We start from the raw sequence: 60,948 nt of genomic DNA on the forward strand, positions 1-60,948 counted from the left end.
TATTATATAGCAGAATTGCATTAATTCTTTAAAAATTCTTTTTCTCTGCTCCTGGGTATTAAATAAACTAACTAAAAACATGGTTATGGTGAGCATGGCTGCCTTTTCAGAAATTTTGAATTTCATGGCCCTTGGGTCAGGGGTTCAGGTGTTGGGGCTAGGCTCTGTTGATTACATAGTAAAATTGCATTAATTCTTTCAAAATCTTCTTCTCTGCTCTTGGATATTAAATAAAATAAGTACATAGTTATGCTGAGCATAGCTGCCTCCTCAGAAATTATAAATTTCATAGCCCCTGGGTCAGGGGTTCTGGTGTTAGGGCGGGGCTCTATTGATTATATAGGGAAAAGGCATGAATTCTTTGAAAATCTCTGCTCCTGGGTATTAAATAAAGTATTTAAGAACATAGTTATGGTGAATATGGCTGCCTTTTGAGATATTTTGAATTTCATAACCCCAGGGTCAGGGGTTCAGGTGTTAGGGCAGGGCTCTATTGATTATATAGTAAAATTGCATAAATTCTTTGAAAATCTTCTTCTTTGCTCTTGGGTTTTAAATAAACTAACTTAGTGCATAGGTTTGACGAGCATGGTTCCCTCTTCCAAAATTGTGAAATTCATGGCCCAAGGGTCAGGGGTTCTGGTGAAGGGGGGGGGGGGCTCTATTGATTATATAGTGAAAATGCATAATTTCTTTCAAAATATTTTTTCTACTACTGGTCATAAAGCAAAGAAAGAAGTGTATAGTTATGATGAGCAAGGGTGCTTATTCCAGAATTGTAAGCTTAAGGCCAATGGGTCAGATGTTCTGATGTAAGGATGGGGCTTTATTTATATAATAATATAGTGAAAATGCTTCTTGGCATATTCAACGCAAACAGAGAAAAGTTTTAATATGCAAGGGTATTTTTACCAGAATTTTGAACACCTGGACCATTTAATCAAGTGTTCTGGTCCTGACCAGTGCTCTTTTAACTTATATTCTGCTGAGCAAAGTTATTCCCCTTTGCCATTCACCTTTGATAATAAATCACTGTAAATAATGTATTTGAATGCTTAATAAAATTAGAGAATTATGCAAGACTATTTATTGTATAATACAAAAAGTACTTTCATAGTTTTAATGATCAGGTAGACTTGGAAATAATAGATGAATAAAATTGGGACAAAAATAACATCTTTTTTAATTGTTCTTCAACAGTTCAAAGGCCAAGAGAGGCCAATGTGAGAAGTAATGATCTGGGGTTAAAAAATAGACAGTTTGTTAATAGTCTGCATGGTAATAGTAATAAATGGGAGACAGATAGATACTAGACCAATTATTGTGTTGATGCTAATCATACTATTTTTCTTGCTTTTGGGCAACAAAGCTTCATTTATCAGTTTATGGATCCTCTAAATTCTTGTACTCAGGTGACCGTTAAGGCCCTTGGGCCTCTTGTTAGTTGTTGTTTACTCGAGAACGTAGTTTGTGGCGAGATGCAATAAGCGTTGCATTGTGGATCCAGAGGTTACTACGGAAAAAAATTCTTTTGGATGAATGTGCACAGTCCGAAATTTCTCGTCGCCCAGACGTTGTCGTTAGAGCTTGCAGGGCGAGCGGCGCGAAGCGCCGCTCGCTATTACACAGTATAATAAAAATAATCAACACAATATAGGTACACGATTTGAAAACAAAATATAAATCGGGATCAAACGTCTCATCCCAAAATGGCGCCATTACATTGGAAGGAAGACGTAAATTTTTAGAAAAAAATAAAAATTTCAATCCAATAATTATCAAAGCGTACAAAGTTATGTTTATAGTTATATTGAATGCACTCTTTGACATGCAAAACCCGGGCCGCGTGATATATATAGGGTAATATACGAGTCTGTAGACTCCGGTAACATTTCACATTAAGTCCCAAACTTTGAGAACGAAAAAGACAAATTTTCCTGTATTTCGGATTCTGTCTAATCCGGCCAAATTTTATGGAACCGGGATAGCCGGTTTGGACAAATTATACTGTATTACATTGTTAATTCTTTGAGATAAGACCTTTCCTAAGCTACAAATATTTTTAAGTTTGACCTACTTTTGAAAAAGAAATGTTAATCTTGGCCATGTTTGGGCAAGGGCTTTCATATTTTTTATGTGTATTCCGTTTGAAAACACTTTCCATGTCGGTAGTAACAATTTTCATCTCTTAACCTCGGAATTTGACCTACTTTTGAGAAACTTTTGCCTTGGTCGTAACTTTTGATTGGTTGGAGCTAGGGCTTTCAAATATGTATTTCTCGTGTATAAATCTTCTCTTGTATACAAACGGTTTTGACTTTTGCATATTGACCTACTTTTGAAAAACTTTGACTTTGGCTATAATTTCTGAATTGTTACACATTCAGGTTTTCATGATTTCACAGATGTATTCATTGTAGGTAGGCACCAAAACTTCGTATCTCTTGACCTTGGGTGTAGAATTGCATTTGAGAAACTAATCCGCGCCATTAGCTGTCATCAGAGTGTCAAAAACACATGTAAATTAAATTTCTGCAGTAAACTCGTAAACAAATATGTGAACAGGGCAAAAACAAAAATAAAACACAGACCCCTGGAAATTTAAGAGGTTGGATCAGGAGCCGGTCCATTATTCAAGTGAATGCTAATGCACGAAATGGAAAATACACGTAAAAAGCTTAAATGACGTTATTGACGGAATAGATAATAGTAATATGTGATTTTTTTCAGCCGCAGGATACTGTGCATAGTCTGAGATAATAAAAATTAAAAATCCCACAAATGGAAATCTCTGTGTGGTTGTCTTGGATTATTCCCTGTATAGTTCCATCATCATAATCAGACATAGCTTATCTAAAATACAAAGGCTATAGTTTTAAAGTACCGGTATCTCCTAAACAGTGCAGATTAGGGTTTTGTATAGAAGATAAATATCGTCGGCCATCTCGACTTTGGATCTCTGACTTCATCAAAAGCTGCTTTGACAGTTTATAAACAAAATTTTTAAGTGTAAATTAAAACAGTTTGAAACCTGGACTTTTCCAATTTGTTTTGGATTTCTTGGTACTCATTTGGGTGTTCCCTGCGTCATTGCTCCTAATTACACTGTAATGAGGGAAAATGTATTTTGGGGAAATAAATTCAGGGTCACATAAGTGTTTTAAAATCACAGGCTCACCAGCAACTCGTGTAATTTCGGTTAAACAAAAAATCTGCATGTGAGCCAATGCTCACTAGTAATACCCCCGCTCTCATAAAATTCGGCACATGGCATGCCTAAACAAAGAGTGTGCTCAAATTTCAAGCATCTGCCTTGAGTAGTTAAAGAGTTACGACAGGCAGTACGACACGGCAGTAATAGACATTAACTTTCAGATTGACTTGCCCTTCGGGCAAGTGACCTAAAACCTTTACTTGTCCAAAATAACCAAAGAACTTAAGTAGAAAACTATTTATTACTGTAAATATTATGATAAGAAAAAATGTGACCAAATACACTACTGTCAATTTGGCAAAGAACTGCGAACGATAGTATTGTTCTCCCGCCTACCTCCAAGTCAATATTCAAAAGTTAAGATATTCGAATGATTTTTAATATTTATATTGATATTTATATGGATTTTCATAAAACATTACTTCTTTGGGAAAACAACGATAGATAACTCTAAAATTTTGGTAAAACTCGTGTTTTTCACTATAGAAATCAACGGAAAACGGAAAATATTTTTAAAACATCTCCCCCCCCCCCCCGTGAAACAAAAATTCCTTTTTACGGGTAATATGGACTGTCATTTCACAAATTCATGCCAAAGCTTTTTGTGTTTCACGGGGGGGAGCATATGTTTATATACAAAAAAAACGACAAAAATGCTTATTTTTTTCAGCAAAATCCAAGTGCTTTACAACTGAAACATTATATTTTACTAATATATATGCTTAATTTTATATGCATAAAACATAAGAAAAGATTTAAGAAACATTTATTCATATCCAAGACTATTTCAGAATATGGTGATGCTTTATAGCCCGATTTCAGTGGAAAATATCGTCTATCCCCCTTATTTCAACAGCTGGAATAAGGGATATTTTACTATTTAGCACTGGAATTAAAATAATTAATTAATTGCCATTGAACTGTTCTTTGTATTAAACAAAGATTTTATGGCCAAATTGTCATCAATATTGAAATAAATGGTTGTAAAATGTAGGCGGGAATCGGGAGTTACCGTGCGTAGTTCTTGAACTACCTGAAAAAAAATGCTTGGCGTTTGTACATAAATGTATACCATTGTCATTGTAAATTTGACCTGTTAACGCACACTGCCGTGTAGCATTAAACCCTCCGTTCCTTGTAATAAATTTAATATTTTTGAAAATTATTTTCGGTAGGATCCTTTTTCTGAATCGTAATTTTCAGAGATAACTGTGAAGCAGCGCTAAAAGAATATAGTTGCATACGTCCTCAAAGCTGGTGCTGCAGTGAACCCCATATGCATATTTATCTTGATCACGATGCATCGTGTTACACTGTGTTTATATTCTATGAGTGAATAAATAATCAAATTTCCTAATAAGAAGTAAACAAAATTGTTTGGTTCAAGCCTAGTATTCCGACGGTCCGATAGTCCGACGGCCCGAAAGTCCGACGACCCGATAGTCCGACGGTCCGGTAGTCCGACGGCCAGATAGTCCGACGGTCCGGTAGTCCGACGGTCCGGTAGTCCGACATGTTGATCATCACCGAAAATTTTAAGAGTTTTTTCCTGTTCGACATTATCTTATGGAAATTACGAGAAACCAGGTATTTATGAAAATTTAAACTGCTAAATGATGAAGTACAGACAAAATACAATCTGATTACAGATCTTTGTTACGCTCCGAAATTCTGATAATCGCTGTAGTACAGCGTAACAAAGATCTGATTGTGCTTCTGTACTATTTTTAACCCCATATTATAACCTCTCACAGTGGCCTCCCTTGATCTTCGAAGAACATTTAATAAGTTATTGTTGTCTCATTTTCATTTATCTATTGTTTACAAGTCTATCTGATCATTTAAATTACGAAAGTAATTTTCTTTTATACATTAAAAATTCTTAAATTTATAATTATCTTGTTCTGTTAATCTATGCTTTGTATGGTACGTATATGTATCGGTCGTAGTTTATGATGTTCTTTGGGAAATTCGGGCAAACGTTGCATGTCAGTCACTTAAATTCCCCTGGTTTTTAGTCCATCTCCAAAACTAAAACGATACAAAATGGTTAGAACGGATTTGTTTTGTTATTGGATTTGGTTGATTTTCCCCATGTTTTTCCGCTTTGCTGTTTTCAGATATACTGTATATTTTCAAAACTAACTAGAAAACTGACCAGTCAGCAAGAGCCCCGCCGAGGGGTAGAAATATAAGGGCGCAGCTTACAGAATGAGAATTTTAATTGATTACAAAAATTAAAAAAATATATGAAGAAGAATATGCAATTACAACTGTATTTATAAAATTTCAAGATAATTCCTAAATATCCAACAACCTGTAAAGAGTATCCATGTATTTACATAAGGCAGAAAAAAACATATCTATAATAACTCATTTAAACAAGAATAAAGCATGTGTTTATAAAATGCCAGCTCTCAGTGAATGCAAATATCACCCAGGCTTGACCTTAACTTCAAAACAAACATCAGTTGCAGACAAAGGTTAATTCATCTTAAGTGACAAATAAAGATAAGCCTGGAAAATTTTCTGCCTCAGACAAGATAATTAATCCCAGGGGATTAATTATACTGCTCTCTCATCCTTTTCTTCCAAGTTTACAATAAGAACTTTTTCAGTAATGACTGATTGAGTTTATTATCAGACTACCTGTTAAAATTAATAGTATTCTTGAATTTACATACGGCAGCCAAAAAGAAATGACGAAATAAATAAATAAATAAATAAAAACAAAAAAATAAATAAAACATATCTTTTTATATATCTTGTTTTTAGAATTCAATAAAATCATAACTCATTGTGTATTTTACCAATATAAAGTATGAACATTATTTAAATCCACATTTCAGAGAATGTAAACACCATTCAGAATTGACTTTAACTTCAAAACAAACTTCATTTGCAAACAGAGGTGTTAATTAATCTCAATTTGACAGAAACAGGTAATGCTTTGGATTTTCTTCCAGAGGAAAGTTAATTAATCCCATGGGACTAGTTGCAGCTTTCATGGTTTACAATAGGAACATTCTCAGCAGTTATCTCTCTTTGCCCTGGCATTCATTCTAATGTAAAGTTAAGGAATCTACCCCACCACCCCAGCTCCAAACTGGATGAAACAGAGAACCAAACTTAGCATCAAAATATGTCTTACTGCCTCTTCAACCAACATACCAAATTTGAACTTAATTGGTCGACTACAAAAAAAGTTATTAGAAAAAACAGAAAATTTGTGGACGGAAGAATGACAGACGGACAGACAGAGTGATTACTATAGGGCACCCGCAAATCCTTGCGGGTCCCTAAAAAGTTAAAATTTGATTGATCTCTCTCCCTCTTATGTCAGTTGATCATGCAGCTCGCGTAATTTATCTCTGCTCTTCAGGTTTTCATATTGTCTGTGCCAATTCTGTAGTAACGTCAATTTTAAGAAAAGGGGGGAAATATATGATTAAAATGGTATATATATATATGTAAATATGCATTAAAATTATTTTTCGTATTCTTGATCATTCACGTACATTGTTTCTATGATAAAATCAACCTTCCGAATTTCATATTTTTTTCTTAAACTGATCGCATATTTCGTCGATTAATGTTTTTTTTTTTTGTAATGCAAGTACTGTACGACTACAGATTCAACACAGTCTTACCCTAACATCAAACCCATGACCCAGGGTCATGAAATTCACAAATTTGGAAGAGGTACCCTCAGCATCATAACTATGCACTTAGTTGAAGATTTTCAAAGAATTAACACATTTTCACTATATCAGCAATAGAACCCCCCCCCCCCCCCCCCCAGAGAAGCACCAGAACCCCTGACCCTGGGACCACAAGTTTAAAAAAAAAAAAAAAAAAAAATGGTATGAAGCACCCTTGTTCATCATAACTACACACTTTGTTAATCTCAATACTAAGGAGAAGACAGGGATATTTAATAAAATTAATTCACTATATTATAACAGAGCCCCACCCTTACACCAGAGCATCTGACCCAGGGGCGATGAAACTCACAATTCTGGAAGAAGCACACTTGCTCATCATTTTTTTTTTGCTTTATAATCAGGAGCAGAAAAAATATTTTCATAAAATATACTTTTTCACTATATAAGCAGTAGAGACTCCCTCTTTTTACCAGTACCCCCACCCTAAGGCCCTGAAATGAAATCAATTTTGGAAGATGTACCTTTGCTTATCATGATTATGTACTTAGTTTTTGTTTTAAGAGAAGACGATTTTCAAAGAAAAAATGCACTTTCACAATATGATCTACACTGTTATAGCCCCGCCCTAGCAACACTACACCTGACCCTTGGGCCATGAGTTTCATAATTTTGGTAAAGGGCCCAATTCTTATTACAATTATGCCAATAGTTTGAGTGCTTGATGTCAAAGAATTAAAAAAAATGCATTAATTTTGGTGGTTGTAGAAAAAAAAATCTTTAAAAACAAACAGAGCGAACAAAACAAAAACAGCTCCCAAGTCGTTGTTCAGGTGAGCCAAAAACCTACCCTCCCCATGTATAAAAAGTGACCTAATTGTAGCAGATGCAGAAAACATTTTTTAAATTAAAAATAAAGTATTGTGCTGGTAAATATCCCCAAAAAAATTATTTTATTTTGTGTATAAAACTCAAAATATCACTGTAGTTACCGAATAAGATTGTAATTTGCAGTTCCACGCCATAAAATTGCGTCCGTGACGAAGAAAACGTTTACATTAGTTTATATCAAAGTTATTTTTAGGATATAAACAGCCGAGAAACAACATGTTACTCAAAAACAACTTTCCTTTTCTTTGATTTCTTAGTAAAAATGAGAATTATTGAAAATTTCCCCTTATTATGCATTTTTTTGCAATATACATGTATTTATCAGATACCAGTGACTAACAAATCGATCAAAAATGTAACATTATACAAATATTGCTGTTTTTGGGGTCTATACAATGATTTAGCCATTAGTACAATATTCACTGAGCCCGAAGGACGGTGGCTAAATTATCGTATTGACTGAAAAAAAAAAAACAGCAACTTTTTTATATGATTCAATGATCAAATTATACAGACACTCATTATGTAATCCATGCAGTCTTCCTTGTTTACATTCACTGAAGTCCTAGTCAAATGCAACTGAGACAGGCTAGGTTAAAATAAACACTAGCAGTTGTATTATTTTTAAAATCTATTTTAGGTGCGATGTGGAAAAAAATCATCAAATGTCAGTCACGTAGGAGAGACTTTTAAAAAGCCAAGGGGGGGGCATAATTGGGGGAAAAATATAAATTTTCCGGGAAAAAAAAATCTTGAATTAGCCACCCTTCCTCCAGAAAAAAAAAATAAATTTCCCAAATCTCTAGCTTTTATTTGGGGACGTTAAGTTCCATTAATTTTGGGAAGGGGGACAACCTTCCAATAAACATTTTCATTTTAAATTAAAAGTAAAAATTTTCTTTCAGATAAAAAAAAGTGGGGGGAGGCGGCAGGTACCCTGCTGTCCAAAAACACCAACTCGCAATTTTATGTGCCTAAAAAATTTCGTCTAAGTGGAAGTCAGGTGAAAGTGTAATAACTTTCAAAAAATATTTGTATCCATTTAAGGATATCCGATCCTCAGCCAGGAAGGATAACTCTTAAATTTATTATGTTATTTTAAAAGTCTCAAAATGAAGCTTGAAATTGAGATGATTCGTGCAAAAATTTTCATTTTATGCATCTTAATATGATTCAACGTTCTTTGAAGTCTTAGAAACGGTCTTGTAAAAAGATGACATTTGTACCCAATAAAAGAAAAAAAAAATGAATTCATTTTTAGAGAAATTGAATTTCCTGTAGTCTAGCATTAGATGCCACAACTTATTAGCATGGTATGAAATTAGACTTGATATGTGATGTCTAGCAATGATAGCCAAGCTTTTTACACTATGTATTTTATGACAATTGAAGTAAAAAGAGGAACTAAAATACTGTATAAGCATATGCCCCGGGATCGAAAGATCCCGGAGGTTTTCGATCCCTGGGGTATATTGTTTTTGTCCTGTCTGTCTGTTGTCAACTTTAACCTAGTCCATAACTATTTCGCTGTCAAGGGTAAGGCTTTAATATTTGACATGAGTGTTCATTATGACAAGACCTTTCCATTGGTACAGAAATTTTTTATCATGCGACATCAACTGTGACCTTTGACCTACATTTGAAAAACCTGAACATTGGCCATAACTATTGCACTTTAGTCTACGTCCCACTCCAGAATTGTGTTACCATTTAGGGGCATAGTGTTTCACAAACACATCTTGTTCTAATATCTTAAATTATATTTGTTGATCAATTTTCAATTAGAAAATGCATAGCTTGTGTTTTTATTCTCATTTCTTGAAAATACATTTGAGATTTGATAATTTTCCCTATATAATATGATTAACTATAATGATGAACTTTGAAGAAATTCCATGGGTAAATTCACGTTACTATTGGAAATCAGAGACATTTTTGTGAGCATTTTCAATTACTTAAAAGCTGATTTTCAGAACCTGAGGATCGGACTGCCTTAAAATTTCCCTATCCGTTTTTAGTCCAACGAAGAAAAAATAAATCCTTATGTTACCCGGAAGGTCAGGTGAACGTTTACTTATCATTTATTTATTTTATTTATTTATTTATTTTTTATTTTTTACAAAGTTTGATCCTAGCTATAGCCAGTTAGAGAGCTTGGAATAATTCAGTCATGTAATGAAGGGTTTTGGCCAATTCATAGAATTTTTAATTTTATCCCAACTAGTACTGGGCCTTGAAATTTTATTTATAATTTCTAAGAATATCTTAATCTATAGATATAAAACGATGTTCAGAATTCTGGGGAAAAGTCTTTAAAGCACATCATTTACGAGGATTTAATTTTTATGAATTTTGACTACTGACTTTGAAAAAAATTTCGGTCTTGATAGTTTGTTGGATAAACAAACGCTGATGAATTTATAACAGGAAATCTGTATTTGTCCATGTCACAGGCCTTTGGATCGCTTAAGGACGACGGACCTAATTCGAAATTTCACGCCACTGCGCAGAAAACTGCGCATATGCCTTGAATCAAATTGACCTAATTATGTATTGCAAAAGAAAAAAAATATACATTTTAATTCTTTTAAAGATATTCAAACGTTTCCTCTCAATTCAAAATATTATAAATATTTCGATTTATATTCATTTGATGATTTTATAAATAAATGATTTATTGGCCAAGGTATTTTCATTGAAAATTTCCCCCAAAACGTGCCCTATACCTGAGTTTGACAAGCCCCCCTTGAAAAATCTAAGCCGATGACCCATTTATTTTTTGGCATAATTTGATGGTAAATTGTCTTGTTAACATTGTCCTTTAATATGAATAAAAATTCTTTAGCAGAATTTTCTTCAATGATCACTCTTATACCCTGTACTGGCAATTTTCCATTACTTCCTATAGTAATTATCGATTTCCATCGGCGACTTTTGAAACGCTCCCCATTAAAAATCTACATCGATGACCATATGGCTTTTTTTTTATTGATTTTAACTCAACTTAAGTCACTTAACCTCATATTAGAATTTGAATAAAAAAATCTATTGCAGAAATGAATTAGGTCTGTCGTCGTTAAATCCGACTTAAAAAGAATTGGGGTGTTAAAAAAAGATAAAGATATTGGAACTCCTTACATAGGGTACTCACTTTCGCTAATAAAATACTTTTAAATCGAAAACTCTAAAGTTTTACTTCCTATTCATATCTATTCATATATAATCAATCTACATTACTACCAAAGTTCATTCCGAAATTCCATATCCTTCCCGAGGTATGGTGAAATCAATTCCAAAATTGACCTACTTTTTCTTTTTTACTTGACTTGGGCCCTGGCTATTCACATGTATACAGACGGTGTTTGACAGCAGCGAACAGCTGCATAGTATTTACACAATCTTTCAACATCTTAAAGTTGATTTTTTACTCCAGATCGTATGGTTAAGTCAGTAATACCTTTCGCGAATTTTTTTTTAGAAAACGTTTGCTTCAACAACTTTACAGCCATGTTGTTTATTAATGTAAGAAGAACTATGATTGAACGAAATTTTCCCGGAATGTATAATATAATTTTTGATTTTTTAAAAAATTATACAGCTAAAATGTTGGTGGTAACTTAGTAAGACCATATGATCAAATCAGATACATGTAAAATTTTGTAGAGACTGAGTGCTAATTAACAAATATTCAGAGAGTTAAGGAATCACTGTCTAGTTAGTAGAGTATGCCAGGGCATCAACGATAGTTGGAAACGTGGGATAATTTGCATAATGGGCGAATGTTAATTTAGATTTTAAAAATGTAGACTAATAGATTTAAATTACACGAGGCCTCACATGTCAATTTTAATAGTCCCCGCCCACTGACGTCAAAAACAAAGACAGTCGCACGAGAATTACATGCATATTAGGCCTTCTCAGCTACTGACCTTTCGCTTGGCAAAATTTGCATTCCTTCAGAATGATAAAGAAATCAACTCCCCTTACTTTCAAAGAGTTATCACAGAGAAAACAAATAGAAATGGAAATATTATAGAATAAATTCCGGGAAGAATTCGTCTCGTCGTTCCCGCTTTACAATTAGTATAACTATTCAGAGGCCCAAGCTAATGTCGAGTAAAAAAATAAGGTCAATTTTGGAATGATTTCAGTATATATCGGAAAGTTTACGGAATTTCGGAAAGAATTTTGGTAGTAACGTAGACTGTTTATATGTGAATAGTTATGAATAGAAAGTAAAGTTTTAGATCATTTGATTTAAAAGTATTTTATTGGCGAATCTGGGTGCTCTATGTAAAGATTTCCATACCTTTTTTTTTTAACACCTTAATTTTTTAAAGCGATCTAAGGGCCTGTGGCCCATGTTAAAAGGTATATCCTTCATTATATTATCAGTTTGAACTGAATTTGCGGTTTCTCTACGTTCAAAAAATCTATATGAATCTCTTTTGTAGCTAAAAAAAAATCATTGCTGAAAAGGTACTCATGTATTAATCTTGAAAGCAACGAACAAGAACACAAATAAATCTCAAAAAAAAAATTATGGGACACAACTTATAGGAACCTGTTGATGAAATCATCGGACGTTGTTTTTTAAAATGCTGTTTTTTCAGGGTACCAGAGGCCGATTCAACAGAGCAAACGCCACAATTCCTTATCCCTTCAACAGAAATGTTCGCGAGCGCTCGCTCTGTTGAACAGGCCTCTGTAAAATGGGAAACGAAATAGAAACGAAACGAAATAAAACGAAACGAAATCTGATGAAACGAAACAAAACCTACCGAAACGAAACGTAACGAAATAAAATCGAAATGAAGCTTGTCGATAGGAAACGAAATTAAATCAAGAAAATGAAACATATTAATTAAAACGATATAAAATCTAAAATAATTATGATAATAAATAGTGAATAAGCTTTTACTCAGGATTTGGACCCAGCAATAGTCATGAGTTTTATATAATTTTAAGTTTTACATCGTTGTTTGCGTATTTATGAACTATACAGAAATATACTTCACTTTACTTCATTCAGGCGCTCATATCAGTATGCAAAATTTTACTTTTTGCAACTTGAGTATATTTTCAAGTCATCCGTTTACAACAATACAATATGTAAACCAATGCGTATCGAAAGGTGGAAGTGGGGAGGAGGGGGTAGAGGCAGCGAGGAAAGTTGCACCCCCACTTTCAATTGGGGGATGCAAGAGTATCTTATTGTCCCCTTCCCCACTTTTTGAGTAGCATGATATCTTTATTATCACTAAAAGTATAATACATCTGTTTATTATATCAATACAATTATTTTAACATGACTCATGCAAAAAATGCGTTTTTATATGCTTACATTGTATCATTTATATATATCAGCAACAATTTACATTTAGGGCTATGTATTTTAATGAGAAAGATATTAAGATATTGAATCATTATCATTTGAAAGCTATAGTCTCATAACTTAACAAACTGAATAACGCGTTTTTTTATCTTTCCGGTGTGAAAAATTTCCCAAGAGGTGGAATATGATATTTATTCCCCTGTAGATAGAGCATTTTGTTTGCCCTGCCATGTGATTATTTGGACCAAGTAATTATCGAATTATATAGATTTATAAAAATGAGATATGAAATACGGTATAATAATGTACCTTTACTTTGCATTTCGCTGGTGAGGATAATTATGACTCAAACGGTTGATGAAAACGGGGACTTACACTGTATGTACATGTACTGTATTTAATGATATTAATCTCAGTTTTCTTTTTTAAATGCCTTTCAAGGTTTTTCTCACATTCTAGGGTAAGATTTCAGGGTTTGTGATGTGCCCCCCCCCACCCCCTCACACACACACACTACGCCCTGAAAACCATCTAACACGTAAATGCTGGTTAGTACTATTTTGAGAAAGTGCACAAATACAGATATGCATGTACGTAAATATTTTATATGAGAAGTAAGTGCTCATTGACATTTGCCCTGGAAATTGAGATACATATTCTGTCATTTTCCTAAAAGTTTAAATGTAGTTAACAAATGCTTAAACTAGATCTCATTAAAACAAAATAGCCTATGTTTTACAAACGCTTCATTCATTATGCTTAAATATTCCTAAGAAATTGATTTGGGGAAAAAAATTGATACATACTTGCAGGATTTTTGCGATTTAAATTTTGTTTTGGTAGGTTTCGTTTCGATTTGATTTGTTTCGTCTCGGTAGGTTTCGTTCCCTTTCGATTTTATTTCGTTACGTTTCGTTTTGGTATATTTCGTTTCGGTAGATTTCGTTGCGTTTCATTTCGTTTCTTTTTCGTTTCGCATTTTACAGGTACTCGTTTATTCAAGGTCTAAGTTCACCAATACTGAAAACTTTTCTGTCATACTACGAACTGCGGGTGATACATCAAAAAGTGTAACGGATATACCAAAATCACATTTTTTTTAGAGATAGTATTTGCATTTTGATTTTCTTCTTTTTTTTCAACAAACAGTAAACTATACCTCAAATAGTTAATTTAAATTTGGTGGAATTCTTCCTCTTCCGATTCTATTCTCTTTCATTTGCAACCAACCTTAGATTTGTAAATACGTTCAATACGTTGAATAGTAATGAAATTATTTCCAATTGAATTTTGATGATATCACTGGAAATCGATAAAAAATAAAACTTTTTCCTGAAATACATGCATGAAGATGTAGGTCGAACCCGACCATAGTTCTCCCACTGTGGGAAGTCTTGCTCTTGTGACGTAAAAAGTAGCTCTGGCTACAGCATTTACTCCTGTTTTCTGCTGACTATAGCATACCAATCTCTTTTATGTGGCCACAAATTATCAGACCGTCGGACTACCGAACCGTCGGACTATCGGGCCGTCGAACTACCGGTCCGTCGGACTATCGGGCCGTCGGACTACCGGACCGTCGGACTATCGGGCCTTCGGAATACTGGGCGGTCACCAAAACAATGTCAGTCAGGTACCTGGCGGAAATCAAGTGTTCAATTTATTATTTTATTTATAACTTAATGAAAACTAAATAAATATGTACATTTCTATGAGAAGAATTTACTTGCCCGATCGGACAAGTACTTCGACAGATTCATTTGCCTGAACTGAGAATTACTTGTCCCGGGAAATCGGACAACCGCGCGCAGAACAGTTAAGGCTGCAGTAAGGAGGCGGGGCCTAATTTATACGGGAAATGCTTACTGTGACATCACACAAAAATATAAGTTCTTCAAATTACCACAAAATGAAATTATTTGCTATTTTAAACTGTTGAAAAGCTTTAAACTACATCAATACTAACTAGTGCATGCATTATTGTTGTTGGTTAAATCCCACACAGCAATATATGAACAATGCACTGATCGCAATGCACTTGTCAATGTGACGTCATATCGTAAAATTTGACGCAGTTTGTATGCAGTGAGAGGCGGATCAAGTTATATTTATACAATGAAAAATGTAGTTTGTAATTAAATAAAATATAAATTGTAGATATGAAAGAGGCCATTAACTTGGATGTGATGTCTTTTTTATGATTTTTTTCATATACTTCCCGTATATTCCCTAGACAAGCGATACCGTCGTATATTTGTATGCAGATTCATTGAAGGGTAATAGAAGGGTCGTAATAAATCGATATATTGCAAGGGCATACCCTCAATGAATTATGACAAGTTTTTACACATAAACTCAAGAAGTATGAAGATATTTGAAAAGTGCTGCGAACCTGTTCAAATCTTGCAAATGAATTAATTATATCTATATTTAATGTACTCGATCAGCAAAATATTCAACATACGGTCTTACAAATGTAATTTTAGCAATTAGATAGTAAAATCTATATAGGTTCGCAGCACTTTTCACAAACTACAAAGAGTGTTGAAAATAATTATATGTTAAACTTAGGATTTAAACTTGGTTATGCCCTTGCAATATTAGAATTTATAGATGACCTCAATACTTCAGGTATTTTTGCGAAAATCACGTGACTGCCATATCACGTGACACGTCTAAATAAGAAATCTAATCGTCCTCAACATGTAGTTTTCAACCACATTGCATTTGTCCGATAATAGTAAAGTCCTAAAAAGAAACGCCCATCCTTGTAAAGGATGTATTTTCTATCCAAAAAATTCGCCGATATTTCCATTTGGCACCTTAACTGTACTGCGCGTTAATGTCCATCCATGCACGGACACACGAAGGTAAAACAGTAAACCTCCCTCTCCTTCGGAGAAAGGGTAACAAAATCAGTATTTCTTTAGTTTTGCTGAAATCCCAGTGTTCCTGTCTGTTTCTATTTTGTTTATATTTCTACTCAAGCAAATATGAAACTCTATTCATTGAAGAACGTGTTAATGTAGTTTATAGATAATACAGCGAAACGCAGTTGAATCAATTAGTAAAGGCACGCTGTTTTAATTTCAAGTATTTTATTATCAACTTTATTTTCAAATTGTCTGTTTAAATATTGAAGCAGTGTTAGTTATAAAATTCCTAATTTTAGTCCTTAAAATCATCATTTTGTCCCCCAAATTAACCATTTTTTTCCCAATATAGTTTTTAAATATTTTTTATTACATGTAAGTCCAGTATATTAGACACCATATACAATATTTTTTTGATGTAGTCTCTCTGTTATTCTGTATTTTAATAGTAATTTCTCGCCAATTCATAATTTAATGAGAGCGGTATTAAGAATTAAATGGTACATTATTAGGCACGTTAACATCGATATCCACATTTATTTACGTACATCCTTAGATATTTTTAGTAATTTTCACCAATTTTTGGTTATATATTTTATTTCAAGTTTCGTATTTAAGGAATTGCAGAAATCTCAGTTTTAAGGTTCATAAACTCTTTCCTCACTCACATAAAATGTTGCTTTGAATTCACTTTTATGATTTTCTTAAAGAAATACCATGGCTTACCAGGCAAAATGAAAGAAGAGGCCCAGGGGCCACATCGCTCACCTGAGCACTTTGGCTGAAAAAAGCAGAAATCAATTCAGTATTGAAAAGTTAAAATATAAAAGTGGTTGGGGGGGGGGTTATGATTTGAACAAGCTTTAATCTAAACTTCGTTAGGATGCTTTTGAAATTATATGACACATAATGGCTTTGCTGTTTTATTGATATATCCTTTATATTCCCTTGTATAAATATAATGCCCCGTTATGGTCCCTCTATTCTCCAGGGGGTCATGATTTGAATGAATTTAAATCTACAGTAACTGAGGATGCTTTTATATTATTATGCCTTTGTTGTTCTTGTGAAGATATTTAAAGATTTTTCCTATGTAAAACTTTTATCGCCCATTTTGACGCCACCCTACCACCGGGGGTCAGGATTTGAACAAGCTTGAATCTACACTACCTGAGGATGCTTCCATATAAATGTCTAATAATCATGTCTTACCTGTTCTTGAGAAGATTTTTATAGCTTTCTTCCTATGTAAAACTTTAATCACCCATTGTGGCCCCAACCTACCCCCGGGAAGCAAACAAACTTGAATCTACACTACCTGAGGATGCTTTCATATTAATATGATCAATCACAACTTTTCTGTTCTCGAGAAGATTTTCGAAGATTTTTCCTATGTATTCCTATGTAAAACTTTGATCCCCCATTGTGACCCCACCCTACCCCCAGGGGTCATGATTTAAACAAAAGTTAATCTACACTACCCGAGGATGCTTCCATATAAATATGACCATTCATGGCTTTTATGTTCTTGAAAAGAAGATTTTTAAAGATTTCCCTTGTATTCCAATGTAAAACTTTGATCACCCATTGTGGCCCCCACCCTACCCCTGGGGGTCATGATTTGAACAAACTTGAATCTACACTATTCAAGGATGTTAAGAAGATGAAAATGTGAAAAGTTGACGACGACGACAGACAACGGACAAATGTCGATCAGAAAAGCTCAATTGAACCTTCGCCTCAGGTGAGCTAACAAAAAAGACATTTCAACTTCGCACCTGTTTACCCATATTGTTGTCTGTCAGTATTTTTTATTAGGTTTGTCAGTGAGATTTGGCATTTGTCAGTAAGATTTCACTTTTTGATTTTAAATATATTACTAGAGAACAACTACATTTCTGATTACCAAAAATAAACATGGTTAAATAACAAAGAAAAGCATACTGCCTTGCTTTCTTTGGAGGGATTTCTGTCATTTTTAAACCACCGCGTTTTGGCAACCCGACATCACTTAAGTGTTTGAATTTTTTCTCTTTGTTAGCGATTGAAAAGCGTCAAACTGAGACATCATAACGAAAACTAGCTGCCAAAATCCAAATGAAAAGATTTCCCGATTTCCGTATTTTCATAATAGCAAAATGTGAGACGTATTTTGGATTCAAAATCTATACAAAATACGCCGAAATCGTAAGAGTAAACAGGTCTGCAACTTGACAAATCTATAAAGAAATAATAGTCTTTTATGTTATTAAGAGTTATCCCTCTTATCAATGAACCTTAAGTGAGGGATATTGATATCTTTTTCAGACATTTTTATTTATTTAAAAAAAAATCCTCGATACGTACATGTTGTCAATGGTAGAGTTTACTGCTTTCGTTCGGACATTGTTCATAACTTGTAAGCGAAGATTTCACTGTCAATTTCTTTGGCCTCTACTTAAAAACAACCCTTCTTCGTTTTTGAAAATAATCAATCCTTTACCTTGTTTCCTTTCTTTACAACATCGCGTGATTAGTCTATTTTTCATGTGTTTAAATTGGTTTAAGGATGTAGATCATTAATATAGCGAACTTGTTCAATTCGTCCCAGAGGAAAACGGACGAAACAATTGAGATTTTTTTGTGTAGTACGTCATCAAAAAGTGGTGAAAAGAGCCTCCTTAAATGATCCTATAGCAAGGGAAATACTGAAATTCTTTCGAACGCTCTAGTTTTTGAGATCTTAATTAAACAATACCAAAAAGCCATTCTGCAGACATGCGCATGGCTTCCAGCGAACTACTGACTGCATAATGATATAAATCAATGCTCAAAAATGTCAAGTAAAAATAATGCATGGATAAACAAGAAGTCTGTGAGCGAATGCTCATTAGTAATACCCCTGCTCTGATGTGAATATACCCTCTCATGTTGACTTCGAATTCATACAAAAATGAATCCCAGCATTTGGCATGCCTAAACAAAGATTGTGCTAAAATTTCAAGCATCTGTGCTGAGTAGTTGCTGAGAAAACTGTGACGGAAATTTGGTACGGACAGACAAACGGATAAACAGAAAGTTGACATCGTATTTAAACAAAAATGAAACCAACTATATGGCATGCCTAAACAAAGAGTGTGCTAAAATTTCAAGCATCTGTGCTGTGCAGTTGCTGACTATACTGCGACGGAAATTCATGATGGACAGATGCACAGATAAACAGGAAGTTGACATTTAATTCGACAAAAATGAATCTCAACAAAGCCTTAACAAAGATTGCGCTAAAACTTCAAGCATCTGCGCTGAGTAGTTGCTGAGAAAACTTTGACGGAAATTTGGTACGGACAAACAAACGGACATACAGGAAGTTAACATAGGATTTGAACAAAATTAAATCCCAACATATGGCTTGCCTAAACAAAGATTGTGTTAAAATTTCAAGCATCTGTGATAAGTAGTTGCTGACAAAACTGCGACGAAAATTTGTTACGGACAGACACACTGACACACCCACAAGGGTAAAACAGTAAACCCCTTCTCCTTCGGAGCTGGAGAATATAAATATATTTATCTTTTTCTTGATTCACTTCTAACTAATATGATTTAAGGGTATGAAGGACACATGGTCACATGACTCTGTTTAACTACGTCATAATCTCCGTTTATATAAGTGCAAAACGTGTAAAACATCAGGTTTTGTATACATTTTTTGACAATTTGTTTTACTTTAATTACCATCTTATATAACCAATAAAAAGTTTTAACATTCTTGTAAACATTAACAAATTATGAAAAAAGATTGATCCACTCCTCTGTTTCCCTAAACTGAGCGTCCAACAAGTCGGTGAGGTCATACGTGATCTGTTAGTACAGCAAGATCATACTCGGTGAAATACAGGAGCAGTATTACTATGTAAAAATAGGTTATAATCAGTATATGATGAAATATTTTGAGAAATAGAAACACAAAAATTGTTTTTGCTTGGCTGATGGCGGAAATCTTATGTAAGCATATCTTATTTTGCTTACGTGTGACGTCATAGTTTTTTTTCCCATACTCGAGAAATGGAAATGTAAACACGACACGTTTTTATCATGCTAATGTCCTCTTTACAGACGTCCTGTGCAGTACTGAGGTCACCTTCACATCCCCATTTTTTTTTTTTTTTTTTTTTACAGTTAATCAATAATTTGAAGGATTTGCATTTCAACGTAAATTTAAAATTATTGAATTATAATTTTTTTGTAAATTACGTTTTTGTTGTTTAAGTTGTCTTAAAAAGTACGTAATTTTCCCCTTTCCACATGCAGTGTGATAGAAGAAACTTGCCTTTTCTAATTTTAAACCCTATTCATACTCTGAAATATTTTAAAATATACATGTCCAGTTTCACATTTTTTATATATGCTTAAAAAATCCCATTATGGACAGAGTAATGAGCCCGGAAACATGGAGAATTAAATCTCCACTTAGATACTGTAGGGCATAAGGGCATAGTATTTGTCAATCTATATCTCTAAAATAAGGCAAGAAACCTAATGATATAACTACTTTAAAATATGTGGGACCTACATAATTAGAAATATACAAAATATGAAAAAAAAAAACGACAGGTATTTTTTCAGCTCAAGGTCCTTCTTCCCATTAAGGACTGAATTTAATAGCTAGCCGATTTATTCGGTATAAATTAGGTCGAGTCAGTTAACTTTGTATAAACCAGGAACCAGTTTATAAAAAGCGCAAACTAGTTTATATTGATGAAATTGGCAGCTATTAAACCAGTTCCTTACAATTTTTTTTTTCATTCTTTAAGTGTAAGAACAATTGTTCAAAATTTATATGTAACGTCAATGTCTAAGTAGAATTGAACATTTACTTATAAATTTTTTTCCATCATTCTATTTCTTTTTAAAGGGCGTCAAATAAACTTAAAAAATCGCTCGCACCAAGTATGCAGATGGGGAAAACTAACTTTCTTTAAATAAAGACACAAAACTCCAAAGTAAACCAGAAAAATCGAATCTATTATTTATTCCACATAAATCCAGGTAACTCATTCAAAATTTGGTGAAATGTTTATATTTGCATTTTATAATATTAGTCTGAAGATGTTAAATAAGACATCAACATTTCAAGAAAATTAGCTTGTTTATTATGGCGCTCCTTTCAATGATTTTTTTTTTTATTTTTGTGAAATATCATTCTCCAATTTAATTGCTTTCTATTCTCTCTCCTTTTGAAAGAAATAAATCTAAGAATAATTTTGCTTTTCAGGCCCTCATATTAAATTTTAGAGGACATACTGGATTCATCCTGTCCTTGTGTCCATATTTTTTTCTCGACTTAACATTATCTCTTCAAATGTTTTTCAATGCCTTTTGCAAGTTTAAATATAAACATGTGCACCTGATACTTTCAGATTAATATTTTAAAAAGATGAGATATTGCAGGTTTTACATTTGCAGTAATTATGTTCCCCAAACGAAGTTTGGGAACATATTGTTTTTACTCTGTTTCTTATTATTATTATTATTATTAAGTCTTCCGTTCACAACGGAAGACTTATAGTGATTGTATTGTTTCTTTTTAGGTCTTCCATTCACAACGGAAGACCTATAGTGATTGTATTGTTTCTTTTTATTATTATTATTATTATTATTATTATTATTCCCAAATTTTGTGAGCGCGATTACTCAGAGATTGTTGGATAGATTTTCACAATTTTTCACGTGCACTTCGTGTGATACTTTTTAAGCAGAAAAATATACAGGATGTGACCATGACTGACTATGAAATCAGAAAACATTAAATAAAGAATGGGTGTGACTGATATAGAACTAATTTTTGGTCTATGTAAATGGATAGGGGGATTGGGATTAAGAGGGAATCTCTCTCTCTCTCTCTCTCTCTCTCTCTCTCAGACGTAAATTGAACATTTCAGCATCATAATGACAAATCTACCATTATAGAATATGAAATTCTGTATATAAGTAAATGGTAATTATAACCACATGTTCCAGATTTAAAACTAAAACGAATATATAATTCAAATGCCTAGCTGCACGAACGTCTCCAAATATTAATCAAGACGGGGGGGGGGGGGGGCTTCAAAGGAATTAGATAGTTTTATGAATTATAAGGAAAAGTACGGACGTCAGTTGCATGTACATAATTATATATCAATACATAAAATTGTGTTCATTCAGGTAAATGTATATACCTATCCCACATATCAACAGGACCTGTGCAATTTTTTTTATCATGTTTTTTTTATCTCAAAAGAAACATACAGAGTAGCATTATTCACACAGAATCGCATTTTCACATTTTTTTTTTTACTCTGGAGTATTTCACAAGAATCCAAGAATCACCTTTTCACATTTTTTATAACTCATTGGGTATATAGAATATAGATCATGTGACATAAATAATTTAACTTTTTATCAAAAATACATGTAATAACCAAATCTAATCTATATATTGATTTTCTTTCTTTTAAGTGACATATCAGTTTATTTCCAAAGGCTTTAATACAGTCTGTATTACAAATTTCTATCGCTCAGTTCCTTTTTGAGTGTACGTAATATTTTTTAATATCGAAAAAAAAAACTCGGAAATCGGGATAATTTCGCATTCAAATCATAGAGAATAATAAATCGTCTGCATTATAGAAGGCTTAGTAACTATCTTATTCAGAACTTACTATACGAGATAGATAAAACTGCATGCCTGTCCATCACTATAAATGTATATTCAGTGCATACAATATATTTACTTGAATTATATACCTAGCATATATAGTAATTTTTTTTTTAGATATATTCATGTGTAAATCAATTAACTGTCGATTACTCAGAGATTGTTGTATAGATTTTCACAATTTTTCACATGATAGTAGGCCGATATATGAAGTTTATATAAAATTCCGTTTTTTGAAAAATTCACTTCCGGTCCGAAGTTACGGCCGAATTTCCAATTTTTAAATGGACTTTTGTCCGGAATTTTTCTCGGAAACGGTTTGAGGTAAAGATGTGAAATTTACAGGAGTATTAGATCATGACATTCTCTTTGTTTCGAAGTTGTTTTCGTGTGTTTCCGGTACTTCCTGTCCGAACCGGAAGTGAACTTGTGTTTGGTCAATTTTTAACTTTTTTGTTTTTTAATATTTTTTCAAGATATTATTATGTATAACAGAGGTTATTCTACAAATACTAAATATATAATTTGTTTTAAAATTGGATTGCGCATTTTCTAGATTTTAGGTACCGTCATTTTCCCTATTTACCTAGTGTGTATACAATGGGCAAAGAAAGATAACTCTGACTTGTAAGTGAGAATAGAACTTTCGAAATAAAGGCGGAAATAGTATCGATGACGTCAGAGACAGATACACTCTCCATATCAAAAATATTTAGACGTTCCATATGCACTCTTCTAAATGTAAGAGTACGTTGGTTACCGCTTCCAGTGCATGTATAGTTTAAAGTTGCCAGTGTAGTGTAAGTCTGTATTGACAGTTAATTGATTTACACATGAATATACAGACCCTAAAACGTGCTACTACACCACTTGCACGGTTCGGTTCGTTTCGTTTTGTGTACGGTACGGTACGCTTCTTGCACGGAACGGTACGCTTTGTGCACGGTACGGTACGCTTTTTGCACGGTACGGTTCGTTTTGTGTACGGTACGGTTCGCTTTGTGCACGGTACGGTACGCTTCTTGCACGGAACGGTTCGTTTTGTGAACGGTACGCTTTGGTGAACGGTATGTAAATTAAGTGGGCGGAGCCTGTACGCTTTAGTTTATGATTGGCTACTTCATAAAGTCGTTTATTTCTTTATTATAATCTCTTTATTTTATATAAATCCAAGGACGGTGTCGCAAGCATTTTTAACAAGTTGTTTTTAAGTTAAAACTGTTATAAATATTTCCTTTTTACAGCTGTATTTTTGCTATTACATGTAACTAGTCGTCTTTATAACTGTATCTTTTTTTAATCAACTTTCTGTATGAACTATTTTCAATTTTTAAAATAAAATAATTTTAGTTGTCTATTTATTAACTTATTTTGTACAACATCGCCTTACGGTTCAATAACTTGGAAATAAATCGAACATATCAACAAACACTGTATAACAAGGATGAAAAAAATATTTTGGTTGCGTTGCCATAAAAGGCCTTTCTGTATTTTTTTTTAAAGAATAAGCGTACATATGTTTTTTTTTTCCTTTAAATTTTCCAAATTGAATACGATTATTACATATAATTTTAAATATTCACTTATCACACTTTTAAACAAATGAGATTGATTTTATATCATTTCGTCTACCATTCTTTTTACGTTCTTGTCACTGTTTCTTCATTAGAAAAACAAACAAACAAACAAACAAATTCTCTTCACCGAATGATCAAACAAACAATAAAAAATAAGTTTTTATTTTTATTTGCAAGGAATTATAATTTTTTTTACATAGCTTTCTTAGGTGTTTGGCTCACTAGGAAAAATACATTGAAAAGTAACCGGTAGAAATGCACACAATTAGTAAAAAATATTACTTTATTTTTTGTGCGCGTAATTGTTTTCCTTATTACATAAATTTTCCATCGATGTGTAAAAACGCTTTTTGAAGGAAGTTACAATCAAGAAAACGGTTAAGAAAGCTACAATTCCATCTAACAATGTATAAATGTATATAATATATATTGACTGCAAAGACAGTTTTCCGAAATAAATAATGTCAAAATGTTAGAAATAAATAGTCCGTTTTTAATTACCTTGAAAATAAATAATATGCAGCCATGCATGTCCTCAAAAACTTTGAAAATGAATAATTTGCCCATGCCGGGTGCTACCCCCCCCCCCCCTTTTGTTTCCTTGTCAAACTCAAACTTTTTTTTTATTGAAGATCTAGAAGAAAAGCTGACTGCACATGAAATTCTGTTTAAATTTGCTGATTAAAACTAGTTCATTGTTGTAGACTTACTGTTTAAGACAGCATACTGTTGATACACGTGTGAATGTAGGCATATCTGGACTAACGGGATTAGATACGGTTCAATATATACAGCTCAAGTTTTTACCTGTGCACGTGTGATGACAATACTTGATCGAAATTTTCAAATGTTTTAGAGTTAATAACGAAAGACGTCAGTCTAGATAACGAGACCATGGCAAGATATGTACAGTGTTTCTTAAAAAAAAAAACTTGGGTGAACACGCATGCATGGACTAAGCATTTTTTTTAAAGATTAAACTGGGCTTAATGTGTAAATTCCAGGTAACATATTTTACCTGCAGATTTCGGCGAATAAAGCAAATGAAATGGGAAAATGCTTTAAATAAAAATTAATTCTGACATATATCCAGATTTTTTTTTTTTTTTTTTTTTTTTTTTTTTTTTTTTTGATTACGTGTGTTTAACTGAAAATTCCATGGGAAAATGTGGCGTTCGAACTTTTTGACAGTATGTTATATGGGCGATAACATCTTGAGTTGGTCAGAAGAGTAAACCAACACATATTATTTATATTTACATCGCTTTTATTTATTTTTTCTAGTGATTGAGAGGCGTTTACATTTTAACATGTCCGCTTTCAAGTTGATAATTTAGTTCGTAATTTTTTTTTTTTATTTCATGAATAAAAAATAATTTTAAGGGCTTGGTTTTGGATAATAGCACAGAATCCTAAATAAATACATTTTTCAATATGTCTTAGTTTCCGAGAACGTTCATAGAGACAAGAATATGGTAGATAAAAGCTATAGAAATAAACGATGAAGTATTTAATTCTCTTTAATTTATTATAAATTGTACACGAAAATACTACGATGCTGCATTTAATATGGAAAAAAAGTTAGTCAAGCACAACCCGATCATGCATAGCGAATAAGGAATCGCCTCACACTCTGTCGAGTTGTTTTGAAGTCGTAACTAGTTTTGAGTAGATTCCTTATATTAACAGATGTAAGTCCAGATGCGTTGTACTTAATAATAATATTTTGAATCTCCAGGGTTATTTTCCGTCCTTCTTTAACGTGCGCTGCGTCGAAAGAAATAAAAGAAAATTACCTTCTATACTTGGTCATTGCAAGATTCGGAATGCTTTCGGGGCGTGGCTTGCATAATTATTTCAAAAATTATTCATGAACGGTACGGTACGCTTTGTGTACGGTACGGTACGCTTCTTGCACGGAACGGTTCGTTTTGTGTACGGTACGGTTCGCTTTGTGCACGGTACGGTACGCTTCTTGCACGGTACGGTTCGTTTTGTGTACGGTACGGTTCGCTTTGTGTACGGTACGGTACGCTTCTTGCACGGTACGGTACGCTTCTTGCACGGAACGGTACGGTTCGTTTCTGAGGTGTAGTAGCACGTTTTAGGGTCTGTATCTAAAAAAAAATTAATATATATGCTAGGTAGCTAATTCAAGTAAATATATTATAAGCACTGAATATACATTTATAGTGATTGACAGGCATGCAATTTTATCTATCTCGTATAGTAAGTTCAGAATACGATAGTTATAAGCCTTCTACAATGTAGACGATTTATTATTCTCTATGATTTGAATGCGAAATTATCCCGATTTCCGAGTCTTATTTTCGATATTAAAAAATATTACATACACCCAAAAAGGAATTGAGCGATAGAAAATTGTAATACAGTACTGTTTTAAAGCCTTTATAAATAAATTGATATCTGCCACTTAAAAGAAAGAAAATCAATGTATAGATTAGATTTTGTTATTACATGTATATTTGATAAAAAGTTAAATTATTTATGACACATGATCTATGCTCTATATACCCAAGGAATTATAAAAGGTGTGAAAAGACGATTCTTGGATTCTTGTGAAACACTCAAAGAGTTAAAAAAAAATATGTGAAAACGCGATTCTGTGTGAAATAATGGTACGCTATATGTTTCTTTTGAAAAAAAAAAAACATGATAAAAAAAATTGCACAGGTCTCTTGATATGTGGGATAAGTATACCTGAATGAACACAATTTTATGCAATGATATATAATTATGTACATGCAACTGACGTCCGTACTTTTCCTTATAATTCATAATACATAAAACTATCTAATTCCTTTGAAGCCCCCCCCCCCCCGTCTTGATTAATATTTGGAGACGTTCGTGCAGCTAGGCATTTGAATTATATATTCGTTTTAGATTTAAATCTGGAACATGTGAATATAATTACCATTTACATGTATACAGAATTTCATATTCTATAATGGAGATTTGTCATTATGAAATGTTCAATTTACGTCTGAGAGAGAGAGAAAGAGAGAGAGAGAGAGATTCCCTCTTAATCCCGATCCTCCTATCCATTTACATAGACCAAACATTAGTTCTATATCGGTAACACCCATTCTTTATTAAATGTTTTCTGATTTCATAGTCAGTGTTGGTCACATCCTGTATATTTTTCTGCTTAAAAAGTATCACACGAAGTGCACGTGTGTTGACCTGTCAATCAAAATCACTTGACGCTGTATGCACTGCAATAAAATAGCCTGAGTTCGAAATGATCTTGAAATATGATCTTTAAGTATCTCTGATGCAACAAACTTGTGAAAAAATAGAATAAAATAAAAAATAAAGTATCTCGGTATTATGAACTTCGATTGTGGGACGTGGAGACCGGTCCTTTGGATGAGATCGTATAAATCGAGGTCCCTTGTCGCACAAGATGCTGGCATAAAAAAGATTTCCCACTGCTCAATTGCGATAAGTGCCAAAGTATAGGACAAAAATTTGCAGTCTCCACCGGCGTCTCCTGTGAGTGAAAAATTCTGGAGAGGGACGTTAAACAACATACGTATAATCAATCAATCAATCAATCGATTGCTGAAGAATTACTGTAATTGAATAATCTGTCTTATAGGTATGCTGTCAAATCTTGATATTATAACTTTACAAAACTCAGTGACTTTACGTTTAGTGTGATACTAACTTAATTCATTATATTTTTTATAACACCATCACAATTATGCCAAAATATACATACAATGAAGTTTATGATAGTACGGTGTTCGTTCGTCTGTTTGTTTGTCTTAGAAATGATTGCAAACAATTTTTTTTTAAATTGCTAATGATATACGTTTATCCAAATGTATTATACAAGATTGATAATGAAAATCAAAGTACAATAAGTACTGAAAGGACTTTTTTCCAGTTATTTTTTTCTTTCACAGTAAATATGATATGTATGTTTTTTCCACAGAAAAAAAAACAAATTCTTACAGATTTAGAAGAACGGAAGACTTTTTTGTTGCCATGGCAACAAGAGTCTAGTTATTATTATTATTCTTTTTTTCTACTTTCTTCTCCGGCACTTTTTTGTCCGGGAGTGTTCTCATAGAACCACTCATCCAATTGACATGAAACCTTTTTAAGGTTAATAGGCATGTTGTGTAGGTGTTCGGAACGAAGGTCATTTTGCGCGCACATGCATGCACGTGCGCGCGCGTGCAATGAGTGAAATGACTGATATACTTGATGAAGCCGTAACTTTTACATTTCTTGATGAATTGCTTTGAAACTCAAACTCTAAAGATATATTAGTAGTCTAGACAAGATAACATGGTCAAATTAGCGTGAACTCACGCGCATGCACGTTCGCTCTTCTCTGATTGGTTGATACAAAAATCTCAATTATTTCCTTGTTTTTTGACAAAATACTTTGAAATTTAGAATATAAGTATATATTATAAGGTGCTAAAACATGTTATATAGCAAATTTCTTGAAAACACGCGCATGCAGGTGTGCTGCAATCTGATTGGTTGAAACTTTAAATGTCTATAACTCCCTTGGTTTTCAACAAAACAGGATGAAATTTACGACATGGATAGGCACGTAGAGCTCCTACATTATGATACTATCAAAACTGAATGCAAGGCCATACATGCGCGTATGCTGAATTCTGATTGGCTAATACTTAAAGGGTTACATCTCTCTTATTTTTCAATGAGATTCTTTAATATTTAACACAAATGTATGTATTGTGAGACACTATAAGAAAATTAATGTGAAAAATGTAGAAAACATGTGCAAGCACATGCGCTGAAATTTGATTGGCTAATACCCATATGGCTATATCGGAGTAGTTTTCCAATGAAATACTCTTAAAAATAAAATGTCCATCTATATTACAAAAGTATTGTTCAATTTATTGAAGCTTGTAGGGAATGGGGCATTATAAGGGATTGGGGAGCCGTTTGGGGAACATCTGTAACGGTTCCCGTTACAATTAGCACTAGTTTATCATGATATAGTTTTTATAGTGTAGAAAATGAATTACTGAGGCAACTGCAGCTTTTGAAACCGTTTCCTCTAAAAGAAAAGTACAAAAAAGAACTCTACTGTCATCCAGTTCAACTCGCTAATTTTTCAAACTGATTTCCTTAAAATTAACAAAATTACAGTTTGAAATGTACATAATGTAACAAAATAAATGTTATGACTGACAGTGTGAAATATTGTAATCACTCCAAAACGAATAAACACAATATATAAACAAACCAGTATTATCACGAGTGTTTTCAGCAGACAATATTCACTCACAGCAAATTTTAATGTAGGGATTCTGTTTCATTATTTATTATTTTGTCAAATTAAGTTTGTCACACACCCTGTGCGCCATTATACGTTGGAATTTTTTCCGGATTTCCTCTTTTGTTTTCTCTGAAATAGAATGAAACAAAAAGTCATTTATAACAGTATACTTTTTTTCAAAATCATATAGAATTCTACCTTTCATATACATTTTAATACAGGATTCTAATTTGGAATACGGTAAAAATTAAGTAACTGGACTTCCTGTCAAAGATCAAAAAAGATATATATCTTTTTAAAAATCTTTCAATATGCTGAAAAGCTGAAATACTTATTAGCTCACTTGAGCTTAAAATGTCCAGTCATCTTTTCTGATCAAACCTTATTCTGTAATGTTTCCGCATTTTCGACCTCTTTTCAAGAAACATTTTAAGTAGAATTGACAGGTAATCCCCTTAAGGAAAGGGAATTAAAAATTATATAAATAAAATGTCACCCCCTTTTTTTGACAGAGACAATCAAGGAAAATAACAGTGCAGTGGTGTCTCAAAAAATCATTAAGAACCACTGGTCTTGAAAAGACGATGCTTAAGGAAAAGCTAAATACGTAGATTTGAAATTGTTCCATCATACTAAGAATTAATTTTTCCGGATAACCATTAGGTCAAAAAAGTTCATCGTGTGTACAATTTCTGACTATAAATTTATAGGCCTTTTGAATGATGACCATGATCTAAATTTAATATGAGTGAAATAATTCTCAACGGCATGTTATAGAAACAAACAAATCGACACGCCACAACTTTCCGGCTTGTACTTGTGTACTGACACCGTCTCGACATGAATTCATTTTATTACCGGTAAATCTATAATGCATTCTATAAACAACAGGTACTGGTCCACTTACCATCTTCGTCTTCCTTACAGCATCCACAACAACAAGAACGAAACGCTTTGCCACAGGTACAAAAGGTGATAACCCGATATATTCTGTAGAATGTCCATACTAGATTAACTGGTGAAGGAACTCGATATTTGTAATTCATGATCACGGTGTAACGTTCAAATCGCCAAAGGTTCTCAGCATTAGCTGTTACTCTCTCATATGTAGAACTGTTTAAAGAAAATCCACCGTGATTAAAATTCTTCGTTAAATGTCTTATTACTGGAACAGTTGAAAAAATAAATTTGAACAAGCATTCTGCGAGTATTGCATTAGCAATACTAGTCCACGACCAGCTAGTGTAATCTGGTTCCCGTTAAAAATTGAAAAAGCCATAATTCCGTCAAAAATCAATGAAGCGGAACGAAATGCGAACTTTATCTGTAACTCATCGAGAAAGTCACAAACCAAAAATCAGCTCAATATCTGCAAGCGTTTAGAAAAAAATTTCGGAAAACCCTGAAAAATTGAAAAGGTCGTAAATCCGTCAAAAATCATTGAAGGGGAACGAAATGCAAACTTGATCTGTAACTCATCGAGATTCACTCACATACCAAAAATCACCTCAATATCTGCAAGCGTTTAGAAAAAAAAGTGCGGAAAACCAAGTGGGACAGACTGAGAGACAGACAGAGGGACAGACAGAGGGACAGACAGACGGACGGACAGACTCAGAGGAAACCTATAGCCCCCTCCAGTTTCACCGGTAGGGGACTAATAAAACAAGAGATGTTTGTGAAACACTTATGACCCCCCCCCCCCCCCCTTGTCTGGACATACATTATAGGATTTGCTCGATCGTACCCAGAACCGAATTTGACATAGATATTCTTATGATAAATCTATATATTAAAGTTCATTTCAGTATGTCCAAGGGGCATAACTCTGTCAAAAATTGCTCGATCATTTCCAAAACAGAATTTAACCTAGATATTCTTATGATAAATCTGTGTACGAAATTTCATTTCAGTAGTTTTAACCTCTGCGAAGAAAATGAACGAAAACTGTTGCTGGACCGACCGACAGACAGACCGGCAGACTGACAGCAGCAAACTAATATGCCCTCCCTTCCTCGACGGCATAATTATGATTAAATTAGAATGTACAGGGTATTTATGTCTAAATATATAAGGATGGTTTATTTTAATTTTCAATTAAATGTTAACTTAACCTCTGTTGATTTGTCGTTCATTGCAAACCAGTTACCTGAACATAGCAATAACCAGGTTAACAAGCAAGAGATTGGAGAAGAGCATGTAGAGAGCTGACACGGCTCCTACTGTCCAATCTTCCCGAGGACACCTGTCTTCCGAGGCATCCGACCAAATGGTCTCATTTGCTGTACATTCATCTGCACAGGGTCCTGTATTTCCTTATTGAATCAAAAAAGATACTGTACTTGATAAGTACTTAAATATCTCATTAGAAAGAACTTTCACTTTTCATGCATGCTACCCCTTTTTATTTATAAAAGGTAATAATAATAATAAGGACCCGTTGGCCGACCAATCGTGCCAAACAACCTTTTTCTTGAAATGAAACCTTGGAACACTGGATTCCCTCAAAATAATATACTTTTTCGTCGCATGGCTAAAGATCAAGTGTCTAACTACACAAGATTTAGAACCAGTTATGATGTTTATTTTTGTTAGATTATACTGCACAGAATAAGATGTTATGCTGTATACATGTATATGTTTAAAAAACAAACAAACGAACTATGGACAAAATTAACTTTGAAGATTGTTTATTCATTTTTGCTTCAAACGATTGATTTTCTAGATGAAGTACGATCTTTTATTTGCGATTTTATAAGATATTTGCTACCAAATATCTTAACATACATTTGTTTGACAGAAATCGCACTCGGTATGTTGGATGTTCTAATGAATTACGTGACCTCTATTAATTTTAAAGTTGAAAGTCAAAAGACCGTTTAATAGCTTTAAAACAATTTACTTCAGACACGTCCAACTTTGTTTTTCTTTAAAAGTAACCGTCACGGCAGCTCAGTCGGTAGAGCGCTCGCTCCTCGATCGGATGGCCGTGTGTTCGAATCATGGCCGGGACTGACCTAAGTCGATAAAAATATCGACTTATCGATAAGTCGATAAGGTAGCAACTGTTCCTTTGCCAAGCGCTCGGCACTTTGAAGTGAAAATTGCGGGTCCTTTGGATGAGACTTTAAAAACCGAGGCCCCGTGTCACGTAGGCGTTGGCACGTTAAAGAACCCTCACTGCTCAATGGCCCTGAGTGCCGACTAAAGGTCTAAATTTGAAGCCCTTCACCAGCATGGTGACGTCTCTATATGAGTGAAAAATTCTCGAATGGGAGTAAAACAACATACAATCAATCAATCAATCTTAAAAAGTTTATGACCCTAATTTAAAGTCACAAGCTAAAAGGTCACGGGTCAAATTATTAGGGGCATGGGAATATATTGTTTTATGTAAGGTGTTGTTTTCGATGTCATCATTTCGAAGTAGCATTGAAGTTTAAAAAGAATGATATTCACGTAATGTTTTAAATATGATAGTTTCAGTTATAATCATAAACTTTAAAAAATGTTTACTTTCTAACATTATACAATCATTTCTTATGGTAAATTAAAGACCAAGGGACCGTTTTTTAAAAGAACGACTAAGACTAAAATTTAAATCTGTTAGTAACTTTTAAATTTACATTAAATAGAAAATGGTTTTAATCTTTATAAAATGTATGTAGAAAGATACTTTTACTTTAGTAATTTTAAACAGAATTATTAATTTTGCAAAGTTTTAAAATCAAATCAAGTTTATGGTCTTGGTCGTAAGTTCTTTTGTTAAACGGGCCCCAGGTTTTTTGAGATAAAAGACAATTGCCTTTTCAATGGAAAAAAATAATACTATTTCAAAGTTCAATGCGGCAGACAGATTTTTTTTTTGTATTAAGCAGGTGTTATATTTTTTTATGTCAATCGTTCAACAAATGATAATACCATTTTTTTCGTTTTCTTAATTAATTATAATATGTATTCAACTTTAGATAATGTTATTCCAAACATCTGTTCAAAAATAATGTATTAACAAGAAATATAGTGTTTATCTATTAAACGTCTATATTCATGAGCATTTGTGAAAAGGGGAATAACACAATTTCCTTTTATAACTTGGAGAAATAGAAAATTAAGTTATTTCTCTTTTCAATATGTCAATAATGTTTTTGACCTGATGCGGCGGTGTCTGAGAAACCTGGTTAATGGTTTCATTGGGGGGCGGGGGGGGGGGGGGGTAATTTTATTTTTGGCCTAAATTTACTTTTCTTCTCATTGTTCATTTGCAACATTGTTTATTTAAAATTCCTGACTCTAACAAATACTCTTTAGTTGATACTAGAAAGATGCTAAGTGTCTGGTTAAAAATAAATAAATAAATAAAAATAAATTTTATCGAGATCACGTCTTCCAACAATCTGTCGGACGTCCTCTTGCGTCCAATTATAAGCAGATCTATTTGTGTATACATATCAAGCAGAATTTATTCCAAAACTGATACACAAGAACCACATACAAAAATGCTTTTGGATCGCTTAAATCTGACTAAACAAAAAAATTTGGATGTCTGAAAATTTTTTAACACTTTTTTGCAAGTCGGATTAAAGCGGTAAATGAGGATTTATATAGGCCTAAACACTTGCCTTGATTTTTACATTTAGTTATATAGAAAATATCTTATCAATTTAAGACAATTAACATTAGTTCCTTTTATCTATGTCGACGAGATATATCCCAGTGACCTTGAAATTAAAGATACAGTCTTCCACATCTGTTTCATATTTCGATATTTACTAGAGGATGTCAGCGGTGAACTTACAACCAAATTTTATGATAAACGTGATGACTTCAACTTTCATATCGTCAACTTTCTAACAATATACCATTACCAACTCTCTTATAAAATAGTTGATTCGATATGCAAGAGAATACTCTAGGTACGATAATTTTTTTTTTCGATACGAAAGAGCATGGAGAAACAATCTTCCATTTATATTTATACAGTATGAGAATTTACAAATGAAAATGAAAACCATATTACGGGAAAAACTTTTAAAAGAAAATTTTAAGAATTATTCAACGCTTATTTAAGAGATACCTTGCAGGAAGTCGTTGAATGTTTCTCCGTAGAGCTGCCAATAAGGATAATAAATAACTTTCCAGATTCTCCAGTCTGTCCATCTTCCTTCCCAGAAAAATACATGATCTGGCCATAGATTAGCGTGGTAGTAGAAACCAACACCAAAGATCACCACGGCGAGCAGAATGATGAATGCAAAAAGGTCCTTGAGCTAAACAAATTAAAATACATGTAACAGATATATGTGTTTCGAACGATTTCTTTGCAATTAATGGAAATTAATTTGAAAGATAAATTATTATTTAAGATTATGTTGGTTCAAAGTAAGGCAGAAAAAAGCGATTGGCTAAGATACTCGTATGGAAAGCATTTTATGCTGGACAGTTTATACTTTTATAATGATATTTAACTTTAACCTTACCCATAACTTTTGATTGGTTGGAGCTATGACTTTAATATTTCACATGTGTATTCCTTGTGAAAAGACCTTTCGTTGGGTACCATCATATTTGACCTTGGAGTTTGACCCACTTTTGCAAAATTTTATAAGACTTTAACCTTGGCCATAACTTTTGAACAGTTGGTACTTGGGCTTTCAAACTTCACACGTGTATTCCTTGTGACAAGACCTTTCTTTGGACACCAATAACTTTGACCCTTTGACCTTGAAATTGGAGTTTGACCTACTGTTGAAAAAATTTTAACCTTGGCAATAACTTTTGAACAATTTGTGGCTTTCAAACTTCACATGTATATTCCTTGTGACAAGACCTTCCTAAGGATACCAACAACTTTGACCTTTTGACCTTGGAGTTTGACCTACTTTAATTTTGAAAAACCTAACTTTTGCCATAACTTTTGAACAGTTAGTGCTAGGAATTTCATACTTCACATGTGTATACCTTGTGACAAGACCTTTTTTGGACACCAATAACTTTGACCCTTTGACCTTGACCTTGGTGTTTGACCTACTGATGAAAAAACTTTAACCTTGGCCATAACGTTTGAACAATTTGTGTTAGGGTTTTATACTTCACATGTATATTCCTTGTGACAAGACCTTCCTTTGGACACCAACGATTTTGGCGTTGACCTTGATCTTGAAGTTTTTTGACCTACTTTTACAAAAAATTGACCTTAGCCATAACATTTTAACGTTCGGTTCTAGGGCTTTCACATTTCAGGATTATGTGTATCACTAGTGACAAGATGGACTTTGACTTGCATTTGAGAAACTTTCACCTTCGCCACAAGCTGCCATACGGGGGCATCAGTGTTTCACAAACACATCTTGTTTAAGAAATTGTATTTCCAAATTTCATCAGATACAAATGACCATGATGTGATTCATTCATGTTCTCCGAAGTTTAGAAATAAGCTATGAGGATAACCTCAAAAGTCCATTGATAAAATACATACTGAGAACAGGAACATCAGAGGTGAGATAAGGCTTACATGCCCTAAACTTATCTTGATAGATAGTAGCAATTTCTAAGTAAGGATCATTTAAAGATGAATTTATCTTTCTTATGTTTTTAAAGCTTTTTTGAAATTTTGTTTTTAAACTATGCAAAATTTTAGAGTCCTTTATGATGGTCCTTCCTGTTAAACATTCTTAGTTTTAGCAATGTTATTTTTTTTTCATTTTTTGTTGCCAAGTTAACCTAGTATTATAAACAGTTTACCATTTCCTTGATCATAATAAGCGTAGGACCCAATGTCCTAACCATCAAAAATGCTTCCAGAAAGCGTAGATACATAATAAGTAACGACAAAGAAAACATCCTACGAGCCACTGTAAACGTTTCAGAAGGATGCATGTGTCGTACAAACAGAGCCGTAATCAACAGTGCATAAGACAGAAGATCTACTATATTCCAAAAATTGTTTAAGTATCTCCAAAATATCGTCCAATTACTGCGATAGGATTTTCCGTCAATACCAGTGTCGTGGAAAATTCCCTGAAAAAATACAATTAAAAAAAATCAATAATCTTTTGCTAAAGAATGTCGATCCCTTTTGCCAATTTTTTTTTTCTTTCGGAAATAATTCACGTGGCTCTGACGTGAACTCAATCCCCCTCTTCCTTAGTCTTATTGAAATCAGATTACTTACAAAGCAGGTGAACAGTTCCTCCAACAGATCACCGAATCCCCAGAAGTACACGTAATACTCAAATGCTCTTGCTAGGACCCTTGTATAATATCTAGTACTAATACTGGTAGACACAAAGGCACTATAGCTGACCAGCATTGTCAAAAACAGAACCTAAAAAGAAACAAAATGTGTCTTTTATGTAGAAATATTTGAAAGGTCAAAGAAGTTGAATTTACAACAGGTGTACATGAAACAAAAAAAAATATCGAATGCTGCTTTCACCTCTTGAATCTTAAGATTGCCTTGTCTACCGGACACGACCCCAAGTGCCCTTTGTCATGATCGGTAAAGGGAGATAACAGAGTTAATTCAGAATGAAAAATATGAAATAATGACCAAGCAATTTATGTAGGAGATGTTAGTCAGCATTCCACTTAACTACATATTGCATTTTCAAAAATGGTCAATGCATCAACCATAGAATCTGCTTGATGTTTTTAACGTGATCGAAAATGAAAATAGCCTTAATGACCAACCTATTTGTCTGTAGTTTAACTCATTTTAGAAATAGGAACATGCTCTTGCCTGTCGGACCAACTTAGAGACGTTTACCCTTTATAAACATTTACCCTATATAAACATTAAGAAATGTAGTTGTTCTCCAGTAATGTAGATAAAATCGATGGAAAGTGAAATCTTACTGGCAAAACTCACTGACAAATCTAAATAAATAAAAAATTTTTTTTAAAAATATGAAGAGACAACAATATGTGTAAACAGGTCTGTTACTGTTTTCACATCCGCATTTAAAGTTTAAAGAGATCAGAATGAAACTGATATAATTGATACATTGCATTTTTTAAAAAAATGTTGTAATTGGGCAGATAGAATTGGAGGAGAAATTTTGGTATTTTACGTGCTTTGAAAAGAATTGCGAATTCATATTTACAAAAAATATTAAATTTCTTTGAGGTAGTAAAATGGCTGTATTAAAACCACGACATGAAGTTCCACTGAACTTGCACCTCCCCCCCCCCTCCCCCGACCTCGAAAATTTGACCCTATAATACATGTTTGTGACATTTACGTATTGTAATTTAGTGATGACTACTTCTATTATCTATATAATTGCTAAACTAAACCAAACTTACTATATGTGATAATAATGGAAGCACTGTCAAGATAATTAAAAAGAAATATATGAGGAGTAACATTTTGAACAAAAATATTCAAAGAAAGGCGGCGAAAATTTTATATCATTATAATAACCATACCGGACTAAATATTTTTCTGATAGAAATTCACAATGTTGTTATACTTACATAATTAAAGATATATTTTGCCAGCGGTGATCTCAAAACATTGCCAACATTGCATGGTTTTTGGCATATGGACTGATGAAATAAAGAAAACACAATGAAATAAGAAGAATACCAACAGTTATCAAGCTTAAAAGTTCATTGAAACAATAAAAATTGTGAGCAGAGCAAACATGTTCTCTAAATAACAGAAGTGGAAGTAGGTGCCAAGCATCCCATATCAACCGGTTACACCCGCCGTCTGCTCCTTGTCATGATCAGGAAAACGGAAAAAATATAGACAATTTAGTGTGAATATAAGGTTTTAACGATTTCTGCGAAAAACATCAACTTATGACTTAACAATAGATTGTCTTTGCTGAAAAGGTCACTGTATCGACCATAGAATTTGCGATATGTTGCTTTTTACAATGTTGTTGATATCCTTGTTTCTCAACTTATTTGTCAATAGCTTGCCTTGTTTCAGAAATTGTTCGCAAGCAGAGTGTGGTATTGCGTATCGAATCAACTGGGACACATAAACTCTATATGCAAGTGATGATGGTATATTGCTTAGATAAGGGAAGTTGACAATAGAGAAGTTGAAGTTATCAAATTTATCATTAATCTTTCTTGTTAGGTTTTTCATAAATGTGCTATGAGTCACGGTCATGTTTGTTGGATATGACAGGTCATTAACGACATTTGGAAAAATATAAATGGAGTAGTTTGCATATATAGTGAAGAATGTAGGGATATATAATTATATTATGTAAAAATTGGTACCGTATATAATTTAAATGTATATGAAATATGGAGATAACAAGCAGTATTCAAGCTCAAAGTACATTTAGACAATACAAATCAGGAGCCGAGCAAACAGGAGCCTCCAATAACATCAAAGGTGGGATCAGGTGCCATGGAGGCGTGAGCATCCCCTGCCGACCGGTCACTCCCGCCGTGTGCTCCTTGTCATGATCGGGAAATACGAAAAAATCCGTAGACAATTAGTGTTTAAATAATGGCCTAACAATTATTATGAAAAAAAGTCAGCATTTGACTTAAGGATAGGTTGTATATTTTATTCTAAATTGCATGAAAGCACATTTTATTCGAAACATAAACTCCACAGTATATCAATGACATTACCAGAATTAATATGATTAATCATCCTTAAAAGAGGAGGGCCAAAGTTGCTGCATGCTGTTAAACAAATACCTTTATACAAGGGATAAAATGTGGCGCTTGACCTCTGTACCAAGTTTTGTTCAGGTGTTTCTGACTGGCAGGTTTGGCCACGAACTCGTACATGAAATTTTCATATGCAAAAGTCAGTGGATTACTTTTTATTCCCCAGATGTCAACAGAGTCGTCAAGAAGGTCTAACGTCTTACTGGAATCGGTTTCATACATGCAGTCAAGAAGCGCTAAAGTTCTGGTGTAAAACAGTCTAAAAATACAAAATTTATAGGTAGTTTGGGTGAATACAAAAATGTTCATGCAAGTTTGCAGTAGAAAAGTTAACGAGAATCAGGTCATCGGTGCTTTTTTTAAGCATTGAGAGTCTAAAAGGAATTTAAAAAGTTTTTGCAAATAAAAAATCTAAGAAATAACATTTGTTCAACCACATTGTTTACAGGGCTAAAACCGTAAAAGAATAGAAACAAAGAAAATAATCAACAAATATATTTTTAGGGAAAAAAATAAAGGTATCTAGGCATTTGAAAAAAAATGCTTTTTTCAATGCAAGTCAAACTTCATTATCTGGAACTCGATGGGTAAATTTAGATATATATTCGCAAGCATGTTCGATTACTCAACTCCTGATTTTCAGAACCCGAGGATCGGACTACCTTAAGAGCCTTTAATCATACCGAGGTGCATGAAATAAAAATTACTGCACAAAAATTTTCAAATTTCAAGTTCAATTTCAAGCTTTATTCCTAAATCAGAGAAAATTTTCTCCTTCATGACTAAGAACTGGATATCCTTTAACAACTGTCTTTTGTCAACCCAATAAATGTGCTTTAAAATGGAAAATTTAATTTTACTTGAATATAATTTTGAAACATGTTGCAAAATATTTTTTTTCAGTTATTGAAAACATTTATAAAGTACCTAAAAAAGTATTCCAAATGAAAGAAATACTGTGGAATAATTATATTTTGTGGTGGCTCGATTTTCGGAAATTTCGTGGCACCTCTCATCAACGAACTACTTAACTTCAAAAATTAATAAATTAGGATTACACGTTCTATTTCCGATGAAGGTGTAAGAGAATACACGAAATTACCTCCCCTCGAACCTGTAAAATTAAGGCAATCTACAAAAATTGCCCCCCCCCCCCTTTTTTTAATGTAAAGGTATTTAAAAAAAGATATCAATGCAACTCTTCTTTGTGGTAGATAATAAAAACGTAACTGCATATACAAATCAAAATGGAAGAATACATGTACAATAAATAATCTTACTGAGCATGATCCAGCAATGTCTTTGAAAAATTTTGCTCCTTTACGTCACTGGCTTCCTCCGACAATTTCCGTAATGCTTCGTAGCAAACCAAACCAGTCACTGTAATTATTTTTTTTTTCAATTTTTTTGAAAACTTCACACTGAACTATCAACTTGTAAAATGTAACCTAACTATATATTCACACAGGTGCTTGTTAACATGACCCCTTCCTCATGTTTACACTGGGGATCCAAGAATATTTTTAATCTGTCTTCTTTTATTAATTTTTTCAACCAAATATTTACAACGCAAAGTGGATAGTTATGATGAATAAAGGTTTTTCTTTCCAAATTTTTAAAACTTGTGGTCAGTGCTTCTGGTGTGTCTCGGGGATGGGGGTGGTGTTCTATCTATAATTTAGTAGAACTGTGTTATTTCTTTGAAAATCTATGCTCATGGGCATATCGGATGCACACTGAGTAAAAGTCTTAATGGGCAAATCGTAAGAGTAAACAGGTCTGAGTTAACCAAATGTTGACAAAAGATTATTATTATAATGTAAAAAAAATGCATACAATTTCCCTTCTTTATGTGGAATCTATTGAAATTATCGTAAATATATGCCTGAAGACTAAAGTTGATCGATTGATTGAATATTGTTAAGCTTCCCATTCGAGTTATGATGTGATCAAAAATAAAGATAAAATTTGTATTTCAAAATCTGAACCTTAAGAATGAAGTTAAAGAAAACAAACTTTAATGGTTTCCATGTAAGTTCCCTAACAAAAAAATACTATAGTAAACTATAGTTAACTATAGTTTACTATAGTTAACTATAGTACCAAAGTAAAAACTTTGGAACTTTGATTTACTATAGTAAAAACTTTGGAACTTTGATTTACTATAGTGAAAACTTTGGAACTTTGATTTACTATAGTAAAAACTTTGGAACTTTGATTTACTATAGTTAAAACTTTGGAACTTTGATTTACTATAGTAAAAACTTTGGAACTTTGATTTACTATAGTGAAAACTTTAGAACTTTGATTTACTATAGTAAAAACTTTGAAACTTTGATTAAGGTCAGACGATACGTTCCCCAAATGTCCGTTTTATAGACCTTCGAATTATGTGGAAAATATTCAAAATTTTGATTACCTTCTGATTTCTAAACTGGTTTCTAATTGTCTTTTTAAAAATGAAACACCTAAAGATGTGTTATTGACTAATTAAGTTTTTTCCAAAAGGATTTTATAGGAAAAGCATCCTTTGGTATCTTGCACAAATGCCTGGTAAGGTACCTCAATTTTTTTGCGAGTAAACATGTTAAAGTAGCAATACTTCAATGATAAAATCTTAGAAAAAATTATATATTATTGAGGAACGTATCGTCTGTCCTTAAGTACGATAAATCCCGTGGAATTATGTTTTTGATTCCCATTCTTTACATTTTATGATAATTCAAGTTTTAGATTCATAAAAGCTTTAGAGAACATTTTAAAAACCCGACCCCTCCCCTAAAAGAATAATGTGCAAGATATGAATTTCAATGTAAAGGTTGTCGCTTGCGCCGATTAGTAAGCAATATTTATTTTAATGTTTTTAATTTTAATGTTATGCAGATGTAACGTAAGTTTTGTTTATGGGGAAAAATAATATATTATAAAAAATTTGTGTCATTAAGAATCAAAATATCTGCTTCATCAACTTCAGTCAACATGTATTTTTTTTAATTATAAATGTAAATATTGCATTTGAATTAACTACTTTGTATATTTAGATAAAGATGTACAACAAAAACCAGCCCCAACCAACCCCATATCCACCCCCTCCCCTAAAACGTCTAAATAATAATAAAAAAATAATAAAAGTAAATAAGTTGTTAAACTAATGAAAAAACTTTGAAACTTTGATGAAGTATAAGAAAAACATTGAAACTTTAATTAATTATAGTAAAAACTTTGGAACTTTGATTTACTATAGTAAAAACTTTGGAACTTTGATTTACTATAGTTAAAACTTTGGAACTTTGATTTACTATAGTAAAAACTTTGGAACTTTGATTTACTATAGTTAAAACTTTGGAACTTTGATTTACTATAGTGAAAACTTTGGAACTTTGATTTACTATAGTTAAAACTTTGGAACTTTGATTTACTATAGTTAACTATAGTAAACTATAGTTAACTATAGTTTACTATAGTATTTTTTTGTTAGGGTTATCACACTTTTTCAATAGAACAATCCAAGAAAAAGACGCAAAGATACTTTACTCGTTACATATGGCGCGAAATGGCTGTGTCACCCCTTTTGTAAAAAGATAAATAGACTTGTCGAATAGTTAAGAACGCAAAAAAAATGTAACATGGACATGTCCGTATAGGGAATCGCAAAATATAAACAGGTGCATGCCCAAAAATAAATAAATAAAAAAAAAATGAAGGAAGTAAACACATCAATAATTTGCCTCAGTGATATCTATACTTATAAAAAATCTACTTTTATTTTCTATAAACAGCCATGAAATAGCAAAAACGTGAGTACGGTGGCGTTTCCGGTTGGCGGATTTAAGTTACTGGCAGTTTTTAATGAAACTGACAACAAGCAATCGTTTATTTATTTCATAAAAGGTCATCACTTTATTATTCAATCAAAATTTGATTTAAATGATATAAAAGAAATAAGTTGTGATAACCGATTAAAAAGGGAAATGTGCAAATTATTTTCGTCATTCGGCAATCTTAATATTGACGGAAGCTTATAGAACATCATATAGCATCGAGCCCGATGTTAAAAAGAAAAACGAGGCGATTGTAGCTGCATGAACATTAAAAAAAAACTTTTGTGTGAATGATCATTGAAAGAATAGTAAATCATTGATAACACTATAAGTTGTGAATATATTTATATATCGAAAGACTATTACATAAATGTAGTAGGTTTTTCTAATAAATTTATCGGTAAAATTTGTATTTTTCTTTCTGACAGGATCGTGGCAACGAACCCGAAGTACAATTTGTACTTCGTAATAAACTTTGCTTACATGAAAAGAGAAAATTAATGAATAAGGTATTTTTCAAATATAATTAAAGCTGTAAAATGTTGTGCTTTAATCATTACATTTCAGTTTTTTTTTCCTGAATACAGTCTTTTGTATCAAATACTCGGCCTATTCATAGGGCGTTAAACAGCTAATTTTTACACAGGTACTTGAGTCTTGGTATATAAATATGTATGTACTGGGTACCTTATTGATATGTAAAAAAGGTAAAGTACATTTTTTACATATCAATAAGGTACATACATATTTATAAATCAAGACCCAAGTACCTGTGAACCTGTGACCCCCCCCCCCCCCAATCAATTTATCAATAAAATGTGTTTATTTACTCCTTTTATCCTTGGCGGAAATGAAATAAGAGCAACTGAAGCACAATATCCATAACATTGTATAAGAGGTTTCACAATACATGTCAATTAAGAAATTGTATCATTTAATTTTGAATAACCCGCGTGGCGCGTTGGTTAGAGCGTCTGCTCTAGAGTCGCGAAGTAAGGAGTTGATCCTTACGTCGCTGGTTCGTATCCCACTGTGGGACGTGGAGACCGGTCCTTCGCATGAGACCGTATAAACCGAGGTCCCGTGTCGCAGTAGGTGCTGGCACGAAAAAGATCCCTCACTGCTCAATGGCCGTAAGTGCCGAGTATAGGTCAGAATTTGTAGCCCTCCACCGGCAAGTGGTGGCGTTTCCATATGAGTGAAAAATTCTCGAGAGGGACGTTAAACAACAAAACAATCAATCAAAATGCCACTCCTCCTACAGTTTTGGTCTGATTACAGTATAACTTGGCACATAAATAGACTACACTAAAATACATAATTCTGTTTATCGGTTTTGATTTCAAAGAACAGTATTGGCATGGTTTCTAAAAATAGAAATTTCTGTGAAATACCTTCAAAACGGTACTCCTCGTACAGTTTTGGTCTGAATTCAATCTAACTTGGCACATAAGTAGATTACACTGAAATACATATTTCTGTATATCCACCTCTTGATTTTGGTGAAGTGTTGCCATGGTCACAAAAAAATTGAAATTTCTTTGATATACTTTCATAGCATTACTTCGCCTACGTTTGGTTTGATTTTATAACGTGGCATGCAAATAGACTACGCTGAGATACTTAATTGTTTTTTTTAATTGTTTTTTGATGAATGATGTTGCCATGGTAACTAAAATCGGAATTTTTTCTAAAATTCTTTTAAAAGGCTACCCCTTCTACAGTTTCAGTTTGATTGCAATTCATCTTGCCACAAAATGAGAGTACTGTAAAACAAATGTTATAATTTATTATTGCCATAGAAAATTTCAAGTTCAAGTGCTCCTTTTCTCCTCCTTTGTTATAAGTACAAACCAGTAGAGCTACAGTCTCGACAGATACTTCTTAATACATTTATGTTTTTTATATACTATCAGGTGTCTTTCCAATTTTTTTTCTCCGTGTTTTGAAGAGAAAATGAGTTTTAATTAATTTCTATGACTTTAATCAATTTCTTTAAAATAATACGTTCACTGATAAAATTCATTTTTTTGTGGTTGTTTTGTGAACATATACCAGGAAAAAACAAATTTGTTGTGCTACTTATCAAAATTCAATGAGAAAAATATTTTAAATTTTTTTATTTTCAAAAAATTCTATATATTTTAATTTGGACAGTTTTTAAGGGTTGAAATGCTTATTAAAAGTAACGCTGAATAGTATAAGAACATATGCAGGGTGTGTGTGGAGGACCATTAACGCAAACATATCACAAAGTGCGAATGCACGGTAGTAGCAATTTGCTTTGGGTAAAGGTCAACGACTGACTTTCATCAAATAACATACTAAGTTGGTGTTCTCCTCTAAGCCAAACTGTTTCTGCAATCTCCGGTCTATTGGCATATAAAGCCCAAAGAAGTATATCTTCCAGTTCGGCTGGTTGATTATCTTCTTCGTCACTTTCTTCGTCGTCACTGCTCGTCTCTGGCTTTACTTTTTTAGATTTCTTCTTTTTCTTCATCTTCTTTTTCTTCTCATTCTTCGTTTCTGAAAAAAATATTACATGCTTACAAATTGTTTTTTACTGTCATTCAAGACAATTATTATAAATATTAAAAGTTGTTTCCATACAAATATTGCCATTGGGGGTTGGAGGGACGTATATGTTTTTCAAACATTTCTTGTTTCATAAGAAGAAGCCGTTTCTATAACAAGTAATAAGAAAAAAATATTTGAACAGACACTGCACCGTTTGAAAAGGTCAGTTTTACATAAAAAAGACAAAAATCTTTTTAAGCAATAGATCAGTTTGGTATACAAGTAACAATGAAAAAGAAAGCACATGTATTTGCAATATGAAATCAACTTATCTATTACATACTCTTGTAATCGAGTAGTTCTCTGCAAATGGTCTTTGGAGCCTTAATTGCCTTCTTCACCTTCTTCTTGTTAAAGCATTTGTCAGTTTTCTTTCTGTTTATTGACTGAAATTATTTGAGCTTATGAATTGAGATTACATCTTTTTCCTTAAACAATAACAAATTAAAGATGGCGTAAAAATGTTAGATAACATGTAAAATAACGCTTATTTCTCTCCACTACAGACATATTAGATACGAGTATATAAAAAGTCCTCGACTTACCTTCATCAGCCACATCATTCCCAAACAATCACATTCCTCGATTGCTTTAGGATGGTTGGTACAAAGTATAGTCTAAAAAAAAATTGAACTTGAAGTAAGCATTTCTTAGGGTTAACTTTTACGGTTTGTAAAGGAAGAAAAAGGTTGCTGTAGACGTTTTCTTCTACAGAGCACTAAAACATTTTGGTTGGTTTAGTTTTTTCCACAAGAAAAAAAAACTGTTATACCCCTGCTCCGAAGGAGAGGGAGATATATTGTTTTACCCTTGTGTGTCTGTCTGTCTGTCCGTCCGTAACAAATTTTGGTTGCAGTTTTCTCAGCAATTACTCATCGCTGATGCTTGAAATTTTAGCACACTGCTGAGAAGTCTGCGACCAAAATTTGTAATGTATGGTACGGACAGACACACGGATAAACAGGAAGTTGACATCGGATTTTTAAAAAATGAATCGCACCATATGGCATGCCTTAACGAAGATTGTGCTAAAATTTCAAGCATCTGCGATGTGTAGTTGCTGAGAAAACTACGACCAAAATTTGTTATGTATGGTACGGACAGACACACGGATAAACAGGAAGTTGACAATGGATTCGTACAAAAATGAATCCCACTATATGGCATGCCTAAACAGAGAGTGTGCTAAAATTTCAAGCATCTGCAATGAGTAGTTGCTGAGAAAACTGCGATCAAAATTTGTTACGGACAGACAGACACACAAGGGTAAAACAGTATATCCCCTCTCCTTCGGAGCGGGGGAATAAAATATTTTTTCGCGTTATAACGTTTAACATTTTGCGAATAAACGCGTAATTTTCGCATTATAACGCTCAAATAAACCAAGGACCAAGAATAATTGTCTTCTTTCAAAGGAAGTACTTAAGATATATAAAAAAAATAAATGAAAAAAAAAATGACTGTCTATAACTGATTCCAGAGCTGAATAAAGAAAATTAATATTGCAGAACTATTATCATTACAAAACTTACGGTACTGTAAAGAGTTGGTATATCTTTCCGTCTAACAATTACACCATGATCCATGAGTACCTTAACGTAATCCGTTCGATTGAATTTTAGAGCCTCAAGCAACAACATCTGTAATGAAAAATGTGAAGATGAACAGTGATCGATGTAAAATTTAAGTAATAATAATATATGAACACGGACCCAGGGAAATTCCAGTGGTAGGATCGGTGCCTAAGAGGCCTAAACATATCATATCGACCGGTCATAAACGCCATGAGCCTTAATTTTAAAATAATGGAGGACCTGTTCTTAAATGTATATTAAACAATGAATCAGACATTACAGTATGTGTGACAAGATTTGATTGAGGTTCTATTATCTTTCAGGAAAAAAGTAAAAGGTAAAGATAACGAACAGTGATTGATCTCAAAAATCCACGTGTCGCCCGCGTGGCGCACTGGTTAGAGCGTCTGCTCTAGAGTCGCGGAGTAAGGAGTTGATCCTTACGTCGCGGGTTCGAATCCCACTGTGGGACGTGGAGACCGGTCCTTCGGATGAGACCGTATAAACCGACGTCCCGTGTCGCAGTAGGTGTTGGCACGAAAAAGATCCCTCACTGCTCAATGGTCCTGAGTGCCGAGTTTAGGTAAAAAAATTGCAGGGGCCCGTTTTACAAAAGAGCTTACGACTAAGACCAAAATTTAATTCTGCTAATAACTTTCTAATTTACATTAAATAGAAAATGGTTTTAATCTTTTTAAAAGGTATGAGAAAGATACTTTTACCCTTGCAATTGTAAACAGAATCATTAATTTTGCAAAATTTTTACAATCAACTAAATTTTTGGTCTTAGTCGTAAGTTATTTTGTAAAACGGGCCACAGCTCTCCACCGGCAAGTGGTGTCGTCTCCATATGAGTGAAGAATTCTCGAGAGGGACGTTAAACAAGAAACAAACAAACAAAAAAACAAAAATCCACGTCGCCCGCGTGGCGCAGTGGTTAGAGCGTCTGCTCTAGAGTCGCGGAGTAAGGAGTTGATCCTTACGTCGCGGGTTCGAATCCCACTGTGGGACGTGGAGACCGGTCCTTCGGATGAGACCGTATAAACCGACGTCCCGTGTCGCAGTAGGTGTTGGCACGAAAAAGATCCCTCACTGCTCAATGGCCCTGAGTGCCGAGTTTAGGTAAAAAAATTGCAGCTCTCCACCGGCAAGTGGTGTCGTCTCCATATGAGTGAAAAATTCTCGAGAGGGACGTTAAACAAGAAACAAACAAACAAAAAACAAAAATCCACGTCGCCCGCGTGGCGCGTTGGTTAGAGCGTCTGCTCTAGAGTCGCGGAGTAAGGAGTTGATCCTTACGTCGCGGGTTCGAATCCCACTGTGGGACGTGGAGACCGGTCCTTCGGATGAGACCGTATAAACCGAGGTCCCGTGTCGCAGTAGGTACTGACACGAAAAAGATCCCTCACTGCTCAATGGCCCTAAGTGCCGAGTATAGGTAAAAATTTGCAGCTGTCCACCGTCAAGTGGTGTCGTCTCCATGTGAGTGAAAAATTGTCAAAATGGACGTTAAACAACATACAAACAAACAAAAACAAAAATCCACAAACGATTTAGATACTGTAAACCAACTTTTATTCGCGTGCGAGAACTATCCACGAATTTCGCGACCCATTTTAACTGGCGAATATTAATCACTGCGAACTTTTTTTTTTTGCTTTGTATTTGTAGAGAATGCCTCCTCGGTCGCGAAAATTAATCGTCGCGGATTGATTTTTAACGGACTAATAGTTGGTTTACAGTATGTAAAAGAGGGCATAAAGCATGGACCGCTGGAAATTCCAGGTGCCTAGGTAGAGTAAGCATCCGCTGTTGACCGGTCACATCTACCGTGAGCCCATTGTATTAATCGGGTAGACGGAACTACCCATAATCGATTTGGTACAAAAACAAAGATCTAACAATTGGTATGAAACATGTCAGCCCAAATACGACCTAATGATAGATTGTATTTGCTAACAAGGTCATTATAACGACCATAAAATTTACGAAATGTTGACTTTAAACGAGACTGTTGAAATCCCTGTAACATCAACTTACCAGTGAGTAGCCTGCCTCGCTTTAAAAATTGATCGTACTCAAAGCAAGCTCTTGAGTAGCGAATAAGTTAGGAGACATAAACACCATAAAATGATTTATAAGAAAAAAGTATGTACATGAAAAATACCAGTACTGGCATATATATAATTTTGGTGATTGAAAATGACCTATTTTTAAAAATAAATTTGCTGGACAAAAAGAAAAAAAAATAATTACTTGATTTTAATCGCAATGCAGACAAAATACTCCACGGCTTGAAGAAGTTTTAAATTTAGCACAGAAACCCTAAGAAGTAGACAGTTTCCAAGACCAGTACAAGATGTAAAACATATTTTATATCCAAATTGGACATAAACACTTCAATGATTCTTTAATCCATTGAGATGAACGCAATAAACTGTGATTATGGAGGGTAAAATGTTTTGACCAGTGTATGGTCTGGAAAAAAAATTATCAAGTCGGAAACACCCAGATGGAGATTGGCTTATAGAATGTAGTGTCTCGCGGCTTTGACCAACTTCAAGTCAGTGACAATAAAATAACCATGAAAATTCCTTGTTTTTCCGAAACATTTGAAGTTGATACCTCGTACAAGATTGCTAATGTCGTACGAATATGTTCTGACCTTCACCTAAGACAATTTCTGTCTAACCCCAAATCAAAAACAAAAGGCTTTTCAACGAGCTTTGTTTCAGCTAAATGAATAAAAGTAACACTTACAGGGCCGCATTCCATCAGCAGATGATGTTCCTGCAGCACTTGATATCCAACGTAGAAATAAAGCGGAAGTGAGGGTGGAGAGGTAAATTTAGAATCCACGACGTAGCCCTCTGTACGAAAAGATTCAAGTATTCTGTCAATTGTCTTAGTCTTGTCTCCGGTAGCTTCAATACTTAATGAAATTACAGGTCTGGTGACTTTGTCTGCCTGGTCTTGGTCGTATATAGCTGCTCTCCTTGGATACGAAGAGAGGTTTACTGTTAAAGTAAATTCATAAAAATGCAATTTATTTAAGCAATGACCTCCATTTCTAGTTATTTTGTGTACTTTTTAGTGCAAATGACAAAACAAAGCTCGGAATTAAATAACATTTAATTAATATTATATAATATCCATTATTATTATGATTTGTTTACATGTCAGGGATGTAGCTTGACTTAAAATTCTAGTGAGGCAAAACGATTGCAGCCGGGGATCTGGGGGCTGTCTTATGCCCAAAGCAGGTCCAGGACAGAGCCCTGGTGGGGGCTGGAGTTGAGGGGGGCGAACCCCCCCCCTCCCACACACACGTGGGGTTTTTTGAAATGTCCTGAACAGAAATTTCGTAAATTTACCGGTTTTGTTATTGAAGACTTCAGCAGGTATTTCAAAAGCATTTAATAGAGTAAATAAAAATGTTTATTCAAATTGAAACACATTCGAAGATAATTTCATACTCAATTCAATTCATTTTTTGTTAATTTAAAACTTTAATTGAATCCGGCGTCCTTTGGATCCATCAAATCTGGGAAGTTTATTGTGAACAGAAACTGTCTGTTGTCTGTTTTTTTTTTATATTTTCGTACCATTAGTTTTAAAAACAAATTAAATATTTTCTGCAATGTATTATTAATTCTGGGAAGGGGTGGTGCTGAAAATTTTAGTGAGGCAGTTGCCTCATTGCCACAATGGAAGCTACGTCCATGCATGTATTTATCATGATATGAAGGCTGCCTTAAAGATGTAATTTAATGAGCAAAAACTATTAAAAATTGCACTTTTTATTGTAATAAAATACTTAATATTCCGATTCAATAAAAAACTACTTCGTAACCCCTTTCAAACATTGTTTAATAATTAACCGAGATACAACAACGTTTATACATGTATCAAGTAAATCATCACTGCTGTTAAATTTTATTTAATTACGAAATGTTTGAGGAAAACGAGATATCCATCAAGAGAAAGCTTACCTGAGCTCTCTTGTGCTGTAGAAAAAAAAAGAATTACTCTATTTATTGTCCGGATAATTGAAATATTAAAGGGAGATATGTACAAACCTATTATTAATGTACTACATATGATTGCAAGAAGTGACAACCATTTTTCTTTCAACTGAAGAATAGGTTACTCTCAATGGTTTCAGTACAGAAAATGTCATGAAATAACACAAAATATAAAGTCACTAAAAATTCTGAACGGATATCCATTAAAACATTTACGACATAAATATCATAAAGCGAAGAACCGAAAATCCAGCGTTTTATCACTAGCAAATACACAGCTTTCATGGTAGATTTATTACCAAGAAACCATATCAATTTTTATCCATCAAAAATTATCTCCTTTACTTTTTATATAAACTGGTGTTAATCATTCAGTAAACACCCCAACGCAAGCGATGCACCTGTATAGATTTCTTGAGCAGCGGCTGTTCCATCAATGAAACAAACAGTGACTGACATATCTATGATACAATAATTCACGTTCTTTATTTTACGTTATACATGTTTACACAATTATAAATATAAACAATAAAATGTTTCTCTTTATTAGTACTGGAATTGACGTTGCAACTTCAGTACCGAGCAGAAACAACCTAACAGAAATCCGGACCCCAACCGAACCCAGAATTCGCTTTGGGTCCGCTAGGGCTGACCCCGAGCGAGCACGGAGCGCACCTAGAGAGAACGCTGATAGTAAACCCGGATTTCAGAAACGCACCCAGAAAGCGCATACGGCGTTCGGTATTACGTAACAGAGCTGTCAATCAAATTTATTCGTTGGGGTTAATAAAATGTTTGTAGCTATATATTGTAATTGAATATATGTACGATGATAAAACTGGTATATTTATATTATCCCTTAAAAGATTTATAGTTGCATGACCTGTATAATTATATCAAGATTGAAAATCACATAACCCTTAAATCTAACTTTCACCTTCATGTTTCTCGCACTAAAGGCATTTCTCTCGCCTTGTTCGCCCATCTTCTTACCTTCTATCACATGTACTTCTTCCAGTGCCCAACCTCTTACCACCGCCTCGCCGACAAGCTTTGCCAACATCAAAGGATCATCATTTTCTGTGTCGAACTTGCTAACCTAAAGGAAAACAATTTTTCTTTTCAAAGTCTCATTATATAAAGTAATTAAGCTGAATTAAGATTGGAAGTCCTCTAAAGGTAAATATCTGAAGAAAAACTTTAGTAGAGCTTACATCAGTATGTAATAATTCATCGTTAGATTATAGCAATAGAAAATTCAGCCATTTATATTACACATTTAGCAAAATAAATATTTTAATACTCTTTATACATCCAATTTATGAAAAATCGATCCCAATGCACATTTTTATCTCAAAAAAAAAAAAAAAAAAAATAAAATAAATAAATAAATAAAAATAAAAAAATAAATAGATAAAAAAATACAGTCATGCTGAAGTATAATATTTATGCTAGTTTTGATACTTATAAAAAGATTTTTACACTACTCTCTATTATTAAATTTATTGATCAAGGAAATGTATGTTCACTTCAAGATTAAAGAAAAGTAATTAAAGGTAGAAAATTAAATGGATTTATCTATTGGTGTATAGGGGAATATATAGAATGTTGAACGCCAGAAACACAGCACACATACCGCCTAAAACGCTTCTCCTGTCTTAAATGAATTGTTATAATAATACCATAAAGGTTGGGTAAACAAATGAGTCTTTACGGCCTTATAATTTGCGTTATAATTGATTTCAAATATAAAGACTCATTAAAAATATATTTTATATATATATATAAAAATTCGTGAAGCATTAATTGATTATATATTTGTCAATATATCTATATGTTAAAACGTTTTACGTAGGACATAAGGGAGGTAATTTGACACATCTAAAACCGTGATTAAATCGTCCCTCCGACCGTGCTTGGCTTGCTATGTTAAGATTGTGTGTGTCTGTGTGATATTGTACCATCCATCGTCTTTCTTTAAGTTTAACGAGGTTCTTTCTCAAATCCTCGAAATGGCTGTCATCAAACTTGAGTCCGAATAGAAGTGCTGCCTGGCTCCTAAGATTTCTTTCGCTGTAATAATCATAAAAACAATGTATTATGAATATAACCAATGTATGATTTTCAGCTTAGAATTAAAAAAAAGAATAAGAGATTAAGACGGAGCTAACTTATTAAATGAAATGTTTAACATACTCTTCGAGGTAGTCCAGAGTGATGTCTGCAGCTTTACCCGAACCTTTGATTACAATGACAGGAACCTTACTATGCACAGCTTCAGCAACATGTTTGATGTCATCCAGACCACCCTCAACTAGGATTATCACAATCGGTACATGCATGGCTATTGATGAAAAAAAAAAAAACAGATTTAAAATTTAGATTTTTATTTCTTAAATATGGGATCAGGTTTTCAAGGTGGCGTGCGTTGACTTTACATTTCGTAAGTCCCCGTGTTGCCGTATTCACGACTCGTTTAGCAAACTGAACTTGAACAATTGGTCATTATTCGTTATATTCATCTTCAGTTAAAAATCAGAAAAGTCCCCTAATGTGTTGCCCTTGATGTAGTTTTGAATTTAAGACAAGGAACTTTATTTGCCTTTTTATTAAATACTCGGTAAACGTCATAAATAAGATTATCTATCATAACTATTTTTAGGAGCCAATACCATTGAAATGAAAAGCAATAAATGACTAAAGAAAATATTATTATAAGAATATACATGTACCAGATATCATACGTGTTGTGTACGAAAATATGTCTGGCACAATGTGATCTCTAGTTAATCTTGGATATGGATCCTCTGATATTCTAAATATTTTTATAATCTGTCAGTATGGGGTTTCTAGACCTCTGTGCCTTTTGTTCCTCCAAGCTCAGTGGTGTTTGGGAAGTAAAAACATAAAGAATCGAACCTTTTCCCGAACTGGACAGAACACATTCTCGTTTGTTTATGTTGATCAAATATTAACTTAGCACGTATCACTATTTTTTTATTGTATTTGTTGAAAAAGTAGTCTACTGTGGAATCATCATTGTTCGTGGGGGATCAATGTTCGTGGATTTCGTGGGTAACCCTTACCAACGAATATGCATCCCCACGAACAATTATTTTGTAAACGTACTGATTAATTAAATCTACCAAATAAACGAGCTGACCATGAAATTATATCCCCACGAACCAATGAACTTTTGCTTGCCAACGAACATTGACCCCTACGAATTTAGATGATTCCACAGTATCCATCATGCACGCTTGTTCAAGAAACTCGCTCTAGTGCAAAAAGGAACGAGGTAAAAACAATTGCATTCAAAAAGAGGTGATGTAAGAGAAAATAAAATCTATATCTTTCTCATTTAAATTTTGTGGCGCACTGGTTAAAGCGTTTGCTCTATAGTAACGGAATGAGTTGGTCTTGACGTCGCGGGAAGCAGAAACCGGTCTTTCAGGTGAGACTGAATAAACCTAGATGTCTCGTGTCGTAGTAGGTTCTTGGACGTAACAAATGCTTAAGTCTAGGAAGAGTACGCTTACCTTCTAGGTGATGGGGTCAGAAGCTTAATTTAAAAAGGTTCTACATGTAAAAAAACTACATTGTAAATATTGCACATGTTGTCACAACTAGAGCAACGGCTTGTGTGCAACAATACTCTTCAACATCAGAGTCTTGCACTTTATTAGAAGAACACAAAATCCGCATTTTTTTTTGTCATACGCTGAGATTTTCGGAAAAGTATGTAAAAGATGAAGGTCAAGGGGACAAAATGAAATTCAAGGAATACGTCTCATTGGTATTTAAAATGAAAATAAATGAAAACTATATCTTCTTTTATTCATTACCAATTTTCATTTTTCTTTTGAGAAAAAGGCCACATTCGATAATCAGTGATAAAAGTATGCTGAGGAAAGCTCATGGTGTCACAGGTTAGGAGTCAGTGCAAAAGTCATCTTTACTTAATTTCATTTACGACCAAGGTAATCTTTTTTGCGACAGACTAACAGATTTACATCCCGTTGCTTTCGCAAAAGCAGGGGACATAATGTGATTGCTGATTATTGCTTAAGCTGAACACTACTCGTGAAAAGGAATTGTCCGCAATATTTCTCTTTCATCACCTCTATCCTTACAACCCTTATATAAGCCTAAGCCTTAGACCTCCTAACAGTTCAAAGTATTTCGATGTAGAGGTTTCGCCTATGTGGGCGTACATCTTTCATTGTCGTGTTTTTCGGTCGCGATGAAAGTATCAAATTTTACGCACTTTTTCCGAGTCATCAGAAGTTTTATCAAACATGAAAGTCTGTGCAATAGTTACAAACTGAAAATGTATATGTAAACAAGGAACAAACGCAGAAAATCTAAGATCACAAAAAGAATCCTACACGTCGGCCACGAGTTTCAAGTGTGCAATATGGTGTAACAAAATCGAAGGGTTTATATACCTCTGTGACAATGCCGATTTATGAGTCGTGTTGAGCTTTAATGCGGAGTCGGCAAAATTTCAGACATGTTCTGGCGATAAAATGTTTTAACGGCACTTTTCAAAGTTTTCGATTTCTCTGATGCCCCAAGTTGAGACGACTATTTTTGGAAAACCACAAAAATTATCTTGTACGTGCAAAGAAGGTTGTAATCCTTGATACGAGGCACCATCTATGTACATGAAAAGATGAAAAATAGGGACGACTAGAAGCTTAAAGGTAAGTTATTAATATTGTTTTACACAGTGACATCAACAAAATGTTGTGAGTATCATTAAATTGCTAAGGAAATAAATCTTTCTAAAAGACAGTAAACATACATCGAATTTATATATTTTTCAAGATAAAATGTAAATAAAAGCAAATTATTTCTGAGAAGAGTTACCAAATCCCGGTATATGTTCCTTTGTAATTGAACTTTCATTCTGAATAAATTCTTCTAGCTGCAGAACGCTTGTTAAATTTAGGACATCACTGCTTTGCTGAAAAAAAGAGTGAAACATGTAAACAATCGTATGACTGTTTAATTTCTACCAAAAAATGTCTATTCTTATCAATTGTGTGGGGACGGAAGTCTTTAAAAAATACACGTTTTAAAGGGAAGTCATATAAAATGCAAGCATCCTCAGGTAGTGTAGATTCAAGTTTATTCAGATCATGATCCGCGGTAAAAGGGTGGGGAAAGATAAAAATTTTTAGACAGGTTTGACTGTATATAAGCAAGAAATCGTCTTCTGAAGAACACGAAATCCATGATAAATATTTAAGCATTAAGGTCAGACGACACGTTCCTCAATAATATACATTTTTTCCCAAGAATTTGTCCTTGAAGTATTGCTACTTTAACAAGTTTCCTCACAAAAAAGTAGGGTACCTTACCGGGCATTTGTGAAAGATACCAGAGGATGGTATTTGCTATAAAATTCTGGAAATCACTAGCATTGCCAGTATCACAAATTTTGTTGGTGTCATTATCTACTTAGACATTTTGAAAACAGTTTTTAAATCACAAGATAATCATATCTAATGTATTGTATTTTACGAAGAAATACAAAACCGATATTCGAGCAACATGTTGTCAGACCTTAAATATAATGCATTTTTCTCTAGTTGAAGACAAATCCATGGGGTTTGTTAGATGCGAGTCCATGAGGCGATCAAACTTTTAATTGGGAATATATTGAGTAAAAAGTTCAAAACACCTTCCTAGAACAGCAAACCTATGAATATGAAAATCATTCTGAACAAGTGTTTTATGTCTAAATGATTACCCCGGGGATTACCTTAGCAAAACTATAGTTTACTATAGTACTGTAGCAAACAGTAATTGATTGATTGATTGATTGATTATTGTTGTTTTACGCCGAGTCAGCAATATTTCAGCCATATTTCGGCGGTATGAATTTAAATACTGTATAAACGGTTTTGAAAGTTTTCGGGTTTCTCTGGCGGTCCCTAATGAGCCTACTCTTTTTCGAAAACCAGAGAAACGATCTTTAGCGTGCCAAGGGGGTTGTAATCCTTGACACGGGGCACCGTTTTACGTCCCATCCGACGGACTTTAGCAAATAGTAATTCAATAATAATCAGTTATAAATCAATCATCTCTACATTATTATAGGGTCACCACATTATTATAATGATCACTGTATGTAAATGAAAATCAGTGTGGCCTTCACATTCATCCGTATTGCACGCTCGGATATGAATTGAATACGGTTTGAAGAAATTTCTAAAAGAGCGATCTTTTCCTTCTCGTACACTGTTTTTTCCTTTTTCTCCATTGACATTGTCAGCAGTAGAATCGGGTGATGTTCCAATTAGTATTATTTCATCGTTTCTCTGTGACTTTTCCATTATGGTGTAAACGTCTGCTGCGTCTCGAACAACTTTTGATACACCCACATTCTTATTTCCGTATAGTATCCATGTGTCTGAATGAAAAAAAGTAATAATGACATTGCTGTAACAAAGTAGATTTTTTTTTAAATATGTATAAACAAGACAGTATCAAGAACAAAGACATTAATTGGTTGTCAAAGAATAGATTCAACACCTGCATATAGGCCAGAAACTCTTCTTCTTACCGACGAATATTAGTATGAAGATAAAAGAAATATGCTGTTATGATAAACTCAAAATCTTACAAATTTAGATTTATATATATGTAAGCCTCTTTCCAACACAAGTAAGGAATTACTGTCTAGTTTGCTGGGTATGCCAGGGCATTAACGATAGTTGGAAACGTGAGATAATTTGCTTAAAAGGCGAAGCCCGTGATGCATAAATTATACTACGTTTCAAACTATCGAAACGTGGGATAATTTGCATAACGGTCGAAGCCCGATATGCATAATTATCCCAGGTTTCCAACCATCCTTGATGCCCTGGCATACCCAACAAACTAGAGAGTTACATGTATTCCTTATATTTACATTCCTTTGTGAAATTAAATTGTATTTATAAATTGAAAAAAATGCGTCTTATAGATTTAAAATACACGAGGCCTCCCTTTAATGTCAGCATGTTAATGTTAATAATTTAATGTTAATTTTAATTGTCCCGCCCCCTGACATCAGACACAAAGATTGACATGCATATTGGGCTCCTGACCTTTCACTTGCCGAAATTTACATTCAGGTTTAATTATCAAGAAATCAACTCATTTAACTTTTAAAAAGTTATCACAAAGAAAACAATTTAAAATGTAAATATATTGATTTAATTTGGATAAACTACGGAAAACTTTCATTATTTATGCACCGTATAGGGACAACCCCCCCCCCCCCTCCCCCCACCTATCACTGAATAAGGGCAAATCTTCCACTTTAGCAGTCAAAACATACCATGTTTACTTAACCATTTAAACATTTTATTCCGCGATGAATTGCAAGTTTCTCATACTTTTAAGAATTAAAAAAATGCTTACAAGTGAATTTATTGTGCATACTTCATATGTTTCAGAGCACATCTAGTGGTTCTCGAGAAAACATTCCTGTATAGAGCTAGTGCATTATTGCGTGCATTAAATCAGATTGACATATCTCGCTGGAATTAAATTTTAAAAGTACCCAAATTGTTAAAGATAAAAATAATGATATGTACACGTGGCATTCAAGTTCACAGTAATCTTTAGAACGGAAACCCTCGTTCAAAAAAACCGGGGACTTTAAAATTAGATAGGTAATAAAGCGTTTATGATATCAGATTGCTTGTGTTTTAGCTATAATGTTGGATTTAAATGGTAAAAATTTGATAAATCTGATTTGATAAACGGAATCCTTAAAGTATGATTAGAGTAATTGTGCATTGAAAGAATATTTAAACCTTTTTTTAATAATGGTGACTTGTCAACAGATTTTTTAATCTGGCTTCGATAAATTGATTCAACTACGAGTTAAAAATCAAAGTATAAAAAATGTTGCAGAATTACAGGTATAGGCGTCATTCACAGTTTGCATGGAGAAATCAATATCGTCTTGCGCATGCCGATTTCGTGGGGTTCTTTTCGGCGAAAAAAATATAGCTTAATTTGTGAAAGATCAAATGTGAAAGAATATGCCTATTACACGTAAGTGCATTCATTGTGTTACAAAAATGAAAGTAAAGATAAAACTCAAAATCATGTAGCCAACATCTTTAAAATTTCCGTGTAAAATAATTTTTGATTAAAAATTATAAACAAGAGTAAAAAAAAATTACAAGTGTATGTTCGAGATTATGATATTATAAAGTATGGAGTTAATAATAATGAAGAATTTTTGTCATTTATTATTAACTATATATTTATCTCAATATTCCGTACCCTATGCTATGCCACATTTTAAAGATCTTCACATGAGAAAAATATTAGTCATTTAATCCTTGATAAAATATGAACATTTCATATATTTTATATCGATATTGGTAATATATGATTTATATATTGTCAAGTAATTAACCTTGTATCTCATTTTTCGTTCCGTTCCGAATTTTAGCAAAAAAAAAATTAAACAAAGATATAGATGAAACATACAATTCATTAAAATTAGTATTTTAATAATTGTAGATAAAGAACACAATCATTGTCTTTGAGCCTCTCTATTTTAAATTGCCTATAACAACAAAAGCTGATAAATATCGATGGAAATCTTTTTTTCTAACTTACCTCCCCCACTGCTTTTGTGGGTCTCTATAAGCGCAGTCTGAAAAACTGATTTAGGCCAGGCCCTAGGAACAAAACTGTCCGAGTCACCGATGACCGATAAGACAAGCTTAGGAACACGGTGAAACTTCTCCACTAAACGATTCCATTCTTTTAATGTACCATCCATATCAATTTATTTTTCTTTAATCCATTGAAATTAATCTGCAAAATAATCCATAATTCTAACCCATTAAAATTAATCTGCAAAATAATCCGAAATTAACTTTTAAAACATAATTTGATGTCAACCACTTCAGCGATATTGTGTAACTTCTATCTCATAGTTAAATCCTACATGTATTTGTTAAAGATTCCGCCGTACATATATTGAAGGTTAAGAATGGCAATCAAATACAGAATATTCAATAGGTTACAAAGGTTTCCGCCCGATAAGTCGGTAGACCGTATCAAAATTGTTTGAAATATTTTATCTTGTAAGTTCTATTAAAATTTTGAAGACTAAAAGACGCTAATAATGTTATGCTTATATTTAATCAGAACACTTGTATATATTTTAAAATAAAAATTGTTATGAAATCCGCTTATACAAGTTTATATGCAAACTCCTTTCCGATCCACCGCGTGATTCACTGAATATCTGCCATTCCTGCGGGGCTACATTCCATGACCTGTTTGTTCATGTCAGCTGTTCGTGCCTCATCACTTTGGACATCCGGAACAACTGGTGGAGTGACATAATTAACACCTTTCCTATTGAACTGTCAGCTGAACTGTGTGCGCTCACCGAAGAAGATCTATACGTAATACTCCTCGGTCGCACTCCAAACACCAGGATAGAAGCACACAATATTGTAACTTTCAAAATAAGGAACTATCGACTTATACGGGATGCGTCGGCACATTACTATAGGGTAATGCATCAACATATGCCAGTGGGGGGCAATTGGTAATCAGAGTACAATTATTTGAAGTAACACACTGACAATTGTATATAACATTGTTTATTTATTTTTCATTTCTGTTTTCTTTTTCCTTTTTGTTTGGTTGTTTTCTTTTCTTACTTTGTATATTTTGTATAATGTATAGTTGATTTTGTTCTATATATTATCTCATGTCATGAGGAAATAAAGAATGAATGAATATCATAATTA

At 33.5% G+C, this 60,948-nt stretch overlaps 1 protein-coding gene across 1 annotated transcript; it reads right to left on the reverse strand.

Annotated features, from left to right (window-relative positions):
* Positions 1-29,266: 29,266 nt before the first annotated feature.
* LOC133198035 (uncharacterized) lies at positions 29,267-59,963 on the reverse strand. Its single transcript, XM_061334190.1, has 18 exons — positions 59,798-59,963; positions 57,412-57,584; positions 56,036-56,132; positions 53,360-53,507; positions 53,125-53,236; positions 52,157-52,262; positions 49,899-50,155; positions 46,110-46,181; positions 45,848-45,950; positions 40,447-40,546; positions 39,194-39,425; positions 36,696-36,848; positions 36,266-36,541; positions 34,599-34,791; positions 31,674-31,830; positions 30,432-30,637; positions 29,601-29,653; positions 29,267-29,302 (listed from the first exon to the last, which is right to left on the reverse strand). Exons 1-18 carry the CDS (start codon positions 59,961-59,963, stop codon positions 29,267-29,269), a joined length of 2,640 nt encoding a protein of 879 aa, XP_061190174.1.
* Positions 59,964-60,948: the final 985 nt, after the last annotated feature.

The sequence above is a fragment of the Saccostrea echinata genome, unplaced genomic scaffold, assembly GCF_033153115.1.
Source record: "Saccostrea echinata isolate AGI-Se365-2 ecotype Australia unplaced genomic scaffold, CSIRO_AGI_Sech_v1 ptg000033l, whole genome shotgun sequence".
Classification (NCBI taxonomy): Eukaryota; Metazoa; Mollusca; class Bivalvia; order Ostreida; family Ostreidae; genus Saccostrea; species Saccostrea echinata.

Bases quoted from the DNA above. Each gene is read 5' to 3' on its own strand.
- LOC133198035 (XM_061334190.1), bottom strand. From the start codon at position 59,963: ATGGATGGTACATTAAAAGAATGGAATCGTTTAGTGGAGAAGTTTCAC. The intron at 46,182-49,898 runs GTAAGTGTTACT...ATTTTTTTTTAG, and splicing joins TGCTGATGGAATGCGGCCCT to ACTATACTTTGTACCAACCA. The intron at 45,951-46,109 runs GTAAGTCGAGGA...AAATAATTTCAG, and splicing joins GAATGATGTGGCTGATGAAG to TCAATAAACAGAAAGAAAAC.